The sequence below is a fragment of the Carcharodon carcharias genome, chromosome 1, assembly GCF_017639515.1.
Source record: "Carcharodon carcharias isolate sCarCar2 chromosome 1, sCarCar2.pri, whole genome shotgun sequence".
Taxonomy (NCBI): Eukaryota; Metazoa; Chordata; class Chondrichthyes; order Lamniformes; family Lamnidae; genus Carcharodon; species Carcharodon carcharias.
In genome coordinates, this window is record NC_054467.1 from 98867908 (window position 1) to 98939996 (window position 72089).

At 42.8% G+C, this 72089-nt stretch overlaps 1 long non-coding RNA gene across 2 annotated transcripts; it reads right to left on the minus strand.

The window, feature by feature from the left end:
• Nucleotides 1-20200: 20200 nt before the first annotated feature.
• LOC121283252 lies at nucleotides 20201-51579 on the minus strand. Of its 2 annotated transcripts, none has more exons than XR_005944219.1 (4): nucleotides 51547-51579; nucleotides 26136-26304; nucleotides 25882-26040; nucleotides 20201-20771 (listed from the first exon to the last, which is right to left on the minus strand). It is a non-coding gene; the product is annotated as an uncharacterized LOC121283252 (long non-coding RNA). The 2 variants fall into 2 exon arrangements; XR_005944218.1 differs by lacking the exon at nucleotides 51547-51579 and adding an exon at nucleotides 41241-41346.
• Nucleotides 51580-72089: the final 20510 nt, after the last annotated feature.

A 72089-nucleotide genomic window follows, 5' to 3' on the forward strand; every position in this document is an offset into this window, starting at 1 on the left:
ATCATAACCTCTGGGTTGCTAACCAGAAATTTGGAACAGGTGCCAGGTAGGCTATTAGAGGCTTAACTCTTGAAATAATTTAAGAAACCATTCAATGCCATAAAGGGAAATATGGCAGGATCTTTCTGGATGAATGAATTAACTTGCTCATTTGTATCCATCTCGTAACCTTGGGAGTTGCCCTTTGACTTGCATTCTGTTTCCAAATCACTGGAAAGTGATTTTGATTGACACCTCCTATCGATAACATGGCAGAGACTAGCACTGAACAATGTCAGTAATTGTGGGATCAAAACTACATCCATGATGACAGAATATTTTTATAAGTTGACAGGTCTTCTGGGTCATTTTCGTATACCAGTATTAACATGGTACATCAAAGTGCAGTTCAAAAAAGTATGCTATCAAATTTTAAAATGTGGAAAATGTGACAAGGGGTAAAAGACCATGCTATAATGAAGTATGCACACAGAAATCTTAGAAACAGGTACTTTGATAGTATATATGCACCAAGCAATATATTTTAATCTGCTTTTACCTTAGTGAGTAGAATTCTAAATAATCCTGACTAAAATATATTTGTGAAGTTATCCTGTACATAAGAGGACCAGCACTAACATTAGACCATATCCCCAGGGTTGTAGGAATTACTTTTCATAGGTAATAATTTATATCATTTGTGTGGGGATATAGACTATTGAATAATTATTTTCTGTTATTCAACATCATCTAATTTGCATAATTTATTCAGGCAAGTGAACTGGGACTAATTTCTTGCACTGCTCGGTCCACAGAACTGTCTCACTTAATGCTTTGTAAACAATATATTTTAACATCTATCATGGAGCGAGTCTAAATTTCTATCTCTGTGAGTCATTGTCACCATAAATATAAACATATTTTTAAATCAGCAGTTCGGTAAGTGCTTCCTTGTTACTGAGTATGCATGGTAAACGTACAAGCTCAGACTGATTAAACCCCAGCTATGTCTTCCATAAAGACATTTGAAGTGTCAGAAAGACAAGAAGCTAAGATTTCAAAGCAAGCTGCCTGCAAAGTTATTAATATATTCGGTTGATGGGGGCTGTACCTGTTCATGGTTTTTGCTTTGATCCCTGGAGTGACCAGAAAGGCATGTTCACAGAATAAAGAATTTTGACGGCACAGAAGGAGGCCATTCAGCCCATGATGTCTGCACTAGCTCTCCAAATGAGTATTATGACCTAGTGCCATTGCCCTGCCTTTTGCCCATACCCCTGCACATTGTTTCTATTCAAATAATCATCTAATACCCTCTTGAATGCCATGATTGAAGCTCCCTCCACCACACTTCCAGGTAGTGCATTCCAGATCCAAACCACTCATTGTGTGAAAAAGTTTTTTCTCACATCATATTTGCTTCTTTTGCAAATCACTTTAAATGTGTGCCCTCTTGTTCTTGATCCTTTTATGAGCGGGAGCAGCTTCTCCCTATCTACTCTGTCCAGCCCTCCTCATGATTTTGAACATCACTATCAAATTTCCTCTTAGCCCTCTTCTCTCCAAGGAGAACAGTCTCAGCCTTTCCAATCTATCTTCATAGCTGACATTTCTCATCCTTGGAGCCATTCTTGCAAACCTCTTCTGCACTCTCTCCAATGTGTTCACATCCTTCCTATAATGTGGCGTCCAGAACTGTACACAATATTCCAGCTGAGGTCTAACAAGTATCTTATATAAATTCAGCATAATCTCCTTGCATAGTCTATGCCCCTATTAATAAAGCCCAGGATACTATATGCTTTATTAACTGCACTCTCCACCTGTCCTGCCACCTTCAATGATCAATGCATATATACACCCAGATCCCTCTGCTCCTGCACCCACTTTAAAATTTCGCCCCTTATTTTATATTGTTTGTCCATGTTCTTCCTGCCAAATGCATCACCTCACATTTCTCCACACTGAACTTCATCTGCCACCTCTCTGCCCACTCCAACAACTTGTCTATGTCCTTTTGAAGTTCTACATTGTCCTCTTCACAGTTTACAACACACCAAGCTTCGTAACATCTGCAAACTTTGAAACTGTTCCCTGCACACCAAGATCTAGATCATTAATATATATCAGGAAAGCAAGAGTCCCAATACTGACCCCTGGGGAACTCCACGACAAGCCTTCCTCCAGCCTCAAAAATATCCATTGACCATTACCCTCTGTTTCCTAGTTTTCAACCAATTTTGTATCCGTGTTGCAACTGTCCCTTTATTCCATAAACAATAACTTTTCTTACAAGTCTGCTGTGTAGCACTGTATCAAATGCCTTTTGAAAGTCCATGTACACCATATCAACAGCATTACCCTCATTAGCCTTTTCTGTTACCTCTTCAAAAAACTTCAGCAAGTTAGTTAACCATGATTTCCCCTTTAGAAATCCATGCTGGCTCTTGCTTATCAACCCACATTTTTCCATGTGACTACTAATTCTATGCAGAATAATTGTTTCTAGAATCTTGCCCACCACTGAAGTTACTGACTGGTTTATAATTGCTGGGCTTATCCTTACAAAGTTTTTTAAGCAAGAGTGTAATGTTTGCAATTCTCCAGTCCTCTGGCACATCCCCTGAGTCTAGGAAAGACTGAAAAATTATGGTCAGTTCTCCTGCAATTTCTACTCTCACTTCCTTCAATGGTCTTGGATGCATCTTGTCCGGTCCAGTGCTTTGTCAACTTTAAGTACCAACAGTCTATTCAACACTTCCTCCTTATCAATTTTGAACCCTTCTAGTGACAGGTTTCCTCAGCTGCCACCATGGCCTGGGTAGCCTCTACCTCCTTGGTAAAGATGGATGCAAAGTATTCATCTAATACCTCAGGCATGGCCCATCATCCGTGTAAATTGCCTTTTAGGTCCCTAATCAGCCCTACTCCTCCTTTTACCATCCTTTTACTATTTATATGCCTTTATGTTGTCTGCCAGTCTTTTCTCGTGATCCCTCTTCGCCTCTCTAATATGTTTTTTCACCTCCCCTCCAAGCTTGCTGTATTCCTCTTGGTTCTCAATTGTAGTTTCTACCTGACACCTGTCAAAAGCATGCTTTATCTTAATTTCTATCTCCTTTTACATCCAGGGAGCTCTGAATTTGTTTGCCCTACCTTTCCCTTTTGAGGGAATATACTTTGACTGTACCTGAACCAATTCTTATTTGAAGGTAGCCCATTGTTCAGCTACAGTTTTTCCCGTTGATCATTTGTTCCCGTCTATCTGGCCCAGCCACGTTCCTGCCCCATCGAATGCTCTCGCCCAGTTAATTATTCTTACTCAGGATTGCCTATCGTCCTTTTCTATCAGCATCCTAAAACATACAATACAATGATCACTGTTTCCTAAGTGCTCCCCCACTGACATTTGATCTACTTGGCCCACCTCATTTCCAAGAATCAGGTAACAGTGCGTCTTTTCTTGTTGGATTTGACACATGCTGCTGTAGAAAATTTTGCTGAACACCATCTAGGAACTTTTGCCCCTCTCCACCCTTTACACTACCACTGTCCCAGTTTATATACAGGTAATTAAAGTTCCCCATTATAACTACTCTATAATGCTTGTGTCTCTCTGCAATTTCCCTGCAGATTTGTTCTTCTACATTCTTTCCAATAGTTGGTAGTCTATAGGCTACACTGAACAATGTAATAACACCCTTTCTGTTCCTAGGCTTGAGCCAAATTGATCTTTAAACCCCCTGGGACATCCTCTTTCTCCAGCACTGCAATGCTAGCCTTAACTAATACTGCCACCCCTCCTCCTTTCCTTCCCTTCCTATCTTTTCTGAAGTCCTCATACCCGGGAATATTTAACTCCCAGTTTTGCTCATCCTTGAGCCAGGTCTCTGTTATCGCCACAATATCATATTTCCACATGGCATTCTGCGCCTGTAACTCCCCAATCTTATTTACTATACTCCGTGCATTCACATACATGCATAGTAACCCTAATTTAGATTTTGTTACTTTCTCCCGCGCCCAGACTTCACCTATTAACTTATGATTCTCTACACTAGTGCTATCTGTCCCTCGCAGTATTTTGTGCACCCTGGTATTGCTCTCTAATATTTTCTCTTGGTTCCCATACTCCTGCTGAGTTAATTTAAAGCCCTCCAACAGCACTAGGAAAACATCCAACAAGGAACTCAGTCCCAGTTCTGTTCAGGTGCAACCTGTCTGGCTTGTAGAGGTGCCAATTCCCCCAGAGCCAGTCCCAGTGTCCCAGTAATCTAAAGCCCTCCCTCCTGCATCATCTTTCCAGCCAAGCATTCATCTGCCTTATCCTCCTATTTCTATACTCACTGGCATGTGGCACTGTGAGGAATACAGAGATTACTACATTTGAGATCCTGCTTGCTAATTTTCCACCTAGCTCCCTAAATTCTGATTGCCGGACCACATCCCCTTTACTACCTAAGTCATTGGTATCAATGTGGACCACAACCTCTGGCTATTCATCCTCCCCTGGAAGAATGTTCTGCAGCCGCTCTGTGACATCCTTTACCCTGGCGCCAGGGAGGAAACATACCATCCTGGAGACATACCTACATCCACAGGCATCCTGTATGTTCCCCTAACCAATGAATCCCCTATCACAATTGCACTTTCTTTCTTCTTCCCCCCCTCCTGTGCAGCTGAGCCACTTGTGGTGCCACAAACTTGGCTCTGACTGCACCCCTCTGAGGAACCAGCACCCTCAGCAGTTTCCAAACGGAAAGCGATTGGTGAGCGGGACCCCAGGCAACTCCTGCACTATCTGCCTACTTCTGTTAGACTGCCTGGTGGTCACCCATTCATTTTCTGTCTCCAGGCCCTAAAGCTGTGGTGTGACCATCTCTCTGAACGTGCTATCCACGTAGCTCTCAGCCTTGCGGATGCACCACAATGACTCCAGCCGCTGCTCGAGCTCTGAAACCCGGAGCTCAAGTTTCTGCAGCTGGCAGCACTTCCTGCACATGTGGTCGTCTAGGGCACCGAGAGTGTCCATGACTTCGCACATATTACAGGACACACATTCCACTCAACTGAGCTGCCTTGCCACGTCTTAACTCTACTTCCCTTACGTTAACTTTATTCTACTTTGGATTATTTACATTATTTTATTAAATTGGCCCTAAATTTCCCTTATTCCTGGTGTTTCTCAGTCAAATCCAAGTATAGCTACTTCTTTAAAAATATTACATTTTTCTAATTTACTCACCAGGCTCCACTTACCAAGGCCACTATTCTTCCTTCTGAGGAAAGGTAGAAAAGGAAAGGACCACCTCCTCCCTCCTCACCAAACTCCCTCAGTCACCTCTGCTCTCAACTCTCGCCACTTCTCACACTGTTTTTATGCTCCTCTGCTCCTATACTCCAAGGCTTGCTGCTCTCTTCCCCTTCTGATGCTGATTTATACTCCGAAGTCTCACCGCTCTCTCTCTCTCTCCATCTTGTGCTGATTTATACTTTGAAATTTTGTCACTTGTGCCTTGCAGACTCAGGTAAAAATCATAAAATGATAACGTAAGATGAAATTTTCTTATATTACCATCTTTTAAACCATGTTTATGACATAAATAGAATAATTGATAATGAGCAGTTAGATATGGTTTATTGGATTCTTCATCAGGTTCTGTTCAAAGCATGATTTTTAAAATTCTTTTGCAGGATGTGGGCATCGCTGGCTACGCCAGCATTTGTTGCCCATGCCTAATTGCCCATGAGCAGATGGTGGTGGGCTGCCTTCTTGGACTGCTGTAGTCCATGTTATATAAGTACACCCACAGTGCTGTCGAGAAAGAAGTTCCAGGATTTTGACCCAGCGACAGTGAAGGAACGGCAATATATTTCCAAGTCAGGATGGTGAGTGAATTGGAGGGGAACTTCCAGGTTGTGGTGTCAGCTGCCCTTATCCTTCTAGATGATAGTGGTGGTGAGTTTCTGCTGTGCATCTTGCAGATGGTACACACTGCTGCCACTGTGCTTTGGTGGTGAAGGGAGTGAATGTTTGTGGATGTGGTGCCATTCAAGCGGGCTGCTTTGTCCTGGATGGTGTCAAGCTTCTTGGATGTTGTTGAAGCTGCACTCATCCAGACAAGTGGAGAGCATATGGAGATAATGGACTTAACATTGAGTTCAACAACTTCAGGTCATGAACTCTCTCCTCCATCCCCACACCCTTTCCGATCCCCTTTTTTCTAATAATTATGATATATATTTTTTAATATATTTTTCTTTTCTCACCTATTTCTATTATTATTTTTAAATTTATTTCCATCGTTTTATCTCCACCTTTTAGCATATTTCATCCCTTCCCCCCCACCCCACCCCCACGAGGGCCATCTGTCACTTGCTCATTCTACCCTTAATGTCACCATTAGCACATCCTTTAGCTAATGTCACCACCGTCAAGACCCCTTTGTCCCTTTGTCTATGACATATTTGGCAATCTCTCCTTTGTCTCCACCTATCACTGGCACTCTATCCAGCTCCACCTGTCCCACCCCCCTTAAACAGCTTATATTTCACCTCATTTCTATTTCTCTTCAGTTCTGATGAAGAGTCATATGGACTCGAAACGTTAACTCTGTCTTCCACTCCACAGATGCTGTCAGATCTGCTGAGTTCTGATTTGTAGCCTCACTATGTTGGCACATCATTTTTGGGTACACCTGATGCTGCTCCTAGTGTTCTCTCCTGCACTCTTCATTAATATGGGCTTGTAAGAAAGGTGCTGAAATAATTGTGGATGAATTGGTATCTTCATGTAGATTGAATGAATCAAATTGGTAAAGGTTGCTTGCAGGAAGAGTTTAAAGGGTGTATTTGGGACAGTTTCTTAGAAGAATACATTCTGGAACCAACCAGGGAACAGTCTATAACAGGCCTTGTATTAAGCAATGACACAGGATTAATTGATGAACTCATAGTAAATGATCCTCTAGGCAAGAGCGATCATAACATGATAGAATTTTGAATTCAGTTTGAGAGTGAGAAATGTGGGTCTAAAACTAGTGCCTTAAACGTAAATAAAGGCAATTACAAGCTTACGAAAATGGAGTTGGCTAAAGTGGACAGGGAAAATAGGTTATAAGGTGAAATGGTAGAGAAGCAGTGGCAGACATTTAAGGAGATAATTCATAACTCTCAACCAAGATAGACTCGATGAGAAGGATGCACCATGCTTGATTAACTAAGGAAGTTAAGGATGGTATCAAATAGAAAGAAAAGGCTTACAATGCTGTGTAGGTTAGCAGTTGGCCAAAAGATTGGGAATTGTTCAGAAACCAGCAAAAGATGACCAAAAAAAATGCAAAGAGGATAAATTAGTGGATGAGAGAAAACTAGTAAGACACATGAAAACGGGTTAAAAGTTTCTACAAGTATATAGAAAGGAAAAGAGTAGCTAAAGTAAGTATTGGCCCATTGGAGGATATGACTGGGAAAATAGTAATGGGAAACAAGGAAAACAAGAGGCTATGCACAAGTATTCATAGTAACAGACACAGAAAGCATCCCAAGGATAGTAGAAAATCAACAGACAAAAGGGAGGGAGGAACTTAAAGCAAACATGATCACTAGAGAAGAAGTACTAGAAAAACTAATGGGACTAAAAGCTGACAAGTCCCTTGAACCTGATGGCCTGCATCCTAGAGCCTTAAAAGAAGTGATGGCAGAGAAACTGGATGTATTGGTGGTAATCTTCCAAAATTCCATAGATTCTGGAAAGGTCCCACAAGATTGGAAAACCTCAAATGTAACACCTCCAGTGAAGAAAGCAAGTAGACAGGAAACAATAGGGAGGTTAGCCCAACATTCCAGTCTAATTGGGAAAATGCTTGAATTCATTATTAAGGAAGTAATAGCAGGAAATATAGGAAATCATAATACAATTAGATATGTCAATATGATTTTGTGAAAGGGAAATAGTGTTTGACAAACTTACTAGAGTTCTTTGAGAATGTAACAAACAGGTTGAATAAAGAGGAACCAGTCGATGTAGTGTATTTGGATTTCCAAAAGGTATTCATTGACATTACACATAAAAGGTTACTGTAAAATAGAAGGGTTTGAGATGTTGGGGGTAATATATTAGCATGGATAGAGGATTGGCTAACTCAACAGAGAGTTGGGATAAATGGGTCACTTTCAACTTGGCAAACTGTAACTAGTGGAGTGCCAAAGGGATGAGTGCTGGAGCCTCAACTATTTACGACCTATATTAATTACTTGAATGAAGGGACTGACTGTATTGTAGCCAAATTTGCTGACAATGCAAAGATAGGTAGGAAAAAATTTGTGAGGAGGATACAGAGTCTGCAAGTGAAATAGATAGGTTAGGTGAGTGTGCAAAAATTTGGTAGCTGGGATATAATGTGAGGAGAATATAAAGTTGTCCACTTTGGCAGGAAAAATAGAAAAGCAGGATATTATTTAAATGGAGAGAGATTGCAGAATGCTGCAGCACAGATGGATCTAGGTATCCTCATGCATGAATCACAAAAAGTTAGCATGTAGTTAAAGGCAAATGGAGTGTTTATTGCATGGGAGATGGAATTTAAAAGTAGAAAAATCTTGCTACAATTGTACAGAAAATTGGTGCACACCTAGAGTATTGTATGCAGTTTTGGCCTCCTGGGGCAGAAATTTTCACTCGGTGGGCGGGCATGCGCCCAACCCGCTTGAGTGTGAAATGACGAGCGTTGACATCAGTCGAGTATGCCGACGTCAATGCGCAGCCATGTGATAGTTCGGCTGGTGGGCACATGCCGGAGCCAGCAATACACCCGACAATTAAAAGGCCTGTTAAGGCCATTAAATAATCAATTAACTTAAATTTTTCGCTTCCCATCCAACCTAATGGTTGGCAGGCAGGCGCAAAGGCCAAATGGCCTTTGCATTTTTTTGAAATCCTCATCCACAGGGGGATGAGGTTTTCAAAAGCAAATAAAGATAAAAGTTTTAAAATTGAATTAATAACATGTCCCTGCCTCATGTGACAGAGTCACATGAGGGGACATGTTTTATTACATTTTTATTTTCTTTGTTTTCTTTGTTTAACAACACGTCATCACCCTGAGGCAGCTTTGTGCTTCAGGGAGATCATGAAGTGCTTACTCATACATGCGTGAAATTCGCGCTCGGCCTGCTTGCATTACCCCCCACTCCTGCACAGGCAGTGCTGAGCGCTGCCGCTCGTGTTTCACACTGGGCAGGCTTTAACTGGCCGATCGTGGGCGGCGATTGGCTTCCCAATCGCCCCCACCAAGCCCGCCCACCAAGGGAAAAATTCTGTCCCTGATGTACTTGCATTTGAAGCAGTTCAGAGAATGATCAATAGTTTGATTCTTTGGATGAAGGGTTTGTCTTATGAGGAACTCTTAAGCAGGTTGGGCCTATACTTATTGGAGTTTAGAAGAATGAGATATGATCTTATTGTTCCCGGGTTGGATAGGATTCTTAGGGGTTTAACAGGCTGGAGGTTGAGAGGATGCTTACCCTCATGGGGTAATCTAGAACTAGGGGGCACAGTTTAAAATTAAGAGATCTGCCATTTAAGACTGAGATGAGGATAACTTTCTTCTCTCACGAGTCATTAATATTTGGAATTCTCTTACACAAAGAACAGTGGAGGCTGGGTCATTGAATATATTCAAGGCTGAGTTAAGCAGATTTTTGATTAACAAGAAAGGGTTATGGGGATCAGGCATGAAAGTGGTGTTAAGGCTAAAATCAGATTAGTTATGATCTTCTAGAATGTTGGCCTTCTCCTGCTCCTATTTCTTATGTTCTCTATTCAATATTTTACTATGTATAAGAAATATCTCAGTCCTTTTTGAAAGCCAGGAACAGGAAACAATAAGGAGAATTTTTCTTTTTGCAGAGGACTTTTAATATGTGAGGCTTGATGTTAACTGTTGAAACCTTTCCTGTCTGTCATTGGCAGGTGTGGGGTGGTTAATTTATCAGATGTGTGACATGCAACTCTAACTCACCTGTTTGTTTTTACAGTGATGGATTTTGGGATGTCTAACTAACCCAACTAAGGAGAGATGGTTCCATCATTGACATATTTTAAAAGGCGCATTGTGTTTTTGAGAATTATGTTAAATTAACACCCGCTGACTGTGTTCTCCAGGGTTTAGTATCTCAGGAATGAAACAAAGGTGAGATTAACCTGCATTTTATTGGGATTGTTAAAGATCAGAACCCCAAATTTGAATAAAGACTCAGTGCTCACAGCTGCTTTGCTCAGTTCCTTCTGGTTTGGGGAGAATGTTTGGTACAAGAGACATACTTGCTGAGTTTGACAATGTTCACACAAAGAACATGAGGCAACTTTTTATTCAGATGAGCAGACGACAGCGTCATCAGCAACAAAGACACATTGTGGAGGGAGCTGCGGGTGACCAGCACAGAACGGAGCAGCAGAGGGGCCGAGTTCACTAGAGGACTACCCACCCTAAAGGGTTTACAGACGAAGGCTCAGTCTACTTAAGTTCTTGGAGGAGTAGTGCTTTCAAAGGCTAAGATTGTCATATTAGTTGGTTACAAACACCTGCAGTCTCCGAGGAAGTGGACCTATTGTCTGCTGGACCTAGTGATCAAGCATTAGGTGGCTGTGAAAGCCACCAGCATTCTTAATTTCTTTGCCTCAGCTTCCTCCCAGGGCACTACCTGAGATATGGCAAGGATGTAACACTGTGTTACACATATAGGTTGGGAATGGGTGGATTGTTTGCTCAAGTTGGGAGCTATATAAATTTCTCCTGTAAGGAAAATAGCCAGAATGAACAGGCACTCAGATTTGCTTTTCTGGTCAGCTTCCCACGGGGACAAGTTGCCATTACTGTACTCACTTGACAATCTGAGTTCCTCCACATCAACCAGGAGTATTCATCAACTGGAAGGGATTACGTTCCATCAGTGTACAGCTGGTGCCCAAACATGAGGAGGTATTCCTGCAGGTCTGTCTAGGTACTACCATGATGCTTTCATACAACATAGTTCAATATCCCTGACCTGCTCAGACCTGGAACCAGTCATAAACATGGCTGCAAGGCATCAAAGGATATTCCCTTCAAACCTGCCTGGTGACATCTCTGAGGGGCCTCAACAATGATCAACAGGGGCACTACAACTTGAGACATAGGACAACAAGATGTGTCATCGAGCAAGTCATCGGCAAGCTCATATTGTGCTTCAGGTGCCTGGACAGGTCTGGAGGTGCCCTTCAGTCCTCTATAATGACGGTTTCTAGGATATTTGTGGTACATTGCATTCTGCAACACAAAGGACAACAGCAATGACTAGAGATGCAAGAAGAAAGGCTGCTCAGTACTCTTCATCTGATGAGGTTGCCAATGAAGAGGCGGAAGAGAAGAAGGAAGAGGAATAGTGGGCCCCTAACACCACATCAGCTGATCAGACTGTTGCTCGGATACCCTGATACCTCGAATGTTCAGATAGTCACTCACACTGACCCAAAGTAACTATCTCATTCCTCATCCTCCTCTCCCCTCACCCCACCACCACTAATACAGGAAGCCCCATAACCAACCATCCACCCATTGCACATGCAACAATTGGTCTCAGTCAATCCATAAATTCACATTCCACCAAGCAACTAAACTTGGAGAACACTGCGCCCTCCAACATAGACTCTCCTCATCTGTCACTGCCACCACTCTCTGCTCGTGTTTACTTGTGTCCTATAAATCACCATGTGACATTTCACCTAGCTGTCAAACAGGATCCACCAAAGTTCTCATGTCTGTGCTGGTGCCTGGTAGATATACGTTGTGTTAGGTTGGTCCCTCAGAAGGGATGAACTTCTCTGAGGCATTCCTGTCTCAAAAGGACAGGGACTGCTGTTGTTCATATGATAGTCCTGAAGGAGAGAAAGGTGGAGGGGAAAAACATGGAAGTAAAATGACAATGAGGCATCCATGTTGATATTGAATATTCCCATGTGTCCCATTATCTTGCATGTTTGTTACCTGCAATCACCCACCTCCATTAAATCATGGGGTAGAATTTTACAACAGCGGGATTTTACATTCCTGCTGAAGTCAATGGGGTTTATAATGGCTCGCCGCATTTTAGGCACCGTCCCCGCTAAAACGGGGTCGTAAAATTCTGCCCATGTATCAGTTTGTTACTTCCACTTCCCAAGGTGTAAGTCTTTCTTCTCAATACTGAGGCCACCATATGAATGGAGTTATTTTGAGGTAATTTCTTGTCCACTGCACATTATTATTTACATAATCATTGATATTTATATATAAAATACTTCACGGATTAGAAAAAGTCACCCAGGACAATACTTCCAGATATGCCAGGGGAGCAGGAGAATAAGAAACTCATTTAGAAAACAGTTGTTTATACAAAGGATACCAGCTTCTGGCCCACAGAATGCTCAACCAGAAATGTAGTGGAAGCAGAATTCATGAAAGCTTCCAAAAAGGGTATTGATAAATATTTGATAAAGGAAGGAAAATTTATGGGGGAGAGGGCAGAGAAAGTGGAATGGAATGAATAACTTTTTCAGAGGCCCATCAGGGGCACAATGGTCGAATGACATCCTCTCGTGCTACAAAATTCAATGATTCTATGATTTTATCCTTTCGTTTAAAGCCAAAAAATTGCTTTCAGTTATACCTTCTGGCTACACAGTAACCAATACTTAAGCAAGGTTTATGTTTAAACAAGTTAAATACTCACTGTTCTCCAAAGATCACCACAAAAAACTACAGAATAATGAACTATCCTCATATTTCACTGTTAGTTATGGCTGGATGCTCTCTACAACGTTCCCACTGTCCACAGCACCTGTGGAGTACTTGATCATCTCAATCTATTTATTCCCGGCCTGATAATTATTCAACTCCTTTGTGAGGGAATTAATTGACTTAGTCTTAATTGCTCTTTTAATTGGTGAGAGGGAAGGAGAAGTGTAAGGAAAACTGAGATAAGACTAATTTCAATTTGCCATGGAAAGATTAGTTTAACGTTACTGCCACATTTTGAGATTTCAGACTATGTCACATTGGGGTAACCTTGGAGTAATAAATGTTTAAAATGTTACTATTCAGCTAAAGTTAGCTCTCAAGCAGTTACAGTGACACAACATCAAAGCTGGCAAGTATAATTAGATTTAAAACAGAGGCCTGATTTTATCCCATTCAAAACCCATCCATCTATACCGAGTTAAATTCAGGCTTGGAGTTTCCAAAACATTGTGCTGAAGACAATGAAAGAAAGCATGTCGTCCCATTAATCAATCATATTCATGCTATGGTATCAACTCTGTTCATTTGAATACTACCATTAACACTCCCTTTGTCCTTTTGTTCATGACATCTTTGTCAATCTCTCCTTTGTCCCCACCTACCACTGGCCTATCCAGTTTCACCTGCTCCACCGCCCTTAAACAGTATAAATTTCATCACATTTCTACCTCTCTTTAGCTCTGAAGAAGGGTCCTACGTCCTTGAAATGTTAACTCTGTTTCTCTCTCCACAGATGCTGCTAGACCAATATTTTCCAGCATTTTCTGTTTTTGTTTCAAAATTTTGCTTTGTTCACCACCTTATAAATGCATGTTTCTATATTAGTACTTTTTTTTGTAATTTCTTTAGTTCTGGAGATAAATACATTTTAACTTAATCTTCATTGATGACAGTTTTGCAATTAAAACTTACCTATTGAAGTCTTATTGTGCACTTAAAGCAAGTTATATCCCAATCTAAGGTCTGGAGCAGTGTGGTATGAGAACCCTTGGAGCAGTTTCATAATTGAATATGATTTTGTATAGAGTATAACTCCATAGTCTCTTCCAGATCTGTGACTTCAGGCTGTATAATCAGGGTACTACAATCTGCAATTTAATCTTTCTCCTTGTTATCTAAACAATCCTACTCAACCATTCAGCACCCAAACATTTTCAAACTACCAGTTTGTCATCTCCACTGCCCAAGGTATAAGTATTTCTTCTCAGCACTAAGGCCATCATATATTTGTACAATTGGAGTTATCTTGTGAAGTAATTTCTTGTCCACTTCACAGTATTATTTACATAATCATTAATGTTTATACAAAAAGTACCTAATGGATTAGAAAAAAGTTACCCCAGGACAATACTTTCAGATATGCCAGGGAAGCAGGTGAATAAGAAATTCATTGAGAAGACGTTCTTTGTACAGAGGTTATGAAGCTTTAGAAAATGTTGCTTACACCACATCAGTTATAGTGTATTTGATGTGCCAGTAATGTAATAATAAGAAAATCAGAATGTTATTTAAAAAATCAGTTCCATATTACATTTTATAATGAACAAATAGCTACCACTGAGTTAAATGCAGTAATTCAATCTGGGGTCTTGTTGGCATTTATGGTATAGTTGGAATCACTTTTTTGAATAACTACTGTGTAACTCACTGCCTGCCAACTATAAAAAATATGTTGTATCTTTTATTTTTGTTCTGAAGGTGAGATGTTATTCCTGGGAAATGAAACTAATTCCACGTTTTGCACTTACTGTCAGCATTAAGTACTTCAACATCATGAATTGTAGAAAAAAAATTTTCTTACTATTCAAATCAATGTCAGATCTGACAGTGCCTGTATAGAATGCTAATGTTATGCTGCCTGTTTGGTTAAAGACTGTATATAGAACTACTAATTTAGATACAATAAGTGCTGCTGAACTGAATCAAATTTAGGCTCTTGTTGAATTTACATAAACTGGTACAATTTATGTCACTTTAGATTCTACATTGTGTTTGAGTCCCATCCATATTACCCAACTGCATCATAAGACAAATTTCTGATGCAGGGACATCAAAATATAAAACTTAAAATAAAATAACAAGTGGTTAACTGTTGTCGCTCAAACACATGAATGACTTACTGCTTAGAATTCTGATGGGTTTCATGAAAACTGATATGTCTGTTTAATTCAAACTCTTCAGCAAAGGCCAGTACTCACAATTAAGCATTTGATGCCTGACACAAATTGTCTTCACACAGTGAGGAAACTTGACACACACCATTGTAAACCATATTTCACATTATGACATTTTATCATAGTACATAATGCAAATGACTGGCACTGAAGGGATGGTTTTGAAAGCTGTCAGAGTATTTCAGATGATGGTTTAATATTACCCCTATGTTGAGTCAACTAAATGCAAACTATTTACTTTGTATTTTAATGCAAACATCTGTAAAATTGTATCAAAGTCTTGCCCTTATATTAACACCAGCTAGAGCTTAAGATTACACTTCTACATGGCTGTTACTTGAATAATAGTGATGAACTCTATTAAATGGAGTTAAATCTCTAAATGTAGATCAATTTGAGAAAACATTGGACAAGTAGCATGTTCTGTAGATCAACAAATAGAAGCATTGCTCAGCAATAGGAAATATTTAAACAGTAGATACAAAAGTATAGAAATTCATCTTAGATGGTAGTGTAAAAAATGGGTGATATTGCATGGGTCATCTGTTTAACACGGAGTCAAGAGAACAGAGTAGCAGGTGGGCCATATAATGGACAGCCTTTGTGATATCTCCAATTTTGTGTGACCACCCAAGACAAATTTCTAATCAAAGGGTACAAATCAGGTATAGTCCAATAAGGGAAATTTGAGGGAATTGAAGTTTGGATTTCCAGTGATGAACAGGGGGATTAGATCAAATTTGAAATTGAATAAAGGACAATTTAGTGCTCATAGTGGAGATGATAAAAATTAATTTAAGACAAAAACAAAAATGTTACAAATCTACAAAAAATAAATTTAAAGAGGGAGTTGAAAGAAAATTAGCAGTAACATAAAGGGCAAAAATGTTTCCCTGAGGCATATTAGTATTTAGAAGGTAAAGGTATGGCCAACGATAGGTAAAAGATTCAATGAAGGAATGGCTGAGATACTTAGTCTGTCTCAGCTCTCACATTCTTCCTATTTAGTAATCACATGATACAATAGTAATAGAGTTTTCATCTAATCATGACAACAATCATTGATCATCAGCTATAACAGACCCGGAGAGGGGTAGTAGTAAAAATTTTCGTAACTTGAAATCATAATTGTAAATAATTCATAATGTTAAAAGACTTAATTAAATGTCCTTTTAGATTTATCTGCTACAATGGAAATACTCTCAGTATCTCAAATATATCCTCATAACTACAGTTTTCCATCATTGGCATCCTCCTGATGAATTTAATCTATATGTGGCTGAATTTTTACTGCGAGCTTTGAAACGCTAACGTCAGTCTGAAAAGCGGGTCCCAAGCCCACGCTTGCTGGCAGTGGGACCAACTCCATTTTACTGCAGGTTCTCTGCGGGCCTACCATCCAATTAAGGGTGGTGTGTAGGATCCTGATCTTGTCAGCCCTGCAGAAGACTGGCAGCTCTAAAGCTTCAGCAGCCCCATCAGGAGAAGAGGGCACTTCTGAGGCAGGTAGGGAACCTCGGATGCACCTCAAAACTGAGGCACGCTTGCAGACACAAGTACAAATTAAAATTCAAGGCAGCCGAGGGACAATGCCCTGACGATTGCAGGCCAAAACCCTCTGGGGGCACTGCTGGCGTCACAGGGGTTGACTTTACTGTCTGCAGCCCCCTTTGTGAGTCATGGAGCCTTAGGCTCCAATGACTGCACCACCACCCCGCACCCCCTCACAAGGATGCTGCACAGAGACCACTTCCGTAAAGTTGCTGATACCCCCACATGACTGGGGTGGGGTGAGGTGGGGCAGGTGGGGTGAGGGCTGTCATGCTATTGGCAAAATTGCCAGTGGCTCCATAAGTTTGCATTTAATAGGGCCTTTAGTTATGTAAATTAACTGCCCGCCTCCTTAGAGCGGGCAGTTGATCTGCCTTGCAGCCCGCCACGGGGAGACTTCCAGGGAGACATCCGAATGAGGCTTCCCTCTGGCCCCCTGCCTACATTCCAGCACATGGGGGCCGGTAAAATTCTGTCCATCATCCCAATGATTTTGAAGTGTGTTCTATCACAGGGAACCCAAAATTACATAATTATTGCCTAATCAATGTTTTATATAAACTTATCATTGCATCATTACTCATTTGCTTAATACATCTATTTAGAAATCTCAAAACGCTTTGGCCTTTCTTCATCTACCTTCATTCGCATTTACAAATAAATGTGCATTTGAGTCTGTAATCCATCCATACTGTTAAATGTCCTTCCATATTCTCCTATTCTTGCCTTTCCTCTCTAAATTTACTAAAAGAGAGATAATACTAAAGAAATTATTCAAATTTGAAGGTACTCAAACTATTGAAATCTGATGCATTATAACTGGAGATCTTGGGTAAGCTTGTGAAGATGTAATGGCAGCTCTAACTATAAATTTCTAAACATTTATTTGAAAATATTGTGAGGATTCATGGGGTGGAAAATGTGAGATTTCTGGTCAAAAAAAGAGACATGTATGTCAGGAAATGACTGACTTTGGGGCAGAATTACTACAATCACGTGTGGCCTAGGAAGCTGAAAATATAACTGCCAATTGGGTGAAGGGGCAGATGCACAGGGAATCAAATTTAGGAGAACAAAGAATACTCACAAAACCAAAAATCCCCAAAATTTCAAACCCCAGGACCTAGCCCAACGCTTCCAATTCTACAGCTCATTCAGTAAGAATTAAAACCATCGCGAGAATGGGTGGTGTGGAGAAAAGAGGGTACACAATGTAGCAAGAGAAAACCTTAGGTGAACAATGAGAGAAAGACTGAGAAAAAGAGTTGAACATAAGAAGAAAGGTGAGTATCACAAGAAAAAGACTGTTGGAACCATTCAGAGGTAGTGGAAGGCAAACAGAAAATCAGAGCTCCCTGAATTTTCTGGGCTTGTATTCATCTGGGACAAGTTTGGCAGACTGGAACTCCATCTGCCCATGCACAAAGATGCTGACCCTAACTCAAGTTGCAGCAGTGAGATCATTTGCAGGTGGGGTGTATTCTGCCTGCAAATTTGCTTCAGCACTATCTGTCTCAGTTTGCCAGTTGGAATGTTGGTGTTGCATGTGTCATTTTGATGGCAGAAAGGAAACCTTGAAGGGTCTGATGAAAACTTTATTTTGAAATTTTCTACTCCGAATGGAGCAATCCAGTTTCTCAGAAAAGGTAACCAGCCCCCCCTCTGGGATCAATTATAAAAGAAACATCAATGAGTTGAAACTGCACTGTGCAGTATCACTGAAGAACATACTTATGTATTGGATGAGGTCTCACTATTTCTTTAAAGAGAGCAGGCAAAGGAATTTTGTACAAACGTATTACCAATGTCATGTCACAATTTCAAAGGACTGGCTTTGTAATTTTTAAAAGATGGAATGCTGCTTATGTTTATCTTTCGAATACAGGCCCACAATCGAAAGTCAATAAAGAGTAACAGCACATTGCCTTAAAATAGTTATGACAAGTGCGTGCAAGCTGTTTTGCAAAGCATTACATATTGAATGCAGTGGGCAACAGAACAAACCTCATCACCCTCCAATGTCATTCACTCAAGTTATTTCCTCCCTGATGACAAACACTAATCACTTCCACCTGCTGTTGTTGTCCTGGCAACTGGCTGGTGGCTCCTGAAGTAACGACACCAGCATTGCAAGGCAACACAACTAAAACAAACTGCAAAATTTAAAATGCAACCCATTCTTATATTTCTATGCTTTATATATTGCAAACTGTGTAGACTAGATTTGTTTTGCTTAGTGCAGTGAGGCTCATACATATTGGCAAACCGATTGTCTACTTTTGTTTCAGCACCAGTGGGAAACTTGGTCACCTGATCACACAAGTTGTAAAAGTGCTAATTGTTTATCTTATACACCTCGAATTGAATTACTTCACCTTTATTACATTATCTCTACCTGTGATGAGAAATGAAAAGTCAGGAAAAGTCAAATCAGAAAAACATTTTGGAGAATGTGAAGTTGATATAGTGGTTGAGAAAAGACAAAAATGGTGTGAAGTTATTTTGGGTTTAAAAATGAAAACGGCCTCAAGTGCTTGTGCACATTGTGTACCAGGGGCTGAAATAGTCAATGCCTTGAGTACAGTGTCCAGAAATAAAAGATTGAGATGACTCCAGGATCTGCTAGAACAATGTTAAAATGTCTGTCAAAGACAAAATTGGCACCAATAGTCAATCCAGAAGATAAATTTGAAGGGTGATCACCAGCTATTTAAGTCTGACCTCTGTAGAGGAGTAGGATGCAGGACCATTTTAATGGGAAATACAGATAGGGTAAGTGGATTCTAAATTAATATATAAAATTCTGCAGATTATTCAGATTGTTGTAAGTGCTTACGGTAATATTAGTTATACAAGGTAAGATTAGTAGTCAAATATATTTTAAGAAATATGTAGATTCTATTATCACCCAAATAAACTGTCACATTGAATTTAGAAAAGTCCAGTTTCACAAAGTTTTGATATTGGCAGCAATTTTTACCTTCCATACAGCATCGGCAGAGCAGCAACACTACCTGCCAGAAACTAGCATACAGACTTCTAAATAATTCAGGTTTGGTCCTCATTAGTGTAATTCCATGTGCTGCAGCATGTTCAATGGGGGCCAGTGGGCAGCTTGATACACTGGGAGGGGTGAAGGAGGGGTGTGGATGAAAATATGGCTGCTGCATGGATCAGCCAAGGTGGAAGTTGACACTAAAAGAGGGAGAGCAGTTTTCTCCTCTTTCAGGTGCCACAAAAAACCATCCAAAAATGGTCCTTCTCATTTTTGGAGCAGTTTCTTATGATCTGTTACAAGGATTGCTGGTTAGGTTGCTGATCGCCTGGTATAAGTAGATACTACATGCACTGTGTGCAATCGACTCAGTAACTGGAAAGTAGGATCCTGATTTGCATTCATAAGCATCTTCCTGTCTGTTTTGGGTGGGTGAACTGTGTGCCTATATACATGCCTTCATGAAAATTGCATCATGTGCATCTTGGTTGTCAAGGAAAAGGTGGAAATTTCCACCTGATTTTCCATTGCCAACACCTCTTTTGCAGGCAGGAAATGGGGAAATGGGCTGGTGGCAGTTTGATGTCATTCACGCCCGCTGTCGCAAGTCTTGTTATAAAGGTTACAATTAATAAAGCAAGGCACCAATAATGTCTCAGCTTTCACTGTTCAAACCATATACTCAAATTAGCAGCTTCAAGAAAATCCATGTTCGTATTTTTTAAACATATGTATTTCTGCTACAGTAAAGTTAATCAATGTTTCACTGATAATGTTAAATTTGCACTAGTTATGTCACTGAAGATAAAATCAACATATATCTCAAAACACATTTATTCAATCAATCTGCTAACATAACCATTATGCTCTCTACCTTTTGGCAGCTGCTGTTGTTCAGTTGATACCATTCCATCCAGGTCTTGCCACATACAAAGCCACATGAACCTTTCCCTGCTTGAAACAATTGCACCCTTTCCTAGGATATTGATCTTCAACCTTTTGGCACATATGGCATTATATTACAATGTCATTGCCCTACTAGTTGTTCAGGGTTTGTTACGCAATCCTTCTATCAGATATCCAAAGTCTTTTCTGTCTAAAAGTTTTGTCGCTGTGTTTTTCAAGATCCAGTTCTCATGTAATCAAAGCCAACCCCTGTGGAAACTAGATGTTACCCTCATACAAGTTCCTTTTCATGTCTTTAGTGCGTCTCTTTTCCTCCAAAGCAGTTTCCACACTTCAGTAGCTTTAGTGCTGTAAAATGAATAACAGGAAGAATTTTAAATAAAAAAAAGCATTTAAAAATTTTACACTTGCTCCGCTCATCCCTTCCTTTTCATGCATTCTTCTATCAGAGCCCTAAATTACCTCAACAACAGCAACTCGCACTTATATAGCACCTTTAATGTAGTGAATTGTCCCAAGGCACTTCAAAGGAATGTAATCAGACACAAATTAGCTCAGAGACATTGGAGGGTACATTAGGGCAGATGACCAACAGTTTAGTCAAAGATGTAGGCTTTAAGGATTGCCTAAAAGGAGGAGAGAAAGATGTAAGAGATTAGGAAAGGAATTCCAGATCTTACATTCTAGACAGCCAAAGGCATAGCCACCAATGGTGTGATGACAAAAGTAGGAAATGTACAAGAGATCCTCACTTTTCTTAATACAATGGAGATATAATGCTTCCAAGGACTCAGTACAAGAGCACAAATGAGAAATCAGTTTCTGCCCTATTTTCAAGCTGTTGATTTTTTTGTTTGTGTTGGGGGTGGGGCAGGGGTACATCCTTCTCTTCTGGGATAGAAAGTAAGCTGGGTGGAAAACAACGGCATGATGCCACACACTCTAATTCCTGTCATTTTTACCCCCAGTGCACTAAGTGTAACTTACAATTAGATAAATGAGGCAGAAAGGTTTTCTAGGATCTGCTGATTTTGGGAGAGCTGTTACACTTGAAGTTGCTCCCTGCCTGGCAAACTTCACCTGTGCCTCAGATTTACCTGCATATTTTTGGAAACTTGTCTTTCTCTTAGAGAGTTACTGATATAGACTTTAAACTGCAAGATTCTTTAGTCAGCCCAAATGTATTAGCCCCAACCATAGCAAAGGATATTGGGTACTCCGAGTTTCCCTATGGGGATTACCCTCTGGATGTAATATTGATGAAAGAGAAAAGGGAGGCCAGAAGAGAGTGAAGAAAAATGCAGTAGCATCACAGAAGGATGGGGCATCCAAAGTTGAACATGGTAGCATAGTAGTATTGTCACTGGACTAGTATTCCAGGGACCCAGGGTGATGCTCTGGAGTTGAATCCCACTACGGCAGATGGTGAAATTTGAATTCCATAAAAATCTGGAATTAAGAGTCTGATGAAACATTGTCGTAAAAACTTATCTGGTTCACTAGTGCCCTTTAGGGAAGGATATCTGCCTTCCTTAACTGGTCTGGTCTACATGTGACTCCAGATCCACAGCAATGTGGTTGACTCTTAACTGCCCTCAATTAAGGATGGGCAATAAATTCTGGCCTAGCCAGCGACATCCGTACACCCATCCTATGAACAAATAATTTTAAGTGAACCCCACCCCACCCCTGAAGAATCTCTATTCCTACAAGATCTTATCATGGCATCAGTGAGGAGCTTTGCAGACAATTGGATTACCTGAACTAACCTCTGCAGCTCAGACAATGATTATCAAAGTAAGAACATTTTTCAATTTTTATGCCATTAGCTCATTCCTGGCTGCAATGAGGGATTTCTTAGATATCACACAAAATGATCCTCAGTTTTGGATTCACCATTAGGAGAGCTGGGGAATTAATATATTTTGCTATGTCTGATAGGCAGTAGAATGTAAAGGATATTCGATTTTACAATGTTGCAGGTTCAGGGGAATAGATGAGACCCATATTGCACTTATTGAACTTTAAGAGTAGAAGAGATATTTAATGCTCAAACTGTTTGAGATCAGCGATGAATTCCTTGTGTCAGTGTCAAACTTACAGGTAATTGTACAGATGATTTTTTTTGATTTCAGCCTCCCAGCTCCGTCTAGGACAAACAAGTGTCAGAGGGATTCTGAGTGACAAAGTTTACCCCTTGTGCTAGAGATCAGGATCTCACTTCGAGTGCCATCCTGAACAGTTGGAGGTTGGTGGAATGAGACACACTCATTAACCAGAGTAGTCACCATTTGAGCAGGTTGAGCAACCTCCCAAGCAAGTTAATTTATTGTACACTGCAAGTGGAAATGGAATTACTGCAGCAAGCAGGGATAGTTACTGTGGAGGTTGTATTCCCAGAACTAGTATCATGTGGTTCCTGACTGTGAGGAGTTTATTTTGACAGCTACCAGAGAAATAAGTAGGTAGATTAGAAGTAAGATATTTCCCTTGGTTTAAAGCAGCTCCCTGACTACATTCCAGCCATAATGTCTCCTTCTTCTTCATGTCATCTCCAAGCTTTCTATGAGAAAGCATTTGCTTTTTTGCTCACAAACAACAACTTATATTTATCTAGCATCTTTAACATTCCAAGGTTCTTCATAGGAATATTACGAAACAAAATATAACACTGAGCCACTTAAGGAGAATTAGGTCACATGACCAAAAGCTTGGTCAAAGAGGTAGGGTTTAGGGAACGCCTTAAAGGAGGAAAGCAAGGTAGAGAGGCAGAGAAGGATGTAGGAAAGGTATTCCTGAGCTTGGAGCCTAGGCAACTGAAGGTGGGGGGGGAGGGGGGGGGGGGTGGGCACAAACAGTGGAGCAACTAAAAGGTGAAATTAGGTAGTCTTAGTGATGGCATGAATATGGGGTTGGAAGCTCATCTCAGGATTGAATATGACACTCAGGTTGTGAACGGACTGGCTTAATCTCAAACTGTGGCCAGGATAGCTAGAAAACGGAGTTTGGAGCAGAGACCAAAAGCAACAACTTCAATTTTCCCAACATTTAATTGGAGGAAATTTCTGCTCATCTAGTACTGATGTTGGATAAGCAGAATACAACTTCACTTCAATCAGACCTATGAGACCTAATGAGCTTATAAACAACATAGTGGGTCAAAGTTTCGTGTCAAAATCTGGCAATTCCCTTCCCAACAGCACTGTGGGTGCACCTAAGCAAGATGCACTGCTGTGGTCCACTGTAAAAATTGTAAAAATGTAGAGCTTTCTCAAGTCTATTTCTCAGAGCTTTAAGAGAGCAGCTTGTCCTAGGAAGAGGCACTGACCTATTCTAAATCATTGTCATGAGGGTAGGGGAGAGGAAGGAGGAATGATTGCAGACTGCAATGAAGTTGCCACATACTTCTGGCAAGAGGAGAATGCTTCCCTGATGTTGTCGCACATTAAACCAGTGGACTTAAACAATGGACTGAAGCAGTCCGTGTCCAAATGCAGCAAGACCTTAACGATATTCAAGCTTGGGCTGACAAGTGACAAGTAACATTCCTGCCACACAAGTGACAGGCAATGACCATCCCCAACAAGAGAGAATCTAACCATTGCCCCTTGATGTTCAATGGCATTACCATCACTGGAATCCCCCACTATCAACATCCTGGGGGGCCTACCATTTACCAGAAACTGAACTGGACTAGCCGTATAAATACTGTGGCTACAAGAGCCAGTCAGAGGCTAGGAATCCAGTGGCGAGTAACTCACCTCCTGGCTCCCCAAAGCCTGTCCAGCATCTACAAGACACAAGTCAGGAGTGTGATGGAATACTTCCTACTTACCTGGATAAGTGCAGCTCCCACAACACTCAAGAAGCTTGACACCATCCAGCCCGCTTGATTAGCACTGCATCCACAAACATTCACTCCCTCCACCACTGACGCACAGTAGCAGCAGTGTCGACCATCTACAAGATGCACTGCAGGAATTTACCAAGGCTCCTTCGACAGCATCTTCCAAACCCACGATCACTACCATCTAGAAGGACAAGGCCAGCAGATAGGTGGGAGCACCACCGCCTGGAAGTTTCCATCCAAGTAACTCACCATCCTGACTTGGAAATGTATCACCATTCCTTCACTGCCACTGGGTCAAAATCTTGGAACTCTCTTTGCAACAGCATTGTGGGTGTATCTATACCACATGGACAGTAGCAGTTCAAGAAGGCAGCTCACCACCACCTCCTCAAGGTCAACTAGGGATGGGCAGTAAATGCTGGCCCAGCCCGTGAACCCCACATCCCGTAAAATGAATTTTTAAAAATTCCACTAAGACTCTTGTCATTGTTGCATTCACTAGGAGCAGGACTTCAGTATCAAGCCATAAACATGATGTTTCATTGAAAACCCTTCTTTTCAGAGCAGCACTAATGACATCAGAATCTACTAGCTCCTTAGCCAAATGTATCTATCTCAGAACCTCTGCTTGGATATGGTAATGCCTCCCCCATTCCTCAATCCTGTGGACCCCTATGCTCTGTGAAATCCTCAATGCTAATTCTCACCCTTATTAACTTGATAGAGTCATAGAGTCATAGAGGTCTACAGCACAGAAGAAGGTCTTTCAGCCCATTGAGTCTGCGCCAGTCAAACAAGTACCTAACTATTCTAATCCCATTTTCCACCAATAGGCCCAAAGCCTTGTATGTCATGGCATCGCAAGTACACATCTAAATACTTCTTAAATGTTATGAGGGTTTTTGCCTCTACCACCCTTTCAGGCAGTGAGTTCCAGTTTCCCACCACCCTCTGGGTGAAAAGATTCTTCTTCACATCCCCTCTAAACCTCCTGCCCCTTACCTTAAATCTATGCCCCCTGGTTACTGATCCCTCCACCAAGGGGAAAAGTTCCTTCCTGTCTACCCGATCCATGCCCCACATAATCTTATACACCTCAATCATGTCCCCCCTCAATCTCCTGTGCTCCAGGGAAAATAACCCCAGTCGATCCAATCTCACCTCATAACGAAAACTCTCCAGCCCAAGCAACATCCTGGTAAATCTCCTCTTCACTCTCTCTAGTGCAATCACATCCTTCCTATAATGTGGATTCCAGAACTGCATGCAATACCCTAGCTGTGGCCCAACCAGCGTTTCATACAGTTCCAGCATAACCTCCCTGCTTTTATATTCTATGCCTCGGCTAATAATTGATCTCCTTGGGCAAAGTCCTGAGCCAGAAAATGAATCATGTAATGGTCAGCTATGTCTAGAGATAGACAGTTCAGCCTCTTCCTTGTTGTCATTCTCCTCCCCTTACTCATTTAGATCCCTTAACATTGACTGATCAACAGAGGAACCAGAAATGAGCTAAGATAGTCCATGCGACACCCAAACAAAATGAGTTAGCTCTAGGCCTTCCTGGGCTGTGATCGTTTAAATATGGCAGATTAAGCACCCACTCACCTGTAGCTGACACAGGCCCAATGACTTTACCATTGACAGCCAAGGTGGAATAACTCTCTAGTAGTTCTTTTTGGTTTTGCATTGTAGTGAATCAGCTGCCACGCATTCAGATCCAGCTGCCGAGGGCCTGCCTCTCCGGGGCACTGTATGGTATTTTAACTGGAACACGATTAACAGCATTAACTGAAAACAAGCATTCTTTTTTTTATTGAATCTGGGGAAATAGGCATCAACTGAAAGGCAATATTTCTTACCTATTGTTAGTTGTCTTGAGAAAGTAATGTTGGGCATCCTCCAAAGAATCTAAAGGATATCTCTCGACTGCTAAAGGACATCTGAGGGTCAGGGCTCCTGAGGAATGGCAGTCACAGGTTTACGCTGGAATGGAGCTGCACATTTCTCACCTGACCTCCTGACTCCAGCCTGGTGCAAAAAGTGCAAAGAAGGAGGTTCCAGAGGCTTTCTGTGTTGTATTGCAGCATCGAGGGTAGTGAAGCCATGCCCCATTTTTACAGCACCGACTGCTGTAAAGCAGGTAATTTTGAAGGTCCCAGCAACTTTGAGGAGTCAGGGAGAAGGCAAGTGTGTGGTGAAAGTGGGTAGGATGGGGGATGGGAGGTTGGATGGGTCAAGGGGGAAGGATGGGTCTGGCAGTCTCAAGAGGTAGTTTGGAGGTGGAGGGATAGGGCAATATCGGGGGGGGGGGAGGGTGAAAGGGTGTTTGGGAGGGTAGTCAGGGGGTGGTGAGGTAGTTGGGGGGTGGGGGTATTTGGAGGGTCAGGAGGGTAGTTTAGGGGTAGTCAGTAGGGTGGGGGGTTAGTCAGGAGGATAGTTGGTGGGTCGGGGTGTAGTCAGGGGGTTAGGAGGGTGGCAGGGTAGTTGGAGAGTAGTTGATGTGGGGGTGTACTTGAGGAGTTGCGAGGATAGTCAGTGGTGGGGGCAGTTGGGGGTACGGTGGGTAGGGTAGTTTGTTGGTCGGTGTGTGGTCAGGGGAGTTGTAGGGGGTCAGGGGTTACCCAGGAGTTAGAAATGGCTTTAATTCTTCTAACTTTTCCTGGGTAACTATTCTGGTAAGAGATTCGGAACCATCCGAAGTCTCCAATTTAAATCAGAGTATCGGATGATTCCCACTGCAGGGTAATTGCCCAATGGAAGTTTGAAATTCCTGGGCAATTCATGTGCAGTCCCGACAGGACTTCCAGGAAGCCTCAGTGCATCTTCTGGGGCACCTCTGGAGTACAACCATCCCCCCTCCCCCACCCCTGGAGATGTGGCTTTCTACAGGGAGGACAAACGCCATAAGGTCCTGTAACATAACAGGTAAGAGGTGTAAGAGGCTGAATACATGAAAAATTCGTGAGGGGAATTCAGTATATAGTTTGGAAGACCGACACAGTGCACTATGCATAATGACTTGCCATTCCATTTAAGAAGTGCTTGTGATTAGCGATGTCAAAGTGCAAAAGGAAAAGTCATTGAATTTGGTCTGTTGTCCTGGGCATGGCTGGTGGCACTCACTGCCATTGCTACCTTGATCCGCATGGCTCTTTAGCAGATTTCTCTGATACAACTATGAAATTCTTCACACTATATTCTCATTTGTACTATGAGGACCTTGGTATGAATTTCTGCATTAAAAAAAAATTTGCACTTTGTAATTAAACCCTCTCCATGTCAGGATTTGGGCTGGCTCTACTGCTCCATGAGTTGATGAGCATGCCCACAAGTGTTCCAGCTCCTGAAAACTCTGCTACCTGTTCTGAAAAGAGTTTTGAAGAAGCACAGTGCTGTCAACATGCTGAGAAAAGCTGGAAGGGAAAAGACACATCTGAGGTGGCTGTAGGTTTATAAGTTTTGCAGTTACAAGTTACCTTCTCCTTCTATCTTCTCCTCCCACCCGTGGACCAGGCAATTCTCCCATCATGCACAGGAGTTGCATTTTTGGCCTCGAAATGATTGTGATAGTGAACTGATGCTGGGAAGTCCAGCAGAGTTGGTAGTGAACATTACCAGTGGACAGGAGTATGGCTCTGTTGACGTTTGTGCTTCTGAAACAGTCCAGAAGAAATTTGGAGCCCTTATAAATTTTAAATTTCACTTTGTCTTATTTCTTCTTAACAACAGTTAATGTTGTGCTTCACATTTTTTGAAATATATGTTATTGTTAAATATTAAATCTATCTAGTATTCCATATTTTAAAAACTGTGTTTTGATTAATAAAACGCAAGTTTCAAAGGCAATTTTTTTCTCAGCCAACTGAGTACAGGAACATTAAAGTTTTTTCTGGCTATTCTCCTGTATCTTTTATGGTTGATATTGTATTTCAAATGATTGATGAGATAAGTTTCCAATGAATTGGATATGCTGTAATAAATTATTTAATTAAGAACAATCCTATCTTAGGTTTACAGAGATGACATAGGATTATTTGGAGTGGTAACCACAATCATAGGGTACAAACAACCAAACTAACACCACCATTAAAACTGTGAATGACAGACAGGCATGGAATGAATTGAATACACTGCCACTTCAGGATGCCTATCTCAGAACTTGGCGCAGTCGTGTTAGCAGGGTTCAATAGATGAAGGGATCGAGTATTAAGACTCTCGGCAGGGGAATATAAGCACCACAGGTCTGAAGAATTTGGAAAGGGAAATAAGAAGGAAAGGGCAAATCATGTGGCCTGTATTTGACCTAGGATTCCTGAAAGGTTCTGTAAAACTGCAGGAGGCAAGGACCCTTACCATTGTCAAATTACAATTATCTGTACAGGATGGCAGGATGATCAAGAACTCTGCTCTCCGCATTGGTTTGGGAGTCTGTTATCTATTCTGATTTCACCCAGATAGAATAAAGCCTTGTAATCAGTGTAAATGAACAGTTCTGTACAAGCTAGTTTCAGACAAATAACCCAATGTATTAATTAAGTAGTCAGCCTGCAGACGGAATGTGGTTCAGCATGTTAACAACTCACATTTATATTTCATGCCTCACCATCAGCTCAAGTCACTTCACAAATGACCAGAGAACATTGAGCAGCTAGGAAGAAATAAAGTTTTGAGGTGAGACTGAAGGGTAGATTTTGAGTATGTTTATGAAAGTGAAGCATGAAATGTCAAAGTAATGAGGAAAGGGTGAGTGAGGATGATAGTAGAGGAGGTTGGGAGGTTTTAGGAGTGGAGAATTGAACTGGTTAATTAGAAAGAAATGTTTACACTGGCTGGAGAAGCTGCTGATGGAAGGTGGTGAGGGTCCATATTGGAACTTGAAAATGAAAACAAGGGCCTAGAAAATTGATTGTGTACTGCCTGTTCTCCAGACAAAAAAAAAGTGTTGTAGGATCCAATATGTAATGTGTGTGCATTCATTCAACAATGGAAGTGCAGAATACTGTTGGAATTCAGGGGTGTTAGAGACATTTAACCCTTTAACTCTTCAGTCTCAAGTTCTGAAATTATTTGAACTGATACCTTTGTTGCTGACAGTGGTTGTTATATTCAGTATAAGTAAGACTTGACATTTGCTAATGTCTGAACAATAGTATCAAAGTGAAACGGTGGGCAGAATTTTGCCCTTGGTGGGCGGGCGGGCCCAACCGGCTGATCGCTGCCACCAAAGTGGGCTCCACCGCCATTTTATGTGGGCGGCCAATTAAGGCCCACCTAGCGGGCTGCCCAACGGGAAGCATTATGCACTTCCTGTGTAGTGGGGGGAGGGATTCCCCAACTGTCAAAGTGCGCTCTTTCGCATATGTGCACGAAAGAGTACACATCTCCCTGAGAATAAGTGCTGTCTCAGGGAGATCACTGACAGCGTTTTAAATATCAAAAATAGGAAAATCAAAAAATTATTAACATGTCCCCCTCATGTGACAATGTCACATGAGATGGGACATGTTAATAAATATGACTTAAACTTTAATAAACTTTTTAAAGACAGACATGAAACCTCATCCCACCAGTGTTTTTTCAGAAGCTCTTGGCCTGCCCGCTAACCTTAAGGTTGGACGAGCAGAGCCTTTAATTGTCTTAATTAACCTGTCAATGGCCTCAATTGGCCATTGACAGGTTGGCGGGCGGACAGCTGATTTCGCTGTCCGCTCGCCTTCCTGAATATTTAAATGGGGCGGGATGATGTCGGGGGTTCCGCCCGATGTCATCCCGCATCATTTTCATGTTGGTGACCGTGCCCCACCCCCAACTCGCCGATGGAAAACTTCTGGCCAGTATTACCATTACACCCTAGGTAGAAGCACAATCTCCATGTAAGTATCTCTGGCCATGCCCAGGCATCATTGCATCAGTCAATATGACAAGTAACACCTCTACATTCTCTGTGCGCAAAGCACCCTTATTTTACTTTCTTTACACTGCAAATCCTATGGACCAATTTAATCCAATCATTACCTTGCTATTATTTGAATAGCCCAATTACAAAAGATGTCATGTATCCATTTGCCTGCCTGAGCCAGGTCAGATGGATCTCTGACTTCCTAAGCTCAGACTTCTGTCAGCTTGTAAGCGTTCCAAGGCAAAACTTGACTAAAGAGAACATGGTAGTCTTGGCACCCAGATAGCTTGCCTAAGATTCAAGGCACTAATGTTTTCACTGTCCTCTTTTGGGTTGCAGTAATTATGCTAAGGTATTTATCTTTTAGTTCTCATGTAGCATGTGGCAGCAAATTACCCTGTATGACAGAGAAACTCAAATGCTGCAGGTCTCCTTGCTTCACAAATTGCCTAATTTTCGATAACTATAAATAGTAATACAAAATCAAAGCACTATCTTAAAAAATATGACCATATTATATAGGAGCTTTGGAGTAGAGCATTTAGTACTTTCAGCCTGCTCCAGAATTCAGTTAGATCATGGCTGACCTGTATCTTAACACCATGGCCTACGGATTTGCAGGCAGGGAGGGACCCTGTAAAATTTCCCAGGTGGCCTTCCCACCACCCTCCTGTCTGCCCCTACCTGCAATTTTACATGGGGTGGTCAAGACTTAGGGCATCCAACCTGCCCTTTCCCCAGTTGAGGCTCTTAAGTGACAATTATTAACCACTTAAGGGCCGTTTACCATCTGGTCTCAATTTTGAGGTTGGTGGGAGTGTTCAGGGTTGGGTGGCGGGGGACTGGCGGTGATGGTGGTTGGGGTGGTAAGCCTGGCAGGTCAGCCTGCTTGGGCCTCGGGCTGTAAGTGGAGTGAGGGGTGGGATGTGGGGGAGAGGTACCTCCCTCAAGGGTCTCCATTCAACATTTGGCATTCCCCCCCTCACCAGGTCTGTTCTCCATGGGTGCTCCATCCCACCTGGCCTCTCTATCAAGATCCCTACCCTGCTGTCCCCCATGCCCCCACTGGGCCTTGCATCACCTTTCCTCGTGCCATGAGACCCCCTCACTTACCTGGTCCTGGACTCTGGGACTTTGACTCTGAGGGCTGCTTGTAGTTCCAGTCCTGCTGCCACTGGCACTACAATGCTGTCAGCCAATCAGATTGACTAGCAACTCTCTGAGGCGGGACTTCTGCCTGAGTTAGAGGTGGTGGGGGTTACAAAGTCCTGTTTCCAACTAATTAACCCTCATTGGAGCATTAAATTGCCGATGGGGCTGCCATAATCAATGGGGATATTGATGAGGTGGGAAACAGTGACATTCAAAAAAATCCTGCCCCAATTACCGGCCCTGGTTCCATAATCCTTAATACTCTCGCTTAACAAAAATCAACCAATCCCAATTTTGAAATTTTCTGTTGACCTATCCGAGCCTCAAAAGCTTTTAGAGGAAGATTTCTAGATTTATCCTTTGCCTTAAGAAGCACTTTCTGACATCACTCCTGAATGGCTTAGCTTTAATTTTAAGCTTATAGCCCTTGTAATGAACTCTCCCTCTAGAGGAAATAGTTTCTCTTTATCTAGCCTATCAATTCCTTTAATCTCTTCAACATCTCAATTAGATTATCACTGAATCTTCTATACTTGAGGGAGCATAAACCTAGTCTGTGCAACCTATCCACGTAAGTTAACCCTTATATGACTTTAAAATAATTCAATTAAATGTGCCCGTTCAGTAATGCCCCACCTTGTAACACTGCTTTACTAAAGACCATACATGGTCATGAGATCCCCATGTACAACATTATGGGAAATTGCTGAATGTTACATATGTTTTTATTGTGCTTCTCTACCAGTCTAGCGGCAATGTAAGTTAATTAATCTCGAGATTTTCTTTAGTCTCTTCTCCCTGACAACCTGACCTGCTATGCTCTTAGACTTTAATGCTCATTATCTAAAGACTGGTGATCCCAAAGCATCCCATAAATGAATACATTTGTTGTTCTCTAATGATTGATGCAGTTTCAATTTAATGTTTTAACATATAATTTTCAAACAGTGCTGCTTTCCAAAAAATAGTAAAGGGATTGAAGCATGAAAGAAACTCAAAAATCCTAAAGTCTCACTCCTGGGAGTGCATATTTGACAGTGTTGCCCACAGTTTGCTGATCATTAATTTTAATGATTGGACAATTATGGGTTGCACACCTGAATTTTCAATGCAAGATCATGACAGACAGACCTGAAAATAATCCATCTGGTATGGTCATACCTCTCCTATTGGTTTAGATAACTGTACTGCACATAGTACTGAGTTAGGTCACACTTCCAATCAACACTTTGTGCTAAGTTAGTTGATTCTTCCCAGGGCAGTAGTATCAATGCTATAATAAGACTCAGTTCCCCTGAGCTACAGATGACAAAAATCTGCAGGTGTTGCTGCCCTTGATTAGTATTGAGTAATTCCTGCTGGAACTCTGCTTGTGTCAGTCGAGAATAGGATCAGGATCAGCTTGGTACCCCCAACCCCACCATCCCCCATGGTAAAATAACTTGCCTACATTTATTAGCAAGTTACCTGCATGAAGAAGGCTGAAGGTTGATGGCACCTGTCAGACTGTACTTAGCATAAACCAGCACTTTCAGTTCAAGAGGGCAGAAAAGACAAAGTGCAGGAATAAATAGGCCATTGTCAACAGAACAAAAAATGGTTATCTGATCTAACTGGAAAAGATACTAAACTATCCACTTCATGTGATCAACTAAATATATACCCGTGTTCCAGGAATAGGGGATTTTCAAATAATTGAATTATTCTGTAACGTGACCTGGAATCAGGTCATCTGCTTGTTCTCTTGCCAAGCCATGATACGCATAGATTTAGAGGAAAGTGGGGAATTTAAGTGCTTCAGAGTGTTATTTTCTATTCCCTGTGTGATATAACATACCCATGTATTTATTGGAGAAGTAGTGCAATGTGAAATCGGTGAGAATTCCAAGCCTCGTTCTAAAGTTTTTCTGTAAGGCAAAACTGAGGTCATAAGTGTACACTAGGGGTCACTCTTGCTACCTTGAAGTGAAGTTTTAAGAGCTGGAAACGTAAATTATATTAATTAGTGGAATCAGCTGAAGTCAGCTGAATCAATAGGTTAATTAGGGTAGGCAAAATCAGCTTTCCTGAGGTTATTGCACAAGAGCCCTGTTTTCAGATCCTGGCAAATTTGGGTGTGTGCTAGGTATCAAACACATGCCACTAATATCAGCAGTGTAGGGCTGGGGAAAGGGGGCATGCTCTTGTCCATTTCTCAGAAAAGTTGGCCAACCAGCTTTTCTTGAAGAGTGCTGCTCGCCTTTAAAAGGGGATTCAAGGAAGGGTACAGCTGAATGAAGCTGGAGGTGCAGGAGATATCTTCATACATGTGTAAGGACGGCCATGGAACAGACTCCTGCTCCCATGAATGGTGACTTTGGGCAGATGTGTCACCCACTGGCATTTGAAAGTTGCAAGTGGGTCCTACAAATGGAATGGACAACTGATTTGTATATTACATGAAACAGGCTGACTTGTCATCCATTTCCATAAATGGACCCAAAATGTTGGTGGATGGATTAGGAGTAGGAACAATGCAGTTAATTGATACTGCATTGTCCAGAACACTATTAGCCTACTCCTAGCTAGATGAGGTCAAGAAAGTCAATCCCACTGGGTTAAATTCTATGACTACCCATGGTCAGGAAAATGTGTCGGTGCACCTGTAAATTAGGGCACCTTGCCATTGGCGGTGTGCCTGCTGCCAGCCTGCCCAACCCTGCACCATCACAATTTTACAGGTGGCAGGAAAGGCAAGTATTTAAAAAGGCAAATTGTACGTTGGCCTTTATTACAAGTAAATTTGAGTACAGGAGTAAAGATGACTTACTGCAATTATATAGGACCTTGGTGAGACCGCACCTGGAGTATTGTGAGCAGTTTGGTCTCCTTACTCAGGAAGGATACACTTGCCATTGAGGGAGTGCAATGACTGTTCACTTAATTAATTCCTGGGATGGAGGGATTGATCTATGAGAAACAATTGAATAAACTAGGCCTTTATTTTCTTGAGTTTAGAAGAATGAGAGGTCATCTCATTCAAACATACAAAATTCTTACAGGGCTCGAAGGGCTAGATGCAGGAAGGATGTTTCCCTTGGCTGGGGGGTCTAGAACCAGGGGCCACAGCCTTAGAATAAGGGGTAGGCCATTTAGGGCTAAGATGAGGAGGAAGTTCTTCACTCAGAGGGTGGTAAATCTTTGGAATTCTCTGCCCCAGAGGGCAGTGGAGTCTCAGGCATTGAATGTGTACATGACTGGGATTGATAGATTTCTACATATTAAAAACAGCAAGGGATATGGGGATAGTGCAGGAAAATGGTGTAGAAGGAGAAAATCAGCCATGATTTCATTGAATGGTGGTGTGGGCTCAAAGGGATTTGGGGGCATCCATGGTTCCTCTTCCACACAGGCCTTCTGCAATACTGGCTGTGACGATCCTAGCATGGCACAGAGCTGCTGGCCTCTGATTGGTCAGCAGCTGTAAGAGGTAGGACTTCCTCCTGGGGATGGACGGAAGTCCCCCCTCATACTAATTAAAGGGCCGTTGCCCAATAAATTAAAGTGGGTGGGCTGACCAAGCAGAGGCAGCCTTACTCCTGAAATTTATGCTGGGGTGTGAGGAGCCCACCCTTAGGATATATATCCAGTCCATTGTGTCTCCCTCCAACCAGTATCTTTGTTTTGCTACAATCCTTTTTATTAATCATCTGTTTTGGAGTTCTGGCAGCAGGGCCCTACATTTGCTCATTGGGTATGTGATGCATCAAATTTGTATGATCTTACTTGTATCAGAAGCCATTGTCTGAGGATGACATTGTAAAATGTATTCCTTTTGATCCTATAGGTTCTTCTCAAGATGGGGATGTCCAAGGAAGCACCTATGCTAAACTACCGTACATTTACTAACAATCCAGAACATTCGGTCAGTGAGTTTGTTATGAAGCACCAGGAGTAACATCAATCATAAGTGGGGGAGAACAAATTCAGATGGGAGAAAGGGAAGCTGATCATTCTCACAAGGCTATGAGCCCATGCCATTTGTCAATAACATGAGTGAAGGATCACTATTCTAGTGTATGCGTATTCAGGCCTTCTGGACTTCATATGCTAACTTGACTCAGTTTGTAACATTCACACCTCCAAGTCAGGAGGCTGTATAATCTATGTTCCTTAATATGTGACCCCTTTGCATTGAGTCTCTGAACCCAAATCATTGTTGTAAATTAGAAGTCAAAGTGGTTCGAACAATTAACCTTGGGAAACCCAGAGTTACTTCCCCATGTTCCTAGCATATAGAGGCATGCAAAAGTTTAATTTTTGCTATCAATTTTTTAGGTAAAAAGTTGTGTGACCTTTTACATGGGCAATGTTTTCTGGGGTCTTACTTTCAACTAAAACACACCCGTCTGGTTTAACTAACATGGTATTCAAAAGAATTCACATCGGGGAAACAGCACAACTCCAACCATCTGTTGTCTCTCTGTTTTTATTAAGGAGACTCCACCCACCATCACCCAGGCCCAACAGATTAGTTACCATATTGTTTCCTTCCCCCTCCCTGGCCCGGCCAGTCTGACTTATGCTGTAAAGTCAGGGAGGCCCCAGGTATCTAGGCCGAGCCCAGTCCCAGTCTAGGGACACAGTTTTTTTGTGGAAATGGTCTGCTATAAAGTGGAATGAAGGGGTGGGGAGATTCTCCTGGGTCTGTGATGAAGCACATCCCCCACCACCCCACTCACGTTCCACAAGAGGGAGCAGCAGTGAGGTTGGGCCTGCAGTTTCCATGCCACTCAGGGACCAGGGAAGGGAAGGAAAAGGCAGGGCCATGCCATTAAAAAAGATCATGCTAACGGCCCTATCCCTTGACCTAGGCCTGGGAGAAGCAAGAACGCATGGAGTGGGTACTTGCTAGGGCCCGATTGGCAAAGCCCAAACCTCTCCTCCCCTCCCCAAGAAGGCTGACGGTGATGGTTGAGGACACAAGGCCCTGGTGTTCCTTTATTTAATATTTGGTCTGGAATTTGGCCACCAAAATGTGTTTCCTTGGGCAGAATTTTTAGCTTGGCGTGTGGGTGCACGCCCAACCCGATTGAAGTTGAAATAGCACGTATTGATGTTGGGCGAGTGTCCTGATGTCAAGGCATGCTCGTGCGATGTTTCGATCAGTGGGAGCATGCTAAACTCAGAAGTGCGCCCACTGACAATTAAGAGGGCAATTAAGTCCATTAATGGCACAATTAATGGAGATTTTTCACTGCCTGTTGGCGGGGGGGTGAATCCGCCAGGCAGCCTTTGAATTTTTCAGGAAACCTCATCCAAGGGCAGGATGAGGTTTCCGTTATGAAATTTAAAAAAAAATATGGAGAGAATTTTTATAATGCCTAAGTTCAGGTGACTGTTTGTGATGCTTGCACATTTTTATTCTGATTTTAATGTCTTTATTTGAAACTTTTGAAGCCTTCAGCTCCTTGAGGCAGCTCTCTGCCTTCAGAGAGCTTCCTGTGAGCGCTTGCCTGTGCTGACTGCAGCGCTTGCCCTCCTCCTGCTCCCACCCCGGCAGCGCTGAGCATTCCAGCGTGCACTTCCCGCTGTCTGGCCATTAATTGGCCAACTTGCGTGAAATCGTGGTTGGGGGCCAATCGTGGGTGGCGATCTGTTCCCTGACCAGTCCTAGGCCTTCCAATTGTGCATGCACGCAGACCTAAAAATCCTGCCTCATGCGTACTGTTTATTTTTCTTCTCTAATCAGTTTCTTTCCCCCAAAATTAAAAATCGATCTACATTCTTCCTGTTTTAATTGACAAGTAGGAACTGGAGGAAACATGGTAAATGTAACTTTTTTTTTACTGAATAATGAATTGAGGTTTTTGATGTGATTTTAGAGATCATACTTTGCTTCTGAAATTTTTGGGCTTTGATCCCTGAAAAACTAACATCAACTTTTACATTAGGTATATGAAAAAAGATTTTTAAGCCAAGAATCACGGCCCACTTTCAGAAGAGATCGACTTTTCCATGGGTATTTATGGTATCATTCCTTGAACCTATTGTTTCCGACCTTGCAACTAATTTCTTATTCAAGGTTTTGAGTCAATCCTCACAGCTTTCAGTTTATTCAGTAGCCTCCCAGGTGGAGTTTTCACAAATGCCTTTTGGAAATCTAAATATGTCACACTGTAGGTTTACCACAGTCAGGTAGGGTTGTAATTTTCTCAAATAAATCAAGCAAGGTCTTCCCTTTATAAAGACACATTTACTGTTGTTTATTTGGCTGTTGTTTAGATAATTGCTAATTTTAATCTTGATAATCAATTTGATTATTTCGCACAGAATTGAATTAAAACTCATATGTTTGTTGTTGCCTGTTCTGTTCTGTCAATCTTTTTGAATGTGAGCAGCAGATTTGCTGCTTCCAATCTACTAGTCTGTCATAATGATCATTGTTGCTACACAAATCTCCTTCCTAACTTCCCTCAACACAAAAGAAGAAGAAGGATAAATAACATTAGATCATGGAGGCTTGGTATAAACCATGTCAACCTCTCTAGGACTTCCATCTTATTTAAACCAATGACCAGAATTTTGCCTTGGTACTCTTTGCTTTTGGAGAGGGCTTGTTGTTCATGTGTTTCCTTGTGCATACTTTGAGGAGCAATCATTCAGCATAGTTGTAGTCATTTTTATCTTTTCATATTGTCACCTCTTGTCTGACAGTCCTATTGCTATCATGGCAATGAAAGAACTTTTTTACTATTGTGTTTCTCTCAGCTGGTTTGGTTTTTTTTCTCGGTCTGACATATGTATGAACATATGAATTAGGAGCAGGAGTAACCCCCTCGGCCCCTCAAGCCTGCTGCGCCATGAGATCATGGCTGATCTGATCATAACCTCAACTCCACATTCCCACCTACCCCCGATAACCTATCACCCCCTTGCTTATCGAAATTCTATCTAGCTCTACCTTGAAAATATTCAAAGGCTCAGCTTCTACCACCTTTTGAGGAAGAGATTCCCAAAGACTCACAAGCCTCTGAGAGAAAAAAATTTCCTCAGCACTGTCTTAAATGGGCAACCCCTTATTTTTAAACAGTGACCCCTAGTTCTAGATACTTCTACAAGAAGAAGCATCCTTTCCACATCCACCCTGTCACTATCGCTGGATCAAAATCCTGGAACTCTCTCCCTAACAGCACTGTGGGTCTACCTACACCACATGGACTGCAGCGGATCATTCTTCCTGCCAAAATGGACAATTTCACATTGTCCCACATTTTACCTCATTTGCTTGATCTTTGCCCATTCACTTAATCTATATATACCTTTGTAGACTCCTTATTTCCTCTTTACAACTTAGTTTCCTACCTATCTTTGTATCATCAGCAAATTTAGCAACCATACTTTTGATTTCTTCATCCAATCAAGTCACTTATATAAATTGTAAAAGTTGAGGCCCCAGCACACCACGTGTTACATCTTGCCAACCACAAAAATACCCATTTTTGCCTGTTTCCTGTTAGCTAGCTAATCTTCTATCCATGCCAATAGGTTACTCCCGACACCATGAGCTTTTATTTTCTACAATAACCTTTGATGTAGCACATTATCAAGTGCCTCTGGAAATCTAAGTACAGTACATCCATCAGTTCCCCTTTATTCATAGCAAATGTTAATTCTTCAAAGAACACCAACAAATTGGTTAAACATGATTTTCTTCGCACAAAACCATGTTGACTTTGCCTGGTTACCTTAGAATTTATCTAAGCCCCCTGCTATAATATCTTTAATAATAGCTTCTACTATTTTCCCTATGGCAGATGTTCAGCTGACTGCTTTCTGTCTCCTTCCATTGTTGAATGAAGGAGTTACATTCTCTATTTTCCAATCTAATGGAACTTTCCCCAAATCTAGGAAATGTTAGAAAATTAAAATCAATGTATCAACAATCTCACTAGTCACTTCTATTAAGACCCTTGGATGAAGTCTATCAGGACCTGGGACTTGTCAGCCTGTAATTCCAACAATTTGCTCAGTAGCATTTCACTGGTTACTGTAATTTTCGAGTTCCTTGCTTCCTTCCATTTCGTGATTTACAGCTATTTCTGGGATGTTACTTGTCTCCTCTATAGTGAAGACTGATGCAAAATATTTGTCCAATTCACCTGTCATCTCATTTTCCATTATTGATTCCCCAGGCGGTGCTCAGGGAGGGGTGGTGTCTGTGATGGGGAGACTCCTTGTGCTCTGAGTAGTTCACCCGTTTGGTCCCCACTTGATACCCAGCTCCTATAAGTTACTTGCAAGCGGCAATGGCCACACCACGAGCAGTTGCTTTGACAGGCAGGCTAAACCAGGTGAGGACAGCTGACAGGTCTCCAGCCCTCAGTGAGTTTGGGATTTGCCTATCTCTAGCATGCAAAGACTGTGCCAGCAGACCGGGCAGAAGAAATGGCTTGATTGATTTAATGGTCAAGAAGGCATAGTGCTGTGGAGCATGAAGAGCATGAGAAGGTCATTCACTGCTGCCAAAGAAGCCTTCAGTAATAATGGGCCTCTGAACTCAGGCTTCTGTGGCTGAGAGAGTGGGATTGCTCCTGTGCAATGGTTTTCCCACTTTAAAATCATTCTCGTGCAGGTTTTTGTGCAAACTCATCTTTGTTTTTTCCTTCCAAAATCCTGCAGCAATAGAGGCGTGGTGAAGTGACAGGTGGAGGAGGCCACTAGAGGTTATAGTTACAAACCTGCATATCGGCAGCCTGGGACTTGTGGCTGCTCGACTCTGCACGCAGGATAGGAGAGGAATTCGACAGCATCCAGAGCGACTGGGTAACCATCATTAGGGCAGCACTGCCTACCCTTTATGAAGGACAGGGTTAGAAAAGGTACCCCAAATATTGTCTGCCCTACAAATGTCTGGCTAGCTTACCACAGCTGGCAGATCATCTATTAACCAGTCAAATAACATCAAAGTCAAAGGAACAAAAACAATTTATCATTGGAGCTGGGAATGTCCAGACACTGTGCAACACAAATCACACAACAAGACCTGAATGGAAAACAGCACTTATGCCCAAAGAACTAGCACACTATCACATCAACATTGTGGTACTGAGTGAGACAAGGCTCACTGGTGAGGGCTCACTAAAGGAAGACGGGGGGTGGCTACACTTTTTTCTGGAAGGAGAAATGGAGACTGAGGACAGGATACATGGTATAGGATTCACGATCAATCATCTTTTATGAAAGACATTACTACACTTCCTGTTGGGATCAACAAGCGCCTCATAAAGTTGTGTTTTCCACTTGAGCGAAGGTCAAAACAGTGGCACATGATCGATTACATCATTGTGCATCAGAGGGATCTCCAGGATGTTTGAATTACCCATGCAATGCGAGATGCAGAATGTTGGACAGATCACAGGCTAATCAGAGCAATTCTCAACTTGCGAATTGCTCCAACTCAGCGCAAGTGACCAAAAGACTCCTTTCAATGCAGCTAAACTGTGTAACATCACTTGCTATAACCAGCTTCAGAACACACTTGATCAAAAATTCAAAGCTGGCATACCCCTAGTTGGAGACTGCTTTGAGAAGTGAAACAAACTTAAAGACATTGTCACTGAAACAGCAAACACTGCTCTTGGACCAAAGAAGTGAATGCATCAGGATTGGTTTGATGTAAATGACGAAAACATCTCAAATCCTGCAGGCCAAAAATTGACCATATATGGGGTGGCAAAATGATCCAACCTCCACCCCCAAAAGAGACAAGTTTCAATACTTGAAAAGCAAAGTTCAGAAAGAGCTTTGTGTGATGCAAGATAGATGGTGGGAAAGGAAAGCTGAAGAATTACAGACTCCAACAACTCAAAAAAGTTCTTCAGTTCTATCAAATTTGTATATGAACTTTCTAGGACAGGCTGTAGACCATTACCATCAGCTGAAGGGTCTTCCTTGATCAAAAATCAGGCAGAAATAAGAGACAGATGGGCAGAACACTTCAGCAGCTTGTTAACCAGACCATCCACCATCAACCCCACAGTCCACAACCAGATTCCTCAGCGACCAATCCTTGATGAGCTAGACTTACCTCCTTTCTGTGGATGAGACCAAGAAAACCATTAAGCAGATGAGCTCAAGCAAAGTTTCAGGAAAAGATGGAATCCCAGTGGAAATTTTCAAAGCAGCAGGCCCTGACACAATAGAGGACTTCCATGATATCCTCTTGGTTCTAAACTCTAAAAGTCTAAATTTTTATTTTGTACAAACTGAATGAAAGTCTAAATTTTTATTTTGTACAAACCTAATTTAGTTTGTAGTTGGCATTAAACTGAAATCTACAGTTTAAATTCTGTAGATGCCAACCTTAAGCAGTGGTTTTACAGGAACATAGGAACAGGAGAAGGCCATTCAGCCCATCGACCCTGCTCCGCCATTCAATATGATCATGGTTGATTGAACATTTCAATACCTTCTACCCCACTATCCCCATAACCCTTTAGGTTATTGTTAATCAGAAATCTATCAATATCTATCTTTAACACACTCAATGACTGAGCTTCCATGGCCCTCTAGGGTAGAGAATTCCAAAGATTCACAACCCTCTGAGTAAAGTAGTTTCTCCTCACCTTGGTCCTAAGTGGCTTCCCCCTTATTTTGAAATTGTGTCCCTGGGTTCTGGACTCCTCAACCAGGGGAAACATCTTACCTGCAGCTACTCTGTCTATTCCTTTCAGTATTTTGTAGATTTCAATGAGCTCACCCCTCATTCTTCAAAACTCTAGAGAATACAGGCCCAGTTTGCCCAATCTCTCAGAGTCCCGCCATTCCTGGTGAACCTTCATAGCGCTCCCTCTATGACAATAATATCCTTCCAGAGGTAAAGGGACCAAAACTGCGCACAGTTCTCCAGGTGCGGTCTAACTAAGCTTCTATACAATTGAATACAATTTAGTGATAGCGACCACAACATGGTGCAATTTAAGCTTGTTATGGACAAAGAAATAGACAAGTTACAAAATAATGTTTTGGATTGGGGGAGAGCAGATTTTAGTAAAATAAGGCAGGATCTGGCCAAGGTAGACTGGGAACAGCTACTTGTGGGGAAATCTACACAAGGGCAGTGGGGGGCATTCAAAAAGGAAATGGGGAGGATACAGGCTCAACATGTTCCCTCTAGGGTGATAGGAAGGAGTAACAAGCCCAGAGAACCATGGATGACCAGAGATATCCAGGATATGATGAGAAGGAAAAGAGAGGCTTTTAGCAGGTACAAGGGGAACAAATCAGCAGAGGCATTAGTGGAGTACAGAAAGTGCAGGGTGGAGCTTCAGAAAGCAATTAGGAGAGCAAAGAGGGGATATGAGAAAGCTCTGGCTGGTAAAAGTAGGGAAAATCCCAAGACATTCTATATCAATGGGAAGAGAATAACCAGGGAAAGAGTTAGGCCTATTAGGGACCATGGGGGCAGTCTATGGGTGGAACCAGAGGACATTAGTAGAACATTAAATGAATACTTCACATCCGCCTTCACCCAAGAGAATGAGGATGAAGGTATGGGACTCAGGGAGAGAGACTGCGAGGTTCTTGATCAAATTTATATAGGGAGTGACAAGATATTGGAGGTGTTGGCAGGCTTAAAAGTGGACAAATCTCCAGGTTAAGATGATTTGTGTCCCAGACTGCTGAGGGAGGCAAGGGAGGAGATTGCAAGGACTCTGACCCAAATTTTTAATTCCTCTCTGGCCACGGGGGAGGTGCCAGAGGACTGGAGAACAACTAATGTGGTTCCACTATTTAAGAAGGGTTGTAGAGATAAGCCAGGGAACTACAGACCAGTGAGTCTTACGTCAGTAGTAGGGAAACTATTGGAGAAAATTCTGAAGGAGAGAATCTATCTCCACTTGGAGAGGCAAGGTTTGATCAGGGATAGTCAGCATGGCTTTGTCAGAGGGAGGTCATGCCTAACAAATTGACTGAATTTTTTGAGGAGGTGACCAGGTGTGTAGATGAGGGTAGTGCAGTTGATGTAGTTTATATGGATTTCAGCAAAGCCTTTGACAAGTTCCCACATGGGAAACTTATAAAGAAGGCAAATGTACATGGGATACAGGGTAATTTGATAAGGTGGATTCAAAATTGGCTTAGTTGTAGGAGACAGAGGGTGATGACAGAAGGATGCTTTAATGACTGGAAGCCAGTGTCCAGTGGCGTACCACAGGGATCTATGCTCGGTCCCCTATTATTCATCATTTATATAAACGACATAGATGACTATGTGGGGGGTAGGGTTAGTAAGTTTGCCACAAAGATTGGACGGGTGGTTAACAGTGAGGTTGAGTGTCTTGGGCTACAGGAAGATATAGACAGGATGGTCAAATGGGCAGATAAGTGGCAGGTGGAATTTAACCCTGAAAAGTGAGGTGATACACTTTGGAAGGAGTAATTTGACAAGGAAGTATTCAATGAACAGTATGACACTAGCAAGTTCTGAGGAACAAAGGGACCTTGGCGTGTGTGTCCATCGATCTCTGAAGGTGGAGGGGCATGTTAGTGGGGTGGTGAAAAAGTCATATGGGACACTTGCTTTTTTCAATCGAGGCATAGATTACAAAAGTAAGGAGGTCATGTTGGAGTTGTATAGAACCTTGGTAAAGCCACAGCTGGAGTAATGTGTGCAGTTCTGGTCGCCACATTATAGGAAGGATGTGATTGCACTGGAGGGGGTGCAGAGGAGATTCACCCGGATGTTGCCTGGGATGAAACATTTAAGTTATGAATAGAGGTTGGATAGACTTGGGTTGTTTTTGTTGGAGCAGAGAAGACTGAGGGGCAACCTGATCGAGGTGTACAAGATTATGAGGGGCATGGACAGGGTGGATGGGGAGCAGCTGTTCCCCTTAGTTGAAGGGTCAGTCACGAGGGGACACAAGTTCAAGGTGGGGGGCAGGAGGTTAAGGGAGGAAGTGAGGAAAACTCTTTTTACCCAGAGGGTGGTGACGGTCTGGAATGCACTGCCTGGGAGAGTGGTGGAGGCGGGTTGCCTTACATCCTTTAACAAGTACCTGGATGAGCACTTGGCACATCATAACATTCAAGGCTATGGGCCAAGTGCTGGTAAATGGGATTAGGTAGGTAGGTCAGGTGTTTCTCACGTGTCGGTGCAGACTCGATAGGCCGAAGGGCCTCTTCTACACTCTATGATTCTGTGATTCTGTGATGAAGCAAAACTTCACTTCTCCTGTACTCAAATCCTCTTGCAATAAAGGCTAACATTCCATTAGCCTTCCTAATTGCCTATTGCACCTGCATGTTAGCTTTCAGTGACATATGGGCAAGGCCACCCACATCCCTTTGTACATCTACACTTTCTAATCTCTTACCATTTTGGAAATACTTTGCACACATCTGTTCATAAGAACATAAGAAACAAGAACAGGAGTAGGTCATTCGGCCCCTTGAGCCTACTCCACCATTCAATAAGATCATGGCTGATCTTCTTGTGTTTCGATTTCCACATTCCCATCTAACCCTGATAACCTTTGATTACCTTGCCTAACAAGAATCTATCTACCATTGCCTTAAAAATATTCAATGACACCACCTCCACCACCTTCTGAGGCAGAGAATTCCAAAGTCACACAACCCCCTGACAGAAAAAAATTCTCCTCATCTCTGTCCTAAAAGGGCGACCCCTAATTTTAAAACAGTGGCCCCGAGTTCTGGACTCACCTACAAGTGGAAACATCCTTTTGACGTCCACCTTGTCAAGGCCGTTCAGGATCTTGTATACTTCAATAAAATCACCCCTCACTCTTCTAAACTCTATTGGAAACAAGCCCAGTCTGTCCAACTTTTCCTCATAAGACAACACACTCATTCCAGGTATCAATCTGGTAAACCTCTTTTGAACCACCTCCGATGCATTTACATCCTCCCTTAAATAAGGAGATCAAAACTGCACAGTATTTGAGGTGTGGTCTCACCAATGCCCTGTGGAACTGAAGCATAACATTCTTACTTTTATGTTCAATCCCTCTCATAATAAAGGATAGCATTCCATCAGCCTTCTTAATTACTTGCTGTACCTGCATACTAACTTTTTGTGACTCATGTACCTAGATCTCTCTGCACGTTCGAATTATGCAGCTGCTCTCCATTTAAGTAATGCTATGCTTTTTTGTTCTTCCTGCCAAAGTGAACAACTTCACATTTTCCCATATTAAACTCCATTTGCCAGATCTTTGCCCACTCACTCAACATATCTATATCCATCTGCAACCTCCTCATGTCCTCTTCATGACATACTTTCCTGCCTATCTTTATGTCATCTGAAAATTTATCTACCATATCTTCACTCCACTCATCTAAGTCAATGATGTAAATTGTAAGAAGTTGAGGCCCCAGTACAGATCCCTGGGGACACCAATCGTTACATCCTGCCAATCCAAAAAATACCAATTTATGCATATTATCTGCTTTCTGCCAGCCAGCCAATCTTCTATCCATGTTCATATGTTTCCCACTACACCATGCACTTTTATTTTCCATAATAATCTTTGATGTGGCACCTTATCAAATCCCTTCTGGAAATTCAAGTACAGTATGTCTACCGGCTCCCCTATATCCACAGCACGTTATTCCTTCAAAAAACTCCAATAAATTGGAGATTTCCTTTCACAAAACCATGCTGACTCTTCCCAACTGCCTTGAGCTCTTCTGAGTGCCCAGCTATGACCTCCTTAATGATCGATTCTAATAACTTCCGCACGACAGACATCTAGTTTGCTGGCCTATAGTTTCCTGTTTTCTGCCTCCCTCCCTTCTTGAATAGAGGGGTTTTATCTGCTCCTTTCCAAACTGATGGAGCCTTTCCAGAATCTAGTGAATTTTGGAAAATTAACACCAACGCATCAACTACCTCATTAGGCACCTTTTTTAAGATCCTAGGATGTAGTCCATTTGTATCATCTATAGTGAACACAGAGGAAAAACATTTATTCATTTTTTCTGCCATTTCCTTATTATCTACTATTAACTCCCCGCTGTCACTCTCTGTGGTGTGACCTGCTCCCTAAACATGCTATCCACGTAGTCCTCTGGCTTGTGGGTGCGCAGCAGTGGTACCAGCCGCGCTCAAGTTCCAAAACCTGGAGCTCAAGCTTGTGCAGCTGGTGACACTTCCTATAGATGTGTTTGTCAGGGACACATGGTGCATTCGCGACTTTGCACATACTGCAGGATGTACACTCCACTTGGCCGAGCTGACCTGCCAACCCACAACTCTAAAAACTATTTATCACACTCAGAGTAAGTAGAATGAATAGAATACATCACTAATAACAACTTTACTATACTTACCTTAACTTTATCTTACTTTGGTTTACTTTATTACTTTATTTCACTTTGACTTGATTTAACTTTATTTTTCTATGCTCATATTCCTTACTGAAATCCATGTAGTTACTTCTTTATAAATTATATGTTTCTCTAGTTTTAAGCTATTTAAACACTCTCCTTAACAGCAGCTTCTCACCAACCAAAGAACTTACAGTTTTCCTAGTGATGTCACTCCTGAATTTTTTCAAACTCAGCCCCAGAAGGTGAGCCCCATGCCTTGCCCTCTATTTATCCGCTGCCCGAGTAGAGGTGTCCCTCACAGGTCTGGCTGTCTCCCCTCCCAGAAGGTGAGTGAAAGGTTCTCGTCAAAAAGCAGCTTAATTGAGAGGCAGCTGAAACTGCATCCTCATTAAATGACTCAGATAGGCCTTTTGTTTTAGAAGCATATATAAGTAGCCAACTTAGTGTGACTTAACACTTGAGTGTGACTTACAATAGAGTGCCGGAGTTGAGCACTTCAGGGAGTTAAGCTGAGGAAGGGAAAGGGGTGTTTGGTTGCTTTTGCCTAAACCTTTTCAACCTCCAGGAATTGATTCTTGCCCTGCTACAGGAGAAGAAGCTGGTTAATTGGTGAGTATTTGGTAAGTGATTAAGGTTTGTTCTGGGCAGATTTTTTTGCTGAGTGGACAGGCGCACGCCCGACCTGCTCGAAAGTAAAATGGCCCGTGATGATGTCGGTCAAGTGGCCTGACAACATTGCACACTCACTCGATATTTCAGTTGGCAGACATGCGTGGGAGTCAGAGCTGTGCCTGCCAATAATTACGAGACCAGTTAAGGCCATTAAAAAGGCAATTAAGCTAGATTTTACATTGTCCGTGCAATTTTTTTGGGTATCGCATTGGCAAACCGGGCAGAAGGGCAGCCGACATTTTACTAGACCTCATCCAAGGATGGGGTAAAACTGTTCAGCAGCATTGACAGTGTGAGTAGTGAGGAGTTTAGCAGATAATTTGCTGTTGGTTGCTTATTGGTACTTGGCTGCCTCATCTCTGTTCGGGGCTTGTTAGCATATTTAGGCTTCACTTCAGGACTTATTGGTGTCTCCAAGGCCTCCGGAGGATTTTGACCATGTGGATCCTTCCAATTATCAGACAGCCTTCCGTTACTCTGGTATTGGGGATTGTGGTCTCTTCTGAGGAGGAAGAGAGGCGCTGAAGGGAGAGGAGGCCAGGTGTCCCAATGCAGCTTCCAGGAGAGGGGCCTGTAGGAGGAGAGGTGCAGGCACAAGGAGCACAGGGCTAGCAGGAAGTTCAAGGCAAAAGGAGCTGCAGAAAACACCACTATCCTGCTGCCAGGGTTTACAGGCAGTGATGTAGCTACCTCAGTATGCCTGAGGTGCAATGCCAAAGGAGTGTCCGCCTCTCAAAGGAGACTGTGACCTCCATTTGTCAGATGATTAGGCCTGAGGTCAACTCCGATTGTGTGGGTGGACACCCCATGCCGGTGGCTCTGAAAGTCACAGTGGCCCTCGACGCCTATGCCTCTAACTCGTTCCAGACTCCGTGGGGGCTCTGTGTGGAGTCTCCCAATCAGCTGTCCACAGTTGTGTGAAGCTGGTGACAGAAGCTCTGTTCAGGTAGGTACTGGCCTTTATTCTTTACCGTATGGATGAAGCCAGCCAGGCTGAGTGAACCAGAGGCTTTGCAGCGATTGCTGTGTTTCTCCATGTCCAGGTTGCCATCGACTGCACACATGTAGCCATCAAGGCACCAACAGGTCAGCTGGGTGCCTTTGTTAACAGGAAGGGATTCCACTCCATGAATTTGCAGATTCTGCACGTCTCTGCAAGGTACCCTGGCAACTCCCATGATGCTTATATCCTGAGACACTCCCAGGGGCCAAGGCTCTTCAGTGCTCCAGCCCGACTGGATGGATGGCTGCTGGGTGCCAAGAATATCCGTTGGGGAGGTGGCTCGTGATGCCTTTCCACCATCCAAGAACAGAGGCAGAGCAGCGTTACAAGAAGAGTCATGCCTCCACAAGGGCTGTGGTAGAAAGGACCATAGGTCTTCTCAAGATATGCTCCTGATGCCTGGACCGTTCAGTGGATGCATTATAATACCCTCCAGAATGGGTGTCACTGATAGTGGTTGCAAGCTGCACTCTCCACAATCTGGCACTTCAAGGGGGCACCCAGTGGAGGAAGAGGATCTTGACACAGCTGCAGAGGCCACAGATGATGAATCTGGTAGTGAGTTAGAAGAGGAGCACAGTGAGGAGAATGCTGAGGGCGTGGAGACAGACCTCGGTAACTTCCAGGGAGGCAGGGACACCTGGGATGCCTTTATCCAATGCTCCTTCAGCTAGGCTCCAGGGATCTGCTTCCACCTCACACCAGTGCTGCTGCCTCCATCCTGGATGTCTGAAATGGCCCTTTCATTTGCACCCAAAGTCCACCCAATGCCTGTGCAATAAAGTATCCAAACACTTGTGTCCAGCATTACATACTGGCATACCCTGAAAAGAAAAAGGTGAAGCATACTCAGGCCATCAGAACCAAAGCAAATTTAATGTTAACGTCACATTGAATGCGTAATGACATTACCATTACTGGTGTTGATGTCCATACCAGCAGACATAAACCAAACATAAATGAACAGAAAATCACCTGTGATCTGTCCTGCTTGTCTCATGGTACCTTTAACTTATGTTTCCGAGTGCTAAGTCTTGGTGCCCCCTGCCTTGCTGGCACCAGCATTGGAGACAGCCTGCTGACTGTGCTGTCTTGTTGGCCTTGATGACCTTGGCAGTCATCCTCTGGCCAGTGGGGCCTATGCTGGTCCCGCCTGGGATGGAACGGCCAGTGCCACGGCTGGCATCTCCCCAGTGATCACAGCCTCATCAGATGTGACAATCACTGGTGGAGAGGTGGAGGAGCTCTGAATTACCTCAGAGACGACAAGCAGTTCATATGCCAACATGGGGTTGCACTGGACCTTCCTGCTCACTATTGATGGACGGGCTGGGATATTGGGTGCCTCATCTATCTCCCACATTGGCACTGACCACCTGAGGTCATTGCCTGTGTGAAGGCTTGCAGGTCCGAGCGCAACCCAAGGAAACCCTGATTCTGTCCCTGGAGCTGCCTCTCCTTGAGAGTTGTCACTCTCTCAATGGAGGATGCAGTGCTCTTGGCCATGAGGGTCAACACAGTGCTCATGCTCTGCATGGACTCCTCCACAACATAGATCATGGCACCCAGACCCTCATGGATCTCCACCAGATCCCCCCACACATCTAACATCTTCTGCCTAATGGATGACTCCAGAGGTTCATCATCTGCCTTTGACTGAGTATCATCCTGGTCCCCAGCAGTCCTCTGACTGCCAGCACCCTGGGCACTGTCTCCCTCTGTATGCGCCTGAAGTGAGTGTGAAGTGACCTCATCAAATGTGCACTGACATTCTTGCTGCTGATCTAATGCCCACCGAGGTGCTGATATCTGTGCTGGTGCCTGCTTCAGAGAGCGGGTGTGATACAGGTGCAAATGAAGCCCGATGGTCCTCCGGCATCAGGGGTGGCCCTTTGGGGTCCAGAGAGCGAGTGCATGCTGGTGAATCTAATGGAGAACAGGATCATGCCATTAGTTAAAGTCATCACACTGCCACTGTGCATGTCAGATACCCTGGTGTGACAATGAAGACCTGTATCATGGTGCCACCGTCTTTCAGTGATCAATGGGGACTCCAGGTTTGAGGCTCCCATCAATGAAGAGACTACACTAGAATGGTTACACAATCGAAACTCTCATCTCTATGCATTGCACTCTAACCCTCATCTGGCACTCCCTGCCTCTCCATGCTGGGTTACATGTGGAGCATGCCAAATCTCCAGCTCAAGGGTGTCCTGCTCGAACCTGGTCAGCAGCAGCTGGTTGTGCGGGCCTCCAACTGTACGTGATCTTGCTGATTGATTATGGTTTGTCGTCTCCTGAAAGGACAGAGGAACATTGATTAGTCCACTCTCTACCTGCAGTGCCGTTGCAGCTTGGCCAACCCCACCTGAGGAACACCTTGCAGGGCACATCTGAGTTGTGGCCCTCGAACCACAAGTCACTCAGTCCAAGCAGCCAGGGTTCACCCCCTTGGCCAGCTCCAGTGTCATTGACAGTTGGTGCTCAGACTCTAGCACCCCTGAGGTCCACAGGGGGATGGCTAGACCTTAACACTTCTGCACACTGACCCATGCCATTATGGTACTCACTCTTCCTGAGCGCAGCAGGTCATTGAAGCGCTTCCAGCACTGCACCCATGTGCGCCACGCCATGTCACGGACATTAACCAGCACTGCAACCTCCTCCGATGCCCTCTTTGTGAGGTGCGGTGGTCTCCTCCTCCAATCTCTGGGGCAAGGGAGTCCCCCCTGGCAGCCACCTCCTCAAAGAAGACAGCGAGGCACTCATAAGAAAATGGGGGACCGAGTGCCCACCCAATGTGCCCTCCCACCTGGCGTCTCCAACCGCAATTGACTCCATCACTTGAGTTTGCTAACACAGAACAGACCTTCTTCCGTGGCCGTATTCCAGGATCTACCTGTGGCACTTTTAAGCCGGCCGCTGGGTTGCCATTGGACCCAGCAGCTGATACCCCTGCTCGGCTCTTCCTGACCAGTGGGGAGGCGCATTTCATGCTGGGTGGGCCTTAATTAGCCCGCCAGCATGAAATCGCGTTTAGGGGCCGATCGCGGGCGGTGGCTCATTTTCCGGTCGCTCCCGAGCCCACCGACTGCGCCCACCTGCTAAACTCAAAATTCTGCTCTCTGTTCCTAAGGCTCAAAATAGTAGATTTTGAGCAAGGGGTGAGTGGAAGAGAATAAATAGCGTACATTGATAGGCCTACCTGCAGTGAGACAAGCGGCGGAGTGACATCTCGAACCACAACGTGACGTGAGTGCAGGGAAAACAGCTGATTGGTGAGTAGGATTGGTGAGTATTTCTCATTTTTAAAGTAAAAGTAAGATCTTTAGTTTGTGTTTATGTCTCCAGTCTTTTTTCTCTTTTTCTTTTTCTTAAAAATAGCTTAAGTGTAAGATCAGTACAGGTGTGTAAAAAAATTAATTACAATAAAATGTAAAATGTGGAGGATTCTTCAAGTGTAACCAGCAGGGATGCTAGAGTAATTAATTTAAAAATTAAATAAAATACGTTAGTGATGGCAGGAGGGGTGCTGTGTTGCTGCTGCAGCAAGTGGGGTATCTGTAGTAAGCGAGGAGCTTCGGATCCAAGTTGAGGAACTGGAGTCCGAGCTGCAGACATTGCGCCACATCAGGGAGGGGGAGAGTTACCTGGACACTTTACTCCAGGAGATGGTCACACCCCTCAAATTAAGTAATTCAAATTTGGCCTGTGATCAGTGCCAGGAGTGTGTGACTGCAGGTGAGGCAGGTATGGGGACCCAAGGGGTAGTGTTCGAGGAGCCTCACCGCTGCAATCACCCACAGTTATGAGGTTCTTATAAGCTGTGTGGACGAGAGTGGGGACTGCAGGAAGGATGAGCAAAATGACAACAGCATCATGGTATGGTGGGAGAGGGCGGCGTGGGGGGGAGGAAATAGGAACATGGTATTGGTAGGGGACAGTATAATTAGGGGGATAGATACTGTTCTCTACAGCCATGAGCATGAGTCCCAAAGGCTATGTTGCCTGTCTGGTGCCAGGGTTAAGGACATCTCCTCAGGGCTGAAGAGGAACTTGGAGTGGGAAGAGAGGGATCCAGTTGTCATCATCTACATTGGTACCAATGACATTGATAGGACTAGAAAGGAGGTTCTGCTGAAAGAAATTGAACAGTTAGGAGCTAAATTTAAAAGCAGAATCTCCAAGGTGCTCCAAGGTTGGGATTACTACTTGAGCCAAGGGAAAACTGGCATAGGGTAAATAAATTCAAGGAATTAAATGTGTGGCTTGAAAATTGGTATTGGAGGAATGGGTTTCAGTTCATGGGGCACTGGCACCAGTACAGGGGTAGAAAGGAGCTGTTCCAGTGGGACAAGCTTCACTTGAATGGTGCTGGGACCAGTGTCCTGGCGAATTGAATAACTAGGGCGATAGAGAGGGTTTTAAACTTAATAGAGGTGGGGAGGGTTCTGGAGAGGGGATACGTAGGCTTACAAAGCAAAAGGAGATAGCAGCATTGCAGGGCAGCTATTTAGGTAATGATACCCAGAGGGACAGGAAGGGGCAGTACAAACATATAAAAAAACAGCAAATAGGGTCAAAGGGGGAAAAATAGTAAAAAGGCAAAACTATTGGCTCTTTACTTAAATGAACGTAGTACTTGGAACAATATAAATGAATTAATGGCTCAAATAGAGGTTAATGTGTATGATTTTATAGCCATTATGGAGGCATAGTTACAAGGAGCTCAAAGCTCGGAGCTAAATATTCAGGGGTATGTGGCTATTTGAAAGGATAGGCAGAAAAGAAAGGGTAGTGGGGTAGCTTTGTTGTATGAGATGGAATAAGTACAATAACAAGAAATGATCTTGGATTGGAAGATCTGGAACCCATCCGTATGGAGCCAATAAATAACAAGGGGAAGAAGATACTGGGAATAGTCTTTAGGCCCCCTAACAGTAGCTACACTGCAGGACAGAGAATAAATCAGGAGATAATGAGGATATGTAAAAAAGACAGTACATTAATCATGGGTGACTTTAATCTTCATGTAGATTGGGAAAATCAAATTGGCAGAGGTAGCCACGATCAAGGATTCACAGAGTATATTCGGGACAGTTTCTTAGAACAATATGTTGTGAATCCAACTAGGGATCATGCTATTTTGGATCTGGTAATGTGTAATGAGGCAGGTTTAATGAATGATCTGAGTAAAAGATCCCCTCAGAAACAATGACCATAACATGTTAGAATTTAGCATTCCATTTGAGAGTGAGAATCTTGGGTTGGAAACAACTGTGGTAACCTAAATAAGGGTAATTACAAAGGAATGAGGGCAGAGTTGGCTGGAGTGGACTGGAAAAGGAGTTTAGCAGAAATGAAATTTAAGAAAACAGCTCATGACTCACAACAAGTGAGGAGGAAGGATTCTAGAAAGATGATAAACTAACCATGGTTAAGCAAGGAAGTTAAGGAGAGTAACAAATTGAAATAAAAAATCATATAATGTGGCAAAGATTAGTGGTACACCAGAGGTTTGGGAAAGTTTTAAAACCAACAAAAGAAGACCAAAAAAATAAAGAGGGAGAAAATAAACTTTGAGGTTAAAGTGATATAAAAATGGACAGTAAGAGCTTCTTTATAAGTATAAAAAGGAAGAGAGAGGCCAAAGGGAACACAGGCCCCTTAGAGAATGAGGCTGAGGAAATAACAATGGGGAACCAGGAAATGGCAGAGGAGTTGAATAAATATCTTGCATCAGTCTCCACAGCAAAAGACATTAATAGCGTTCAAAAAAACTGAATAATCAAGGGTCAAAAGGGGGGCGAGGAGGAAATAAATACAAAACTATCACTAGAGAAAAAGTACTAGGGAAACTATTGGGGCTAAAGGCTGATAAGTCCCCTGGATCTGATGGGTTGTATCCTAGGATATTAAAGGAAGTAGCTACAGAGATAGTGGATGTACTAGTAGTAATCTTCCAAGAATCCTTAGATTCTGGAAAAGTCCCAGAAAATTGGAAAACTGCAAATGTAACACGCTTATTCAAAAAGGGAGGGAGTCAAAAAACAGATAATTGCAGGCCAGTTAGCTTCACATCTGTCATTAGGAAAATGTTAGAGTTTATTATAAATGATATAATAGCAGAGCATTTAAAAGTGCATAATATAATCAAGCAGAGTTAGCATGGCTTCATGAAGGGGAAATCATGCCTGACAAATTTATTAGAATTCTTTGAGGGGGTTACAAGCAGGATAGATAAAGGAAAACCAGTAGATGTAATATATTTGGATTTCTAAAAGGCATTCGATAAGGTACTGCACATAAGGCTACTTGATAAAATAAGAGCCTGTGGTATTGGATGTAGCATATTAGCATGGATAGAAGATTGGCTAACTAATAAAAGACAGAGAGTTGGGATAAGGGGAGCATTTTCAGGATGGCAACCAGTAACTAGTGGAGTGCCACAGGGATCAGTGCTGGGGCCACAATTATTTACAATATATACTACTGACTTGGATGAAGGAAGTGAATACACTATCACCAAGTTTGTAGATAACACAAGAATAGGTGGGAAGGCAAGTGGTGAGGATGACACCAGGAGTCTACAGAAGCATAAGGACAGGTTAAGACAGTGGGCAAAAACTTGGCAGATGGAATATAATGTGGAGAAATGTGAGCTTATGCACTTTGGCAGCAAGAATAGAGGAGCTAAATATAATGTAAATAGAGAAAGACTGCAGAAAGCTGCAGCACAGATGGATTTTGGATTCATGCAGGAATCACAAAAAACTAGCATGTAAGTTCAGCAGGTAATAGGGGGAGCAAATGGAATGTTAGTTTTTATTTCAAAGGGAATGTAGCATAAAAATAAGGAAGTCTTGCTCAAAATCCCCTAGTTAGACTACACCTAGAATACTGTGAACAGTTTTGGTCCCCTTATCTAAGGAAAAGTATATTGGCATTGTAGGAAGTCCAGAGAAGGTTCGCTAAGTTGTTTCGAGTATGGAGGGATTTTTTTATGATGAGAGGTTGAGTAGGTTGTGTCTGTACTCATTGGAGTTCAGAAGAATGAGAGGCGACCTTATTGAAATGTATAAGATTCTTAGGGGGCTTGACAGGATAGATGCTGAGAGGATGTTTCCCCTTATGGGAGAGTCTAGGACCAGAGGGTATAACTCAGAGTAAGGGAGTAGCCCATTTAAAATAGAGATGAGGAGGAATATCTTCTCTCAGAGGGTAGTTGTTGCAGGGTGGCCAAGTTGTACTATTAATGATAGAGTTGATCTGCAGACACTTCTTGGGTGGAAGCATTAAGTCTACTTACAATATACTCAGCAGCAACTTCACATGTTCTTTCAACTCCAAATATATCCCTACACTGACTGCTGAGGTAGCCCGCGCTACTCTCCTATTGGTTACCACAGATCATGTGATCTTCCTTAACAAGTATTATTCTTAAAGGTGCATTACACACGAAATAAAACCATAATTACTACATTCCTCCCCCTTTAACTCGGCTACACATATTATGTTTACAAGTATATATTTTTCAAGACAACATAATATTTACATTGGGAAGGAATTTACAAGTTCAATCTTTCAGGTGGTTTCCTGGTACGTGTGGAACAACACAGCTCCACAACTTCAGATTCTTTGCCAGGAACCTCCTTTTCTGGAGATGCCCAAACATCTGTATCCTCAACTCTTACAGGAACATCAGACATGTCAGTCCTGTGTTGAGTATCCTCAACAGGAAACGGAGACCTGCTCATGGTCACTGGTGGAACCATATCTTGATGATTTGTCTCTCTCTTCCTTAAAGGCTCCACATGTTTATGGATGATCCAGCCTTCCACTTTCATGTGGTAAGAAGCCCAGTCACTGCACTTATTTTGCCCGGTAACCACTTTTGGTCCTGCCCTGAAGTCTTTCACGTATATTGGCTGTCCCATGGTAAATCTCCTCTCATGACTAAGCCAGCCATGTCTAGTTTTCTGGCTTCACTGACTCCTTTCCACAATCCCCTCTAAATTCAGCATTATTAAGTTCAATCTCATCCTGAGACGGTGTTTCAACAATAACTCCTCAGGTGTGACGCCTGTTGTTGCGAGAGGAGTAGTCCTGTAATGAAAAAGAAAGCATGCTAGCTTGGTTGCCAAGGAATCACCAGTTAGCCTTTTCATGCCTGCCTTGAATGTTTGAACCACCCTTTCGGCCAGTCCATTTGAGGAAGGGTGATCCGGTGCAGTTTTCACATGAGTGATACTGTTGAGGCTGATAAACCGTTGAAACTTAGCACTCGTAAATACCGTGCCGTTATCAGAAACAACTACTCCTGGCAGTCTGTAAATGCCAAGGCTCTGATGTAGTTTTTCAGTTGTAGCGGCCGACGCTGGTAACTTCACCTCATATACATCTAACCATTTTGAATGGGCTTCGACAATAAGCAGTAACATTGTTTCCAGGAAAGGTCCAATGTAGTTAATGTGTAACTGCACCCAGGGCCTACCTGGCCACTTCCATGGGTGTTATGGAGCTGTCACTGGCAACTTTTGTAGTTGCTGACAATGCAAACAGTGCTTTACTAAACTCTCTATTTCGCCATCCATCGCAGGCCATCAATGATAGCTGAGTGCTATGACCTTCATTTGGGAAATTCTTGGATGGGCACTGTGTAGTTCAATTAAGAGTGGCTCCCTTCCCTTTGGCGGAACTATCACTCATGCTCCCCACAATAGGACTTGGTTGGTTATTTCATGTCTTCTGTTAAAGTAAAGATTCGTTTAATCAGATACAGGCTCCGTGACCAACCACGTAGCATTTGTTCTCGTAGTTGAGATAGGACTGAGTCCCGACTTGACCAGTCTCTGATCTGTCGACACATACTAGCGATGAATCTAAGAAATTTAACAGTGAAACAAGTTCCTGTAGAACTGGGATGTGCTCATCATTTTATGCTAAAGGCAAATGACTCAGGGTGTCGGCGTTTGCGTTTTGATTGCCAGGCCTATGTACAAAAGTGTATTTGTATGCTGCCAGAATTAAGGCCATATTGGTATTTCTGTATCTTCTTTCTACGTGCCTTCTTCGTTCTAGTGCAGACTTTAATCTCGACCTTCTTTTTGACTTCAGTATTGGCCAGACTTCTCTCAGATAAACAATCTCAACTTGTCTGAGCTCAGTGGCTGAGTCACCAAAAATTTCAATATCTGTCTGCTTCTTGGAAAATTCTGCGATTTTTCCTTCCAAAACCTCTTTGGCTTCATGTAGCTGATTCTTCAGCTCTTCCATCTCTTTTTTGTATTTGCTTGCTGCCTCCTGGAAAATTAAGCATTGTTGTGTCTTCTCTGCCAATTCATCCTTCAGTTTGCTCAGAGAAGGACTGAATTCTTTCTGTTTCTCTTCATACTTTTCCAGAGGTGCAAACATTAACCTGAGGGAATCTTGTCATGTGTGAAGGTCTTTCAACAGGTTTTCTTCTTCTCTTCGAAGGTTGCTCACCTCATCTCGAACTCTACCATCAAGTAGGGTCTCTTTGAGTTCCTTCTGCTGTGCTTCTAGGATTTGGCTTTAGACAGCCTGCATTTCTTCAGGTTGTTGAGTCCTTACACACTCCTTTTTCAGAACAGTAACACTCTCCGCTTCCTTTTGGAATCTCAGTGGTCAATCAAGGTTGATTTCCCTTAGCCAATTTCGCCCTAGAAGGCTTGTCCTCTGCCTCTCAATACTAACAGTGGTAGCTTTGTTGATTGGCTTCCATAATGGAAAATTACTCTGCTTATACCTTTTACTTGAATTTCTTCATCTGTATAAAGTTTTTAACTTGGCCGCTGTTTGTTCCAAGCTTAATTGATATTCACCGTTATTCAAATATCTGAAGGTATGTTCCTCAGTTACTGTAGTAGAAGCTCCCATGACTACTTCCATTTTAACAGATTTGCCATTTACTTTCACTGTGACAAATATTGGTTCTGTCTTTCCAACTTTCAGATTAAACAATGAGTAAAAGTCAGAATTTGTTGTTTCAGGCTCATCCAGGAAGTCCTCCTTGCCGATGATTATGCCTTAATAGCTCACAAAACAAGAGGTTTGCAGGTTGACAGGTTTTCAGAGGCTTTAATGCTGATTGGATTGATCATCAGTCTTGGAAAGACTGGGGTTCTATACTGGGCCTTGCCAAATTCCAGCATTTTTCAACCAGACATTTCCATCGATGATTCAAAGCTGAAGAATGTTGATAGCTTCAAATACCTTGGAAACATTATCTCTATCAACAGTTCACTTGATAATGAGATATCAGCTAGGATCAGTGAGGCGAGCCAAGTGCTCAGAAGGTTTTGCACCAGGGTAGTAACCCACCACAGCATTAGACTGTCCATGAAGATCAAGATGTACAATGCTCTTGTCATTACTTCCCTCCTCTATAGCTGTGAGTCCTGGACTTTATATCACAAACACATAAAGCAGTTGGAACAATTTCACATGTAACTCTTTGTTCCTTTCTCGGCATCTTCTGGAAAGACCGGATCATAAAGCTCGAAATCTTAGTCCGAGCCCAGACAACAAGTATGGAGGCAATATACCTAACAGCCCAACTGCACGGGTACAGCATGTAATTAGAATGGAAGATCATTGCATTACGAGGCAGCTACTGTAAGGAGAATTAGCATCTGGCAAAAGAAACAAAGGTCGGCCACACAAGCATTGCAAAGCCACCTTTGCCTATCTAATTTTTACAGTCTATATGTAGATTAAAATCCCCAATGATTATAGCTGTATCTTTCTGAAAAGCTCCCATTATTTCTTCCTTTATACTCCATCCTACCATGTGGGTACTCTTAGGGAGTCTGTATACCACTCCCACAAGTGAATTCTTGCCTTTATCATTTCTCATCTATACCCAAACTACTTCTACACCATGATTTCCTGAGCTTAGGTCAACTCCCTCTGTTGTACTAATACCATCATTAATTAACAGAGACACCCCTCCACCTTTTCCTAGCTTACTGCCCTTCCTAAATATCATGCAGCCTTCAATATTCAGGGCCCAATCTATGCTTTCCTGCAGCCATGTCTCTGTAATGGCTATCAGTTCATATTTATTTATTTCTATTTAAGCTATCAGTTCACCTGTTTTGTTTCAAATGCTACGTGCATTCAGATACAGAGCCTTTAGTTTTAATCTTTTATTATTTTAGTAACATTTAGCCTTATTTTCTGTTTTACTCTGAGATTTGTAGTCTCTATCCCTTCCTGTCATGGTCTGTTTATCACTTCCCACGTTAGTGCCTTTCTCTCTTGCCTTGTCTCTGCTCTTCAATTTACCACGTCTTCCCAAATTTGATCCCTTGCCCCTCACTTTGTCCATTACATCACCTCTTTAACATTTTTCTGTATGATCCTATATACAGCACGATAATCCCCTGCCCACTTACTCCTTTCTTCCGGAAAGATAAAAGGAGGGCATTTTCTTCTTTATTTCACTTTTTAATTTGTTTCTGTATCCATTTAGGATAACATTTGTTCAGTCTGAGCTTTCTGATCTGTGGTTATGTACTTGTCCTATTATTATTGATTTAAAGATTTTCTACAATTAAAGTTTTGTTGACAAACATTCTGGGCTGAATTTTCCCTCCAGTGACAGGAAGCAGAGGTGGGATTGTTTCTGGAAAGTGAACCTGCCGCCAGTGGGGAAATGGACATTCATTGTGATTTTCAAGGGTACATCTTCTTACTTGGTATGGACTCAGGATTTTCATTAAATTGAGGACTGTGGGTGGGCTCTCGAGTCTGGAAGGCCAATTAGAGGTCTTCCAGCTTGAAAGGAACATCAAGTTGCAATGGAAGGAAAGTAAAAGATAGGGTGATTCAAGATGGAGGCACCCTCTCATTCAATGTTTTAAAATACTTAAATTAAAAAATGGCTTTGCAAAAAGGCCACCACTAAGTGGGGAGGGTGGGGGTGTTCTCTACAGGATGGCCTGTGGTTGCTTCAGCACTCAAACAGGCAAGGAGGGCCTCCAAGCCTGCCTGCAGCACTGGTCCCCCAGCCAGCCACAGGATACTTGCCTCCAGGCACCTAAACTGACACCTGCCGCCCATGGGGCTGGAAAGTTTCAGTCAGCCTCCTGCAATTGGCCATAAAAATGGCCCAGAGGCAGTATGGAAGCGGGAAACTACCTTGTAAGGCTATTTTTATTCCTTGCCCGCCTCTGTTACCAGCCTCAGCAGGGACCAAAAATCCTGGCCTGTATGCCATTCTGATTGTTTTTATTCTTCCCTCAGCTTTTTGAATTTAGCACTTTCAAAGTTACACATTGCAGCTCTGCCCTTTAGTATTATTAGGTACCAGATCAAGTTAAACTTGTTTATTCTGTGGTGATTGACCCCAGAGGTGTTACAACTTACATTTCCTGTACATTGTCTGTCATTTATGAGTATCAGTCAAAATGAGCAATGAAATTGTGCTCTGACTTGGAAATAGTCATGCATTACATTTTACCATAGACCATTTGTAATTTTCCAATTTGTGTAGTTCTCCAAGCCCTCTGTGTACCCAGTAATCTTCTTCTTGAGCTCTCTGCTCAAATGCAGGTCTTTGGTGATTATTCACCATTTTTATTTTACCATGGATAGGGTGAAAAGTCTACCTTAGCTGGAATGGGGATTGGACACATGCTAACCATCTAGCCAACAGAGGTAACCGGCCCCCCCACCAAAGATTCATCAGAATGATTCTCTCTCCCTCATTCTCTGTCCCTCAATTTTCAAAAGAATTTATAAGAATAATGCAGTGCCTGAACAAAAAAAAAAATACATGTGCACTCACTTGGATGGTGCGGCCACAACACAAACAAATCATTGCAATTCACTCGATTGGTACCCCCATCACCACGCTCAATATATATCACTTTTCTTACCGAATGGAATGGAGCCACAATAGGTGCAACCTACAGGATGCACTCCAGGATTCCAAGGTTTCTTCAACAGTGCCTCCTTTCTATACAAACAAGAAGGACAAGTGCAGCAATGTCATGAGAATACAATTGCTTCCAAGTTCCCCTCCAAGTCACACATCATTCTACTCCAAGTCACACATCATTCTAGCTTGGACATATATCATTCTTCCTTCCTCATTACAGTGTCACTAGCCTGGAATTACATAGTTAATATCATCGTGGGCCTCATCACCAACAGGACTGCAATGGTGCAAGGAGACAGATGACCAACATCTTTTAAATGTGGCCTTGCCAGTGTCATTCCATGACGAAAATAAATATTGAAAAAATTCAAAATCTTTAGAAAGTTTGTCATCTCATAGTTTAAGACTGGGATTCTCGAGGCCAAAAGGTCCTGGAGTAGTATCCGGCCAGTCTGAAGTCTTATCCTTGCTGCTAACAATAGAGCTACTCTGCAACATTTGGAAGCACTCACTGTGATTGGCATAATCAGATTATAAAGTTAGGGATCATATCAATGATTTGTAATTTGAGAAATGTGCCCTAAAGAATCTGATTTGACATCTGTCCAACACCTTATTCAGAGGTCTAAAATCTGGCAACAACATTGAAAATGTTTTAAAAATGTCAATGAAATTTATTACCAGACTATTAGTTTTTTTCTATAAAAACAGGAGCACTTTGAACAAAACTCCTCTTGAAATTAGCTGTGACAAAACGTTTGACATTCCTTATGCTTTTAAAGGGTTCTAGTGACCCAGTAGACCATAAATCTAAAATAGTTACCTTACATCACTGAGCATGCAGAGAGCAAAACATGTAATACACAATTGAGGAAGATCCTTCTTATTGTTTTAATGCATCGTGGATTTGTAAATACTGAGTCTAACCAAATTTAGAAGCAGGTCAAACAGGAGTTTCCTCAATCTACTCATAGGAAAAAGATAGAAAAGAAGAATATTTTTTGTAATTTGTTTTCACATGTGCAATTTTACCTACCATAGATCCGTACAGTGCCAAATTTCCTTTAAAGAGTGATGTGAGTGCAGAATTTTATAACACTGGGAGTAATCTTACTTCTGAATGAGAAGAATGGGGGTTCCATCTCCACTTCAGGCTTTGAGCATATTAACTAAGCTATCATTTCAGTGCAGTGCTGAGGAATTGTTGCATTGTTGGAAATATGATCTTTGGCTGAGACATTGAATTGAGGTCCTATCTACCTAGGACACTTTGGAGAACAGTAGGATGCTCTCCTTGTGTCCTGACAAATATTTACTCCTCATCCAACAATACAAGAAACAGGTTAGTGGTTATTCATCTCATTTGCTGTTTGTAGAATTTTGATGTGCACAATTTGACTGTTTCATTTGCCTATGTAACAATAGTGATCAGCACATCAAATGTATTTTCCAATGTTCTGAAGATCTGGTAAAGTGTCAAATAAATGCAATGTTTTTCTCTTCTGACTCCATAGAGTTGAATCTTAGCCATGAACTCCCCACAGCAAAACAAGCTTATAGTTTTACAAAAAAATTCAGCTATTATTTTGATCCTTGACCCCAGTTGGAAAGCATCAGAGACAGGAAAATTCAAAGCTCAATTTTTACAAATGTACCAATCTCAAAAATTCCTCTTTGTTGAGAATGGAAAAGGGTATCGAGCAGTGTGGATGTTTATGGAGCTTGCTGAAAAAGAGACATGCTATCAAAGCTTTTCATCTTTTATTCATCAAGATAGCTCGCAAGAATTTTCCAACCGTAACGGGAGAACAACAATTTATACGACATGAGAAGAGAATACTGATTGGTTGGCAAGTGGACTCTGATTGATAGAGGCATGGCCACAGAGAATGCAGCATGGGACAGTTAACTGCCCAGCTTTGTTCAAAATAAAATCAGATAGGTCAAATTTGGTTGATCAAGACATTGCCCTGGGGAGTGAACTAAGGAATGACTGTTGTCTGAGCTTTTGTTTAATTGAAAAAGGAACAATGAGCATTCATGGTCCTTTTGTCTGCATAGCACGGGGCCCTGTGTGTGAATATATGTGGCTTTTAGCATACGTAAGTGAGCCCAACTGACAATCTTAAATTGGTTTTCAGTGTAATTATCAGCACAATCAGGGTTGTTTAGTAGGTGTTGTCCAGTTGCAGAATCATATCTAACATTAAGCACTATGTTTTGAATTTTTCAAGCACAGGCTAGTTATGGATGGTCAGTGCTTTGCCTGTTGTGAACAGTCAAAGGGATGTACTGTTTGCTATGATCCGGCAATTGTTGGGACATATAGCCTATACACCGGACATCACACCAGCACTGAAATTTAGCTGTCAGGTGGTATTTATGATAGGATTTTTCCTCACGCCTCACTGTGTCAGTGTAGGTATGGGCTGCCCAAAATACACAAAAGTGATGTCCCATTACACCATATCTTATCCATGATTGGTTCTGCACAACATGAATTGACCAAATAGTTGGACGAGTTGCTGCACCAGTTCTGAAAATTTTTTCCACATTCACAGTGAGGGACACCTTCAGCAACCACACCTTGGATGGTGTGATGTGATGTGCAGGCAAACTTGTAAATGGGTAGGAGGCATGTGCAGTTCATAGTTCTAAGGCAGTTTTGGAACTCCATTTGCAATTTTCAAGCACAAATGGGTAGAGCACGTACTGCTATTTTCCATGAGGCAGTGAGTGGACTAGCCAGAAAACTTTAAAGAAACTGTTGGAAGTCTCTCCAAAAGTGACAAAAATGCTGCTCCTGGATCCCTCTGCTGGCTGTTGTGTGGCCTCCCTTTTTACTGTCAACATCTGGCTAATTTACTAATGGAATGGCTGAATTTTAAGCCCCCTGGTTTAGCGAGTTGCCTGTTTAAACTCATTGACAATTGGGAAGTTTGACATTTGTAGTCTAATAAAGGCTCCAACCCTGAAAATGATTTGGACCTCCCGCTGAAACAGCCAGACAGGAGTGGTGGCAGTAGGCGTGATGAGCTCAGTGTGCATGGCAGGTGTGGATGGTTGGCGCAATAACTTGGCACTGGTTGAGGGCCATTGTTTAATACTGTGGCTCTCTACTAGAAGTTAGGCCAGTCCTGAAATAATAGAACAAGAGTTGCCAGCTCCAGCATCATGGCTAGATGTCAAACACAGGCTACACAAAGCACACAATTCACAATCCAATATTCTGTTCAAAGCGGTGGCTTGATTGCTAGTTTAGATATAAAGCCCTTGCCAAATGCTATTGCAAAAATTTGTCAATTGTTGGGAAATCTAGAACTGAACTTTTCAAGTCAGCCATGATTTAATGAATAGCACTCTCCCAAGTAAGGAAGAAAGCTGTAGGTTCAAGTTGCACCAGCACAAAAATTGCTATTGCTGCTATTCCAGTGCAGTATTGAGAGAATGCTACACTATTGGAGGTGCTGTCATTTGGATGAAATGTTAAACTAAACTGCCCTCTTAACTGCATGTGAAAGTTCCCATGGCACCATTTCAAAGAAAAGTAGGGGAGTTATCCCTGGTGTCCTGAACAATGAGTTTCACTAAAAATGGATTATCTGGTCATTATCATATTGCTGTTTGTGGGAGTTTGCTGTGCACAAATTGACTGCCACATTTCCTGTATTATAAAAGTGACTGTATGTCATTGGCTAAAAAGTGTTTTGGGATGCCCTAAGATCATGAAAGGTGTTGGATAATGCAGGTCTTTCTTTTTATTACTTAAAGGTTACTGTTTGTGATGTGAACAGTCAAATATATATATATGGTATTTCTCTGTCCGTATATTATTGTAACCGTTAACTTTTATTTTCAATGGTTAATGGCCCTATTAAAATAGTTGAGGAAGGGATGTTGTATAAAAAAAGCCACTAATATCGCTGACAACCATTTCTAGGCTTCTTTCATTGATATCACTTACAGTACAACAAATGACATTATCAAAAAGTCTGTCCCAGTAGTCAGTAAATTATGTGATAATATATCCAAATGCATTGGATGTTATTTCATCAAAAGCAGGGATTTTTAAGAATCCATTTACAATTGAAGCCAGAACTAAGGTACTGTTACCTACAGAGGTAGTTATGGTTACTGAAATAGTCTGTAGAGAATTTGGACAGCCGCAGTGGAGACATCTTTCTCCACTTACTTATAAGTGTAAAACCTTTCTGGCAGTCTATTTTGGAGAGCTGTCAATACAATTACTTACACAGCAGTCTGCATAAATCTATGTTACTCTACAACTCATAACAACAGCAGTGTCAGGTGATTGATTAATGCATCAGCAGTGCCTGTTACCTCATTAACTTTTATTGTCAGTCCTGCACTTGTACTGTTTGCTCATTCTACAAGTGTCACTGGTCACTCCATAATCTAATGTAAAGGTTAAACCTTTTCATTCTTCCTAAAAATATAAGAATTAACTATTTTTTTAGTGGGAGAGTAAAACCAAAACTGATTTGTTTGAATTTCACCTGTAGGTCAAGATCAGGTTTATAAACCTGTTGCAGCTACTGATTGATGATGAGAAATATATTCGTCCTCCTTCTAGTTAACTACATTGTGACTGCCACCTTTGACTGTGGATTTAATTTACTGTTTGTAACAGAAGATTTGTGTTGCAATAAAGTTGATAGATGCGCTTGTACTTATTTAACATATGCACAATTTTTCCTTCAGTATATCCGTAGTCCTCATTTTACAATTAATACAGAACATCATCTCATAGGCCTGAATTTTCAGGATGCGACAGGGAACACGTCCCCATTGACTCCAGTAGGCCCAATGTCATTTCACGCCCCAATGAGTGTTGATTGGCATAAGGTGGGACTCCGGCCTGTCACCAAGAGGAAGTCCTGCCTTGGAGAGCTGTTGGCCAACCTGATTGGTTGGCAGCTTGCCAGTCCCTCCAGGAACAGTGCTGCAGTGGCCAGAACAGGTACTACACAAAGCTGCCTGGAACTAAATCCCGGAAACCGGAGGAGATGTAAATGGCAGGGGTGCCAGAGTGGGGAAGGTAGGGAAGGCTTGGTGGTTGTGAGGGGGGCGGTTGGGGTCCCAGGGGTAGGCCAGGGGGCCGGGGGGGTAGGGTGGTCCGGAGGTCACCAGGCCTTAAGGGGAGGTGACCCCAGTCAGAAGGGGTCTTCTAACGGAGGTGCCTCCCTCTCTTCTGCCAAGATTGAACTCTGTTCGTTTTCTGTTTTGCCCCGATCTGTCATCTGCCTAGCAGCCTAAAAATTAAGGCCACTTAAGCGCCTTTACTGGGGCAAGGGCAGGCTTCCAATCCAAGGCCCTGCCCAACCCAGTGTAAAATTGTGACCAGGTCGGGGCAGGCGGGATCCCAGAGGGAATCCCATCCATTGAATTTTACACTCCCTCCCGCCTCAGAACCCACCAGGGGCTGGGGAAGGTGGGGGGTTGGGGGGGGGGGGGGCATAAAATTCTGGCCCTAAAAGTACATTTCAGGTAAAGCATTTGGGAGGGGAAGTTTCTGTTTGTTTCCACCAGTTTTGCGGAAACAGCTGAACTAGCACAACAGACCAGGGAATTTAATATGTAGGTGAGTTATGCCCAAAACTACTTGTGTTTGTATTTTGGGTGACCTTTCACACTGGATCAAGATTCAGTCACTTGAGGCCCTGCCAACAAAACTATCCAAGCCCCCAGGTCATTATTGTGAGATTCCACTGATGTTGTTGTTTCAGATAGGTTCTTCTCATCACATTCATTTTCATAGGCACACAGGCACTAGCAGGCACATGTTAAAAGTTTTCTAATGTCAAAAGTATTTAACCTACTAAAAAAAAACTGACCAGTGTACACCAATTATGATCCGTACAGGTTTGTGTGAGTCATTTTTAACAATTCTAAATCAGATTACTTACACACAGAGGTTACTGTGGTAATCTGAGGTGTAATATACCTTTAAGAGATTATGACCAGATTCACCACATGACTGTAAGACCCAATAGCTGTGTAGCGTGGGCCAATGTTAGTCTAGATTAGGGTCTGGCTGAGGAAGCATGCATCATGTTAATGCTCTGTTGTCTGTGTAAAGAAATAGTATGTGCTTCATTTCATATTGGTCTCTGCATCTGCAGTATATTATAACCGACTCACCTGCTGACAGATAAGTGTGCAACAGGTTCACGAGCAAAACGACCCATGATTAAAACATAACAACTGGTGACGAGGCAAAACACCACCAGTCGATGACAGCAAACAAAGCCGCGAAAACTCAACTGTACTGAAGTAGCCATGCCTGCAGGCCGATTGTAAATACATTATAATTGTAAACCTTCACTGTAGTCATCGAAGCTATCGCTCTCCGATATGCCACAATTTGACCACATCAAACCGTTTGATCAGACCACTGATGACTGGTCACATTATATGGCCAATGACTATCGGGGAGGAGAAGAAGCGAGCAATCTTTTTGTTGACATATGGCAGTAAACTGTATGGCCTAATTCACTGTCTATTGGCACCCAAAGCCCCAGATTCCAAGAGCTTTGATGAGTTGGTGAATCTAGTGAGAGGTCATTTCCACCGGAAACCCTCAGTAACAATGCAGCGTTTTAAATTCAATTGAGCTGTCGTGACCCTGGAGAGACAGTCACTTGCAATGTAGCAGCCTTAAAACAATTGACAGAGCACTGTGAGTTCAGGACGTCAGTTAATGACATGTTAAAAGACCAATTAGTGTGTAGGATTAACGAAGACGCCATTCAAAAAAGGTTGCTGTCTGAGACAAATTTGGATTTCAGCAAAGCTCTGGAGTTGGCGCTTGCAATGGAGAGTGCAGTCAGGGACTCAGAAGAAATCAAGGGAGCACAAAATGGCGCTGTTCTTCACGGCGGGAGGGAGGCACCGGCTGGAAATGATGCGGAAGCGCAGCGTTCCGTGGAAAGGCAGGTAACAGCCGCAATTAACAGACCAGCAAAAAGCAATGGCTTAATGGATAAGAACCATATTCATAATAGCAGGATTGAAACCGGACAGCCTACAAACGAATGACAATTTATAAGAACTGAGTGCTTCCACTATCATCGCAAGGGGCATATTATGTGATATTGTAAAGAAAGATTCAGGCCAAAGTTCAAACAAAAAGGCAGAAATTGTGAAATTTATATAATGGAGGAGCCAGAAGAAATAGAGTCAGATATTTACTCCCTACACAATTTAAAAATGGGTAAAACAGAACCAATCTACATGACAGTAGAAGTCAACAGAAAACCCCTTCAAATGGAGGTGGATCCATGACAGTCATAGGAGAACACATGGAAAAATGTATCTTCCAAGCAAAAGAAGTAGTTTACCTGGGTCATAGGGCCGACTCGCAGGGCTTCCAACCAGTAGAAGACAAGGTGAGAGCTACCGTGAGGCGCCAGCCCCGAGAAATGAATAGTTAAATATTACGGTCATTTTCTCCCAAATTTGTCAACAATACTGGATCCATTATACAGATTACCCAAGGAAAACCACAGGTGGACTTGGCGAGTTCCACAACAACAGGTTTTTAAGGCAGTAAAGCAGTTACTACGTTCATTGGCCCTGTTGGTATATTTCGACCCAAAGAAACAATTGATTTTAACCTGCAATGCATCCCCTTACGGAGTAGGGGCAGTACTCTCCCACCGGATGACAGGTGGCTCTGAAAGGCCCATTGGCTACATTTCAAGAACACTCATTGAGGCAGAACGAAGATACTCACAAATATTGAAAGAAGGCTTATCCATTGTATTTGGCTTTAAGAAATTCCACCAATACATCCATGACCACCACTTCACCATAGTACCTGGCCACAAGCCACTACTAGGCTTGTTTGGAGAAGATAAGGCAATACCCCCAATCACTTTGGCATGCATCTAAAGGTCTGTAAACCATGTATTGCGAAATTCTGATGCAATCTGTTTATGGTGTCAGCAGATGTGTGTGTTGCACCTCGTATACATCCATCCATTTGGAGTGGGAACATTGTGCCCAAAAAAGGCTCCACCCACGTAGTCAATGTGGAGGCAGACCCATGGCCTTCCTGGCCATTCTCAAGGATGCAGTGGAGCAGGAAGAGGCAACTTCTGCACCTGTTGGCACTGCATGCAGCTCTTGACCACGTTTCCGATCTCACTGTCCATCCCTGGCCACCATAAATAGCTGCATGCCAACATTTTCATTCCAGAAATGCCGGGGTGAGTGCTGTGCAATTCTATCAATAATGGTTTTCTTCCCCAGAGAGGCACAATGACTCTCACTTCCCACAGTAAGATGCCATCCTGGCAGCTGAGCTCATATCTCCTGTTAAAATAGGGCTTCATTTCGTCTAACTTTGGTTCTTAGACCATTACTGCAAGACTTGTTCCCTGACATGAGACAAAACCGGATGGTTGATCCATTCTCTGATCTGTTTGGCATTCACTGGTGATGAACCCAGAATGTTTAATAACAAGGTAAGTTCTTGAGGGATTGGGACATTCACATTGCTGTCCTTCAGGGGTAATTAACTCTGCATCAGCATTGACAACCTGGCTTCCCGGCCTGTGGATAAAAGTATATTCGTAAGCAGCTAGAATCAGCACCTACTGAAATCCAGGGCAGGATAAAAGCTGACCAGAGCCATGGCTATGTCAGTAGGCAAGGGCTTAGGTGAGAGGTGTTTGTAGGTACTTTTCTGACAGTTCTTTGCGTTTTCTGTGTTTTCTGGTGGACTCTTTGGTTTACAAGCTTTCTTAGCAGCTCTCTGTTGAGTGCCCCCTTCAGGGCACTATCCTGTGCCATCTGTATTCCAGCAAATGGGAATTGTCAACTCTGCTGGAGGGACCTCATCCTCCAAGGATGAGAGGGCTAGAAGGGAGAGGAGGGTTGTTAGCCACAAGCAGCGACACAGAGAGTGACCTATGGAAAAAGAGGCGCAGCCATATGGGATGCAGGGCCAGCAGAAAGTGCAAGGCAGAAGGGTCTGCAGAAGATGCTGTTATCCTGCAGTGAAAGTCTATAGGCAGCGCTCCAGCTACCTGGACATGTCGGAGCGCCACCTCTCTTGGGTGACTGTGACCCCCATTTGCCACTTGATTGGCCCAAAGATCGCCTCAAAATTTTGTCAGTGGCCAGCCAATGCCTGTGGCTCTTAAGGTGACAGTGGCCCTGAGCTTTTTTGCTCCAGTTCCTTGCAAGGGTCGGAGAGAGATCCATGTGCTGTTTCTCAATCTGCTGCCTCCAGCTGTGTCAAGCTTGTCACTGATGTTTGTTCAGATGGATGATGAATGTCATCCATTTCCGGATCGACAAAGCCAGCTAGACTGAGCAAGCCAGAAGCTTCACTGCAATTACTGGGTTCTCCTGCATCCAGGGTGCTACAGATTGCACTCATGTAGCCATAAAGGTGCCAGTGGGTGAGCCGGGTGCCCTCGTCAACAGAAAGGGCTCCCACTCCATCAACGTTCAGATTGTTTGCGACCAAAGGACACAGAATTTGTAGGTTTGCGCCAGGTACCCGGGCAGCTCCCAAGATGCGTACATCATGCGGCACTCCCATGTACCAAGGCTCTTCATTGCTCCGGCTCAATTGGATGGTTGGCTCCTGGGTGACAAAGGTTATCCCCTGAAGAGGTGGCTCATGATGCCACACCAACACCCAAGGACAGGAGCGGAGGAGAGGTACAATGGAAGTCAAGTCATGTCTCTACAAGGGTGGTAATTGAGAGGGCCATTGGGAGAGGGTAATTGAGAGGTTCCACTGCCTGGACCAATCAGGGGCAGCACTGATGAGCAGAAAAGTTAAAACCAACCTCACACTGGCAAACAAGCTGCATGTCACATCTATGGGCTCGTCTCAGGGTGCTCCCGACGAAAGCAGCAGCTCCTCTGCCCCTGTGCCAGTGCCCGTGGCATCTGATGAAACCATGATGACTGAGGAGTGCCCAGCATATCCTCCAGAGCTTATTGTCATGTACTGCACACTACAATTTGGTTTTGTCAAGGGGGGACCTTTAGGAGGATGAAGACAGCGAGGCAGCTCCCCAGGCCGCAGAGGACGACTCAACTGATGGGTCTGATGGGTAACTGGAGGAGGCCCAGGATGAGGGCATGCCTGCAGAAGTGATGAACCTTGTGGGAGGCAGGGAGACCAGGGAAGACTTGAATCTCCGTTCGTTCAGATAGGCATCCAAGGCTTGGCATGAAAGTGAGGGCAAGGGTGACACCTCCTTACTGAACATTCTTGATGAGGCCATCCTGTGACCCCTATGTCAACAAACTACCTCTGAAATAAAGTTTGCAGCCCTTCCTGTCTGTCACAAGCCACACCTATGCCCAACAGCTATGAGAAACATAAAGCACATTCAGACCATGAAACATAAGAATCATCTTTAACTGGTGGTCATGCTTACACAATTTTGAACATAGGACACATTTCAACTGAAGTTATATCACCCATGACAACCCCTCTTGTATTTATAGTGCCGTAAATGTCCCTTGTGCATGCTGCGTCTTGGTGCCCCCCCCCATCCCCTCGCTGGCAGTGACATAAGAGACAGCCTGCTGACTGTGCTGTCTTGTTGGCCCTGATGACCGTGGCTGACGTCCTCAGGCCGGCAGAGCCTGTGCAGGCATCACCTGGGAGGGAGTATCCAGCGCCATGCTGGGCACTCCTCAGTTGGCATGACCTCAACAGATGCCACGGGCACTGGCAGAGGGGCAGAGGAGCTGCTGTCTTTATCTGGAGCACCCTGGGAGGAGCCTGCTGGTGGTCTGCCAGTGTGAGGTTGGTTTGAACCTCCCTGCTCACCATTGATGGACGGCAC